We start from the raw sequence: 72,089 nt of genomic DNA, 5'->3' as shown, positions 1-72,089 counted from the left end.
TAGGAAAAGGGGCATCCGAACACAACCTAAGAGCAAGTTTAATAGTATAGCCAACTATTGGCTCTAATTCATCTATAGCTAATCTAATAGCCCATTCATACAATAGTTAACTATAAAAATATATTACACCATTAATACTAGACCTCTCATACACACGTAACGTGTTGGAGTCCGTGTTGTAGCCGGCTGCAAATCTGTAGCCCGCTTTCTTCTCTCTCTTCTCTTTTCTTCTCGATATGTGGTTATAGCTGGCTTATAGCTTGCTATTGTACCTGCTCTAAAAGGTGTCATAGGGTTAGCTCTTACTTCCTCTGTCCAAAAAAAGGCAAACAATGGGTTCCCGTGCCAACGTTTGACTATCTATCTTATATGAAATTTTTTTATAATTAATATTTTCATTGTTGTTAGATGATAAAACATGATTAATACTTTATGAGTGACTTATCTTTTTAATTTTTTTTCATATTTTTTTTAAATAAGACGGACGGACGGTAAAACGTTGGACACGGAAATCAGTGTTTGTTTTTTTTTTGGGACGGAGGGAATAGAGGCTTATCGTAGTTGGTCTGACATCCTTCATATATTGCTTTCTTCAGAGTTACGCGTACAACAGTTCTTTCCATTTCAATTCTTTTCTAAATAGAGTAAATATTCAAAAGATAGATTAAATATGTATTTGATCAAATAGGTTTGTACCACTAGCTATTACAGTGATTAAATTTGTGACGGATTCCCTATGAAGAATAGGGACTCCCGCAATGATCCAAAAAAAATCATTGTAAAGTTCATTTTCTGCCAATTCATCATTAGAAGTTGGGATAGCACATTGTGACAAAATATTCCATCATATAAGAGCAGGTACAATAGCGGTCTATAAGTCAGCTATAAGCACATACGGAGGAGATAACAGAGGTGAGAGAAGAGAAACAGGCTACAGATTTGTAGCCAGTTGCAGCACGGACTCCAAGATAATAGTTAAATTTGTTTGGTGCTCCATGGTGTCCGGGCACCATGATTCAATTAAATTGAGTATATACCCAATTCAAATGAGTATAAAACTTTTTTAAATGTTTAGGTATTAATATTAACTACTTTACTAACTAGTTCAAAGCAAGTTTGAACTGAATTTGAACTTATTTTTGTTAGATTTTGATTCTAGGTATATAACATTCAAACAGATAAATAGTTAGATATGTAATCATGGATTATGAAATAAATTTAAATTTGAGTTGTTTTGTTGATAGGTATAGGTATGAATCGAATTCTTATAACTAGGTATATACTCACAATTTGAAAATTTTAAAAAATTTGAGTGAATTTGTGTATTTGATACCATGGTGCCCCATATGGGTGTTATAGTAAATATATATTTATTTGTAGTTAACTATTATATGAATTGGCTATTATATTGACTATAGATGATTTGGAGCTAGTTGTTGGCTATACTATTAAACTTGCTCTAATATGGTACGCAAGGTCCCCATATATAGGTCCATAGCTAGCTGATCCCATTTATAGGTATCAGATTGTATGAAAAAAATCTATCAGAAACTATACCTACTTCATCATAACACCAATTTCCCAATTATAAGTTTTTATAATTTCTAAGAGAAAAGGTAAAGAGAAATTAAAAAACACCAATGTGCCCTGCTTGCTGGCCGTATCTAACCCGACCAGATCTCGTACCAGGTCTGCGGACTGAGAAAGTGCGACTACAGTCGGTTAGGGCGTTGGGGAAAAAGAAATTTTTGGGTGTCACATCAGACGTTTGACCAGATGTTGGAAGAGGTTTTTGGACACGAATGAAAAAACTAATTTCAGAACTCGCCGGGAAACCGCGAGATGAATCTTTTGAGACTAATTAAGCCGTCATTAGCACATGTGGGTTACTGTAGCACTTATGGATAATCACGGATTAATTAGGCTTAAAAGATTTGTCTCGCGATTTCCCACATAATTGTGCAATTAGTTTTTCTTTTTATCTATATTTAATACTGTGTCCAAAGATTCGATGTGATGTTTTTGGAAAAAACTTTGTGGGAACTAAACGGGCCCTAGATATGGCTTGCAAGCAGGGGCAATCTGGTCTTTTTAAATTTCTCCCTCCACTTGTTGCTTGAAAATTATAAAATTATAAAATAATGCCTCCAATAACTTACAACCAATTACATTATTTTTAGTGTCCCTCAACAGTGACACAATTTTATGATCTTTAAAATACAATTTTCATATTGTTTGATCAATAATATGTTTTCAACAAACAATTTTCATAAACATAGCACGTGAAAAAATTATTATGATTGGTGGCATTTGAGAATATGCCCTGCAGGTAGTATAAAAAACCATGTTAGTCATACGTACCAACGTCGCCAGCTTCCCAATCTAATACAATTGCCAAAATTCCAAGTTGCTTTGCTAATGTAGTTGCCAATCTTCCATCACATAATATTCCTCATATATTGTTGGAGTTAACTTTTAAAAATATATAACTAATTTGACTGGAACTCAGTCTCAGTTTAGCTAGACATCATAGAAAACCATATCAAACGCACAAACTCACTCATTTCTCAAATGTATACTCACTCCATCCTAAAATATACTCCCTCCGTCTCTAAATATTTGACGCCGTTGACTTTTTTAATCATGTTTGATCGTTCGTCTTATTCAAAAACTTTTGTAAATATTATTCAAAAACTTGAGTAGTTGTAGTATATTTAACAATGAATAGAAAAAGAATTAATAATTAATTAAATTTTTTTGAATAAGATGAATGGTCAAACATATTTAAAAAAGTTAACGGCGTCAAATATTTTAGGTATGGAGGGAGTATCTTTTTATTACGAACTTGGACTTGTCTATCACCGTCAGGCATACCTCTTGGTGTGGTGCAGCCAACCTTGGAAGAGGATTTGTTTGAAGCATTACCGTCATTCTTATTTAGAGCACAACATTTTGTGCACACGCTACAACCCACAGGCATGACCATCCTATAGATATTCTTGAATGTCATCGGAGCACGTGTGTATGCTCACTGAGCGCGGATGCATATGTGATATGTGTCTTACTCCCTCCCTATCCCAATTTGATCAGCATCTAAATAAAGAGCTTAGAGAACAAGATAATAAAACCTTAAATCATTTTGAAATTAACCATCATGGGTTAAGGTGTTGGGGCATTTGCAAATTTGCCACCGGTTTTTTCAATATTGCAAGGACGCCACTCAAATGATAGTTCTAGTGGTATTTTTACAATTTTCTAACGGCAGTTTTGCAATAACGATTTAAAGTAGTGGTAAATTTGCAATTGCCCCTAAGGTGTTCCATCTCTTCGTGTCCTATGGATTAGGTCGCGTTTTAAATATTGCATGACATTGCACTAATAGAAATTAATTTTGATTCATTGCATGCAACGCATTCAATGATATCTATTTACTCTTTAGATATTTGTTTGATGATACTCCTTCCGTCCCAAAATACAAATAGAAGTATTTTTAGACTTCGACACGGTCTTCGAGATGCTACTTTGACCAACGATATCTATAAAAATAAGATGTTTTAAATAAAAAAAAGTTGCATATTATGATAGTTTATTTAATGATAAATCTGATAACATAAATTTTACATCATTGATCTTTTTTATTTTTTTGCTACTAATAGTCAAAGTTATGAATATTTGACTTGCAACTATGCTAAAAATACTTATATTTTGGGACAGGAGGAGTAATCATTTTGAAAAGACCTCAAAATTCTTAGGGATGATAAAATGGGATAGAGATAGTACTTAGTAACAACATTCGACAGTAACAACACCACCTAGTAGCAACATTCAGTGTAAAGAAAATCTACACTTACATACAAAGATGGTAGATTTGTTTTCAAAAGTTTATGAACCCTACAGAATAATAGCATGTGCCCACATGATATTAATTGTTTCGTTCTAAGATCCATAAAGACATTGATATCACTAAATGAAGTAAACTAATGAAGAATAACATAATAAGCAGTCATTTAAGTTTGTCATAGTACTCATCAACGATTACTCTTGGTTTATTGGAATACTTCCTTGCTGCCTTTGCCAAATCTGCTATCACTGACTTGGTGAATTTACCTGCTTTTTCGTTCACTTCCAAATGCACCTCATGGAGTTTAACAAGCGTTTCCATGCCAAAGATGCCTTCCAGCACCTTAAATCTCATATGCAGCCTCTCAAGCTCTGGCATCGCCTCCTCCGAAAAGATCAGAAGAGGAAGAACCGGCGTGTAAAGTCGGAGCAGCTTCAGGTTCTTGAATCCACTATTTGGGATGACGATCTCGCCATTGGAGTCTGATTTGTTCTTGTAAAGGATTTCCTCCAGATAGGGAATCTGGTCTCTGGTATTGAATGAGAAGGTGAGAGAGAACAATGACCCTAGCTGGCCAAGGAGCTGGAGGGTGTCTGTCCGGAGAACTGACATTGAAAGAGTTAGCATCCTGAGATCACCCAGATATGATATCCAATGTGGAACCTTGATCAACATCCCGTGCAACTCAAGCTCACTGAGGTACTTGGGAGGTGAAGTCATGGAATCCAGTGAGTTGAGGAAGTCTGAGGCCTCATCATGAATCACGAGAGTTCCAAGTGAGCAGCCACCAAGGTATTCAATGGAAGAGAGGAAGGTCCTGAAGTTTGCATCCTTCTCCTTGATATTGAGCTTGTAAATCGCAAGCTTCTTTAGCCCAGTGTACTCATGAAGATCTGGGACAGCAGTAAGTTCTGGGATAATCTCAATTCCTGACAGTGTTTGCAAGGATTTCATTGGTTTCTTCTCAATCTCTTTCGGCAACTTGAGTGCTTCTTGTGTGTGTTTGTTTCCCCCTAGTATTTCAGTCAGCTTCTCAAGCTGGACTATAGCATCAGGCAGATCTCTAACATCTGTCTCTCTTATGTCTAAGGTCTCTAAGTACTTGAGCTTCCCAATCTTCGTAGGGATATATTTAACATCCGTCCTTCGAAGATTCAGGTACTTCAGAAAAAGCATTTTGAATATTGCCTTTACATGATGCTTCTTGAAGCCCTTGCAATCTTGAAGATCAAGCACTTGCAATATTCCATATTTAAAAGAAAGGGATGCCAGCTGGCTCAAGTTACCGAAAACTGTTAGCGAACGTAGATGAGACAAGTTGATTCTACTGGTTGTCTCCTTGACATGCTTCAGATCAGTGCTGTGAAGAGATAACCTGCGCACCTTGTTCCTTGGTGTTGGCATGAGCCAGTGTCCTCCTACCACGGTGATAAAATTCTCTTCACTTGACTTGGCTATGATGTACTCAAGAACCATGTCATGAACTTGGCATGTCTTCACTTTCCCATTGTTGTTGTGCTCTACCGGTCGAAGAATCTTCCTTCTAATGAGCTGATTGAAATATGACTCTGCGAGCTCCTCGATACTCTGCCCATGCTTCTCACTAACAAAACCTTCTGCTATCCATCGACGGGTCAGACGCTTCCTACTAATTTTGTGAGCCTTTGGAAATACACTTAAATACAGTGAACAGGTCCTCAGGTCACCTGGTAACTCATTGTAGCAGTAATTAAGTATCTTTTTAACACCTTCAGGGGTATGACAGTTAACTAATTGTTGTGGCAAGAACTTGGAAATGTCTTCCCACTGTTTGTCAAATTTGTCTCGTCTGCAGGCTACAAGACCAGCGAGGGTAACAATGACCAGAGGTAGACCATTACATAGTTTCAATATATTTTCTGTGGGGTTGATCAGCCCTTTATCTTTTGTGCTATGCTTGGATTCGGACACACTCTCTTCAAGCAATATTTTGGATTCTTTATCATGGAGATGCTCAACTTTATGAAGAAGGTCATTTTTGTCACGGATGCATATTGAGGCAACAGCTTGAAAACGAGTGGTGACAATAATTATGCTCCTTGCTTCATCTGAGGGCAAACAGTTTCGAATTTCCTCCCATGCAGATGCCGACCATACATCATCAATTACAAGAAAGTATCTGGCAAGGAAAATAATTGAAATCAAATGCTTATTTGATATCTATATACAGAGAAAAAGGCATTTTAATGGAGTCTAAGACCTATTACACGTTTCCAACAAGAAAGTCCCTATGTCCCTTCTAAGTAGTATTTGCCCTTGATGCAGTTTCCATGGACAGTAGTGAGGGCCAAAAGCATTTCCGGTAGAAGCAAAGAAGAAAAGTGAAGTACAGATTACTATTGTACATTTTTGAACCTTGTGATCTTGCGGAGGTATATGTCTCAACAAGTCCTTACGTTTGCTTACAGTTATGTTTCATGTTTTCTAGTGACATTCCTCACAAGAATTTATCACAATGACTATGAGTACATTTGCATAAATTCCATAACAATAGCTATGCTGTTAAAAGATACACTGAATGAACAGAAAAGTATGTCACTAACTAGCATAGAACTAAAAATTGCCTTATGACAAGTTGCATATCCAACTAAAGGAAGTAGTAATTCCCCCAAACTCACTGATACTAACAGAAATAACTTTCAGGCTCTGCATCAGCTAACCACGGATGCACCTAGCCAAAATTCCTTACAGGACTAAACAAAACGACAAAGTATAACCCTACTAAAATCAACTCAAAGAACATAATGAAGACTTAGTTGCAGTAAGTAGTAGTACCTTTTTCCTTTCAGATGCTGCCGCAGCTCTTCCCTGATCTTATTATTTTCACCAGAATCAGTCTTGGTTCGTCTTCTTGCTCGATCCCCTTTCTGGGCGGCGACCTGCGGCTTCACTTGATTCAAGATCTCCTTGAGGATCGATTCGAGCTCGAATTTCTGGGACACGTTGACCGACGCCCGGTGGTCGAATTGGCCCCCAAATTTGCGATACAGATCCATGGCGACGGTGGTCTTCCCCACCCCACCAAAACCCACGATGGACAGCACGCTCCTACCCTTCTTGGTTGAATCTTTGATCCATGGCTCGAGCTTCTTTTTGGCGTCGGCCATGCCCACGGGCTCCTTCACGCCGACGATCTGGCGGGCAGCCACCTGGTTCTCCGCAGCGAGAAATGCAGCTTCGTCTGCATCTACGCCGTTGTTCGTCCCAGGCTGCGGGTCGGGGACGCCGTACCTGGTTCGCCGCGCGCCGATCTGTTCAGCCCGGTTCTTGAGCTCAACAATCTTAGCGGCGATGTCGCGGCGAGGGTACCATGTGAGCACATCCTGTATGACCGTCCTGATGAAGGAGCAGCGGACTTCTCCGCCGGGATCCTTGGGGAGGCGGTGGGCGAAGTCGTCGACGCAGTCCTCGATGTCGTAGGCAATGTCACGGATCTGCTTCATCCAGTCCTTGATCTGGGCGTCGTGCTCCTTGTCGCCGGAGCCGAGGTTGATGAGGAACGCCTGCATGCTGGCCAGCTCGTCGTTGATGTACTGGATGTCGCCGCGGACGCCCCTGATCAGAGTGTACTCCTGCCCAAGAAGGCCACCCAGCTTGCTCAGAAGGGATTTCATGGTGGATGCCGAAGCACCCACAGCCAGCTCCATTGCCTCCCTGATTGTGTCCAAACCTCTCCGGCTATGGCTATTTCGAAAGATTTGGGATTTGGAGTTCAATCGGGGAGATTAGACAAGAGGAATTCACATCCTGATAGATGGGATTACTAGGAATCACGGAGAAGCTCTTGCTTCGAGAGACGGGGTACTCTTGGGAGTTGGGACAAAGAGCATTTCCGATACTACTTCCTCTCTCTTAAAATACCGAACATTTTGAAGAAATAAGATACATACTACTAATATGAATTTAGAGACTCAATAATACGAATGTGTTCTATCCATCGTAAATCACTTATATTTTTAGATAAAGAATTAGGAGTAAGTACAGGCTCTTATTATTCATAGTACAAATGTATCCCATCATCAAAATACTCTTATATTTTATGACCGGGAGAGTACATAGGGATGGCAACAGGCCGGGTCGGGCACAGGCAAAGCGAATCCATTCCTGGCTCGAGACCCACGTACCCGCATCCGATCCAAGCCCGCAAAGCCTATCGGTCAAAACCCCATCCCCGGGCACGAGCATGTCTAAGAGGTACCCACTGATATCACACTTGTCGCCTTGCTGCTACGAGGATGGAGTGCGCGAGCTTGTCTGCTTGTGCTGCGCTGCCGCATCGCCAACCATCGCCACGCCGCCAGCCACCACGAGCTCTCGTGCCCTGTCGCCGCCTGCTCCCATGCGTAGCCGTCGCTGCCGACGCTGCCTGCGCCCATGCGTCGCCGATACGATATGCCTTGGGCTCGGTATGGGCCTAGTTCGAGATAACCGTCATTGCTAATCAGTGATTGAGCTCAATAAGGAAATTGTATCTATTAATTAGGGTATTTATGTCGGTTTGAGTTAGAGATATGACAAGAGTCAACCATGTGGGCTTGTTTGTATTTTATCTTTAGCAAAGTTTGAGTCGTGTTCATAATGGACTAAGTTTCTACCTTTCTGTTCTTCTTTTCGACAAGTTCTCTTTACAAGAGGTACCTTGTCTCGATGGCTTGTGTTATTGGGGCAATTATGTCGCTTTAGATGTTCTAGTCCTTTTATCATAACCATCTGTTATCATATATCTTAGTTAATCTAATCTCAGTATTCCGATTTAGCCCTATCGGCTGGTCCTCGCTTTAGGGCTCCTGCCTTATCGGCTAAATTTCCTTACTAGATTAGATTACCTAAGATTTGAGCGCGAGAGCTAATGCGCGCGTGCGCGTTGGCAGCGAGCGTTTCTGATAGTTTAGTCTAATTAACTAAGTGATTAGTACATAATGACGGTAATTAAGATATGATTTCCTTTTTTCCGAAAGATTTTTTTCTACTAACCAATTGAAAACTTTCAAATTAGATTTGAATACTTTTGAAGTCAAATTTTAAAAACTTTCAAAACTCAATTTGAAAATTTTCAACTCGAAATTTAAATGTGTAAGACAAATTTTGAAAACTTTCAACTCATATTTAAAAATTTTCAACTTAGATTTGAAAACTCTCAACTTTCAAGTACAGATTTGAAAAAATATGAAAACTTTCGACTCAGATTTAAAAACTTTCAACTTGAGATTTGAAAACTTTCGACTCTGATTCAAAAACTTTCGACTTAGATTCGAAAACTTTCGACTCCAATTTGAAAACTTTCGACTCAGATTTGAAAACTTTCAACTCAGATTCGAAAACTTTCAACTCGAGATTTGAATATTTTCAAACCAGATTTAAAAATTTTCAAGTTAAGATTTAAAAACTTTCAACTCAAAACATTTTGAAAAAAAATAAGTGTGCTAAAGATTAAAAAAGGTAATCAGAAAAAACCGAAAAAAATCGCAAAAGAAAAAGAAAAAACAAATCGCGAAAGAAAAAGAAAAAATGGGCTGATGGGCCGAAGGCCCGGGAGCAGCTGGCGCACGCGCCAACTAGCAATCCCCAGATTTGAGAGGGTTGTCATGACTTTTGGATTGAAGAATGCCGGCGCAACATATCAAAGAGTGATAAATTTAATCTTTCATGATTTGGTAGGTATTATCTTAGAAATCTACATGGATGATATTGTTGTCAAATCGGATGGCATGGAAGGTCATATAGCCGATTTGAGATTAGCTCTTGATATAATGTGTTGATATGGTTTAAAGATGAATCCACTCAAGTATGCTTTTGATGTGTCAACGGGGAAGTTCTTGCGATTCATGGTGCATGATGTAGGATCGAATCACAAGAACTAAGCCAACCAGAGGGGGAGGTGAATGGTTGGTATACCCAAAAACCCAAAACTTTTAGCGGAAATAAAAATTACCCTCGAATCGATGAAATCGGTCTGACCGAAGTTGATCGGTCGGTCTGACCGGTGTAGATTGCTCGGCCTGAACGTCCCGAAGTCGCCTCTGCCTGTTGACGCTGCCGCCGGTCTGACCGCAGGTACGCCACTAGTCTGACAGCCCTGATGTGCCGGTCTGACCGCCGGTAAGTTGCCGGTTAGACCGCCAAAACCCGGTGAAACATAAATCGAAGAACTCTCAAAGTAGACGACAATTTTATTACTTCTCTCTGTGTTTACAAAGTGCAACAACAGCACTCCTTACAAAAATCTCGACTAAACTCGAAACCCTAACTAAACTAGCTCTCAAAAGCTATACAAAAGCGATACCGGGAAGCCTCACGCTCCCCTCTATTTATACATGAGGTAGGCAACCCAAAGCCACGAACCAAACTCATACTAAGTGTCCTAAACACCTTAGGAAACCCTCTAGTACAAGAAAAAAACTTTACATAACCAATCGTACCAAATTTGGACTCCTTCCAAATTCGACTCCGCATTCCATACGCACACAATACCTCCATCGTATGCCATATGGAATCTCTATCAACCACGTGCATCAACTCTAGCCTTAGTATCCCGCATGATATCTGACCACCACGGACATCGTCTTACCACCAAGCCGACTCCCGGTCCATCACCGCAAATACTCTCCCGAGGCATCGAGTCACCTACACATGAAACAAACAAAGAAACCATATTACGAGACCAAGCTATCACCAACTTGACTCATTGTTAGCAAACAACAGTATTATATACGTATAGTATCAATCTAGAAGCCATAACCATGAAACAATCACGGATATCCAAAGAAACAACCCGAAACCGAAACCGACACAGCGTCGGCCGGTCACACCGTGGGCCGGCCAGTCTGACCGCTCGATCACCGCCGGTCTGACCGGCAACTCCTGCCCGGTCTGACCGGTCACATGAAATAACAGCGATTTCCTGTAGATTCACCTGTGAACTCCAATCATCTCCAAAACCACTTCATGAATAAATTCTAAATAACAAAACCAATAATCACAGATGCCAATTGTTCATCACAGAATAAGAATCAAAACATACGTTGATCTTACAATCTCCCCCTTCATGAACACATTGGCAAACCCATTAAAAATATTTTGGAGTTTGAAAAATTAAAAACAAAAGCGGTAAAAAGCAAACAAAGTGTGCTAAAAAATAAAGCATACGAAGTGTGCTCAAAAATCCAAAGAACTTCTCCCCCTTTTTAAAAGAGTTTTAAAAGAAAGAAATTCGAAATTCCCAATTGAACAAAAACATAATCTTCTCAAAAACTTCAAAACTCATTTCTTCCAAAAATTTTCACATTATTTCTCCCCCTTTTGACAATGATTTCATCAAGCATAGGAATTATGTTCATTAACGTATAAGAGCTTAACATACATATAGCATATCAAGTCATGTGTTGCAATAAAAAGAAGATGAACCCATCTATAACATAACATGCATGCATTAAAGTATAACCATGAACCAAAGATTTTACAATTAAGCTTGAATCAACAATGAAAATTCATGATTTCATCCGATTTATAATGCAACATGTTAACAAGCACATAGGTTGAAGAATAAACACTAAACACATATACCTATTGCATTTATCACTCATTCTCAAATAACCTTTAGCACAAAATAACCAAGAGAATGTTTTAACTTTTTCTTTTCTTAAGCCTTTTTTTCTCGTATTTTTCTCTTTTATTCCGGGTATGTCCCTGTCGTCAAGACTGTTTCTAGGGATTCGGCACCCATTATTTTGCTCACATCGAATATGTCCTTGTCGTCAAGACTGTTTCCAAGGATTCGGTATTCATTTTTTTCATATTTTTATTCTCTTTTCACAATGAGCAATTAAAGCTATTTGAGAAATAACAAGTCAATAAAGCATATATATAAAGCATTTATAAATCAAACCATATGCTAGCATCAACATTGCATATTTACTTAATTCAAGTATAATTTAAGTGTCACGCATCATCTCCCTTAAAAGCAAAATCTAAATCTCATGAAAAGACTAGAATACATACAAGCTATGCTAGAGACAAATAAACCTTCAAAGTATTGCTAGCATGCACAAGAAAATACCATATGTATAAACAAAGCTCTCTTTTCTCAAATTTTTCATTGTCATATTTTTGCTTGATAAAACCATGAGGTACAAACTCCCCCTCAAATCATGCCAAAAGAAAGTCATAAAAAGCACTAACTCCCCCTCAAAATAACATCCAATTCTCCCCGAACAAAAATCAAGAAGAAATCAAAGATTTTGAAAAAGACATCCAATTGCCAACGATATCACCAAAATTCTCAAGAATTAACATACATCCAATAGTATTAACCAAAACTACAACCTCAAATACTAGCACAAGAAAAAGCTAATAAACAAGAGAGTAGACCAAAATTATGTGAATCCAAAAGTAAAGTGATGTTACCTTGCTATACAATCGTCATCTCAATGTTAAACGCACATGGGGCGTATGCCGCCAAAATACCTACGAATGAGAAGATGTCGAGGCCTCCGTGTTGGGGTTAGAAATAAGAAATTTTGGAATCCAACACTGAGTCACACGACCAGTAGAACCAGTAGGTACAAATGCACTAACAAAATCAGAACTAGACTTACCTGAAAACTTACCTTGTCGTTTCACAAAAGTTTGATTTGAATTGTGCAAAATCCTGCTCCGAGGCCGGTCTGACCGCCGCTGTACCTGCGGTCTGACCAGGCCTGGAAACCGGTCTGACAGCCCGTTCACCTGTTGTCTGACCGCTGGCCGGTCTGACCGACTGGACAATGTCGGTCTAACCGTGCTCCTCGAATTAAAACCCGATTTTTGCTAACGTCGTTTCGCAAAAGCAATTTCTCTTTCCTTTTTCTGTTTATGGGCAAGTCTAAAACAAAAACCAACCAAATGTCCATCTTTTCCACAATAAGAACAAGTATACTTCTCACGACAAGTTTGTGAAGTAGATGGTTTTGAAATTGATGGTTTTGCAACACAAGTAGCAACAGAAAGTTTTGCAAGCACAACATTTGATTTCGAAAAGATGCATTCAAAGAAGACATGATGCCAGCAAATTTAAACACAGTGTTCTTAGGCTCAGATTCAATCAAAATTTCACCTCTCCTAGCAACACCCAAAACAGTAAGAGGATGTCTAGCATGATAAGCATAAGAATCTAAACCTACACCACGATTGTGTGTGCTAACCTTAGATTGATCAAGAATCATGTTGAGGTTCTTTTTACCATCAGAAAATCTTTCCAAAGAACTTTTCAAATAAGAAACCTCTTGTGTAAGAACAGCACAATTTTTGCAAACATCCAAAAGACCTTTTTGTTTTCTACAAGTTGAGCAAGAAAACACCTCATCTTGTTTAACAATTTCTTCCATGTGTTTAACACGCCCTAAAGCATCTTTCAACTTCATCTCATTCAAAACACATTTTGAGCAATCTTGAGAAATCAAAACACCATTGTTTTATTTTGCCTTATTTGCACATGAAGCATTGACCAAAGAACTTGCACAAAAAGCAACTTTGTTTTTTTTCAATACATTCTTCGTCAAAATCAACTCATCAACAACACGAGCATGTAAAGCAAATCCAAGAGCAAAAGAAGATTCCAACTTTTTAGATTTTTCAATCTCAAATTCCAATTTTTTGCAATTATCAGAATTGACATCTCGCAAAGCATTAATTTCAGAAAACAAAACTTCACAAGATTTACATTCATCATCATTAGGAATCAAAGATTTTAATCTAGAAATTTCAGCATTTAAAATCTCAATAGTGTGATCCTTCTCATCAAGCACAATAGAACATGTTTGAAGTTTTTTAGCAAATTTGTAAGCAGCATATTCTAATTGATCATAACTTAGCTTTTCTTCACTATCACTATCAGATTCATCAACATCAGAACTTGCATTACGAACAATAAAAGCTAGATCAACAACTTGCTTACCTTTGCTCTCATCTTCACCTTCCGATTCATCAAAAGCTGCTATGATTTCTTGAATTAACCACTACATGCAATACTTCTTCTTCTCCTTCTCCTTCATGTTCTTCTTCTTGTTCACGTCATCATCTTTGACTCTCCCATCATCTTCCTTCTTGCCTCTCCCAAGCTTAGGACAATGCGAGCGAAGATGATCAAGTGCTCCACACTCAAAACAACGATTCGGTTCTCCTCTTTTCCTGTTCCTAACATTTTTCATAGCTTGAGAAAATTTGTTAGATAACAAAACCAAGTCCTCCTCGAACTTTTCGAGTTGATCATCGGACATGGCATTAATTAAAGCAAGAACAGAAGACTTCGATGAAGAAGCACCAACATCCAAAGGAGTTGAAGAAGAAACCAAAGCACTAGACTTAGAATCACCTTTACGAGAAAGAATATTCATCTCATGTGTTTTCAGTTTTGTGTAAAGCGAATCAAAAGTCAAAGTAAACATGTTCACAGACTCCTAAATAGATGTAACTTTCATCTCCCAAATAGACATGTCAAGACCATTCAAAAAGTGGCGACAAATCTCAGATTGTGGATAATTAGCATCATAAGAAGAATCAACAGATCTAAGATCACTCAAAATTTTATTAAACCTAGAAAGATAGTCATCCAAAGCTTCTCCAGGTTTCATCTCAAGTTTAATGTACTCCTTTTTGAAAAGATCACGACGCAGTTCTTTAATATTTGAAGTTCCTTGATGAAAGTTTTTCAAAGCGTTCCAAATCTCATGAGCAGTTTCAAGATGAGAAACACGATCATAATCCGAACGAGAAATCCCACTCAAAAGAATATTGCGAGCTTTGCAATTGTGTTCAAATTCAAGTTTTAAAGCATCAGTATTAATTTGATCAGGAATCACATAAGGATGAGAAACTTTTCTCCAAATATCATAATCCTCGGCCATAATGTAAGATTGCATCCTACTACACCAATGAGAAAAATCCGTTCCATCGAAAACATGGGGCTTAGTTGAAAATCTATTAGTAGCCATGGCAACAACTCTAGATCGGTTAAAATCCAAAGAGGAAAACAAGGCTCTGATACCACTTGTAGGATCGAATCACAAGAACTAAGCCAACCAGAGGGGGGTGAATGGTTGGTATACCCAAAAACCCAAAAGTTTTAGTGGAAATAAAAGTTACACTCGAATCGATGAAACCGGTCTGACCGAAGTTGTTCGGCCGGTCTGACCGCGCCTATGCTGCCGGTCTGACCGGTGTAGATTGCTCGGCCTGAACGTCCCGAAGTCGCCTCTGCCTATTGACGCTGCTGCCGGTCTGACCGCAGGTATGCCGCCGGTCTGACCGCCCTGATGCGCCGGTCTGACCGCCGGTAAGTCGCCGGTTAGACCGCCGAAACCCGGTGAAACACAAATCAAAGAACTCTCAAAGTAGATGACAACTTTATTACTTCTCTCTGTGTTTACAAAAGTGCAACAACAGCACTCCTTACAAAAATCTCGACTAAACTCGAAACCCTAACTAAACTAGCTCTCAAAAGCTATACAAAAGCGATACCGGGAAACCTCACGCTCCCCCTCTATTTATACATGAGGTAGGCAGCCTAAAGCCACGAACCAAACTCATACTAAGAGTCCTAAACACCTTAGGAAACCCTCTAGTACAAGAAAGAAACTTTACATAACCAATCGTACCAAATTTGGACTCCTTCCAAATTCGACTCCGCATCCCATACACACACAATACCTCCATCCTATGCCATATGGAATCTCTATCAACCACATTCATCAACTCTAGCCTTAGTATCCCGCATGATATCTGACCACCACGGACATCATCTTACCACCAAGCCGACTCCCGGTCCATCACCGCAAATACTCTCCCGAGGCATCGAGTCACCTACACATGAAACAAATAAAGAAACCATATTCCAAGACCAAGCTATCACCAACTTGACTCATTATTAGCAAACAACAGTATTATATACGTATAGTATCAATCTAGAAGCCATAACCATGAAACAATCACAGATATCCAAAGAAACAACCTGAAACCGAAACCGACACAGCGTCGGCCGGTCAGACCACGGGCCGGCCGATCTGACCGTTCGATCACCGCCGGTCTGACCGACAACTCCTGCCCGGTCTGACCGGTCACATGAAATAACAGCTATTTCCTGTAGATTCACCTGTGAACTCCAATCATCTCCAAAACCACTTCGTGAATAAATTCCAAATAACAAAACCAATAATCACAGATGCCAATTGTTCATCACAGAATAAGAATCAAAACACACGTTGATCTTACACATGAGAAAGGTGTTGAGATTGATCCTAAGAAAATAGAGAAGATTTGTGATTTCAAGGAGACAACATGCAAGAAGTAAGTTTAAAAGTTGCTAGGTAAAGTAAACCATTTGAGGAGGTTTATAGGCAACTTAGCTGGTAAAATTGATGCTTTTGTTCCTATTCTCCGCTTAAAGAAAGAAGCTGATTTTATTTGGGGGGCAAAACAACAAGAAGCATTTGAAGGACTTAAGAAATATTTATCTTCTTCACCTATGGTGTGAACGCCTAAAGCCAGGATATCGTTTCGACTCTACATTGCCGCCGAAGACAAAGTGATTGGTGTCATTTTGACACAAGAGGAGGATGGCAAGGCGTATATTGTCATAGAAAGACTTTGTTTATGTCTATACTATGCTTGTACCAAGTTGCAACATTACTTGTTATCTAGCACTTGCATAGTTGCTTGTCAAACCGATGTTACTAAACATATGTTGCAAAGGCCAATTCTAAGTGGGAGAATTGGCAAATGGGCGTATACTTTATTTGAATATGATTTCACTTATGAATCATTGAAATCTATCAAAGGCCAAATTGTAGTTGATTTTATAGTAGATCATCATGTGCATATTGCTAATGATAATGATGTTTGTTTGCTTAGTGTTACACCTTGGAGGCTTTAAGATGAGGACACAACTAGCTCGGATATAACCATGACTACTTTATGTATTAATCAACCAAAGGTGCATATGTTCTATATTGGATATACTTGTTATATATTTGAACAAACATTGCTACAGAATGAGTTTTGTGTGTTTTTGTTTGCAGAGGTACTTGCTTGGGTGAAGGAAAAGAGACCGAACGTAACGAATGCATGGATAGTCAAAGAAGTTGATTGGGGACCAAACCAAGACCTTCTCCAAGTCTACTTCTACCTCACCACATCACTTTTGGTCCATGTAGGACAAGAGATAAAGTTCTATATGTTTTGGATTCGGATTCGGGCCTCCAGACAGCACCAACTTCAAACGGACCTACCCACTGATCTAGAAAGGAATTTCGGGGCCCATGAGTACTTGTTGGAAAGCTTATAGAGTATGCTTTCAGATGGTTTTGGTCCCGCGTCAAAATTCCTACCGAGCTGCTAGGAATCTGCAAAACAAGCAACGTACCTCATCTAGTCTGAATCTGATTTGGGTTTTAGGACTTGTAATTGTGTCGTGGGCTTAGCCCAAGGGGATGTGCGCCCTAGGGCAACCCTAGGACATCCCTAATCATATTTATTCAGTAGCCGTCATCGTTTAGAGTCAGGTTTCCTTAGATTAATCTGTCAAGAATAGTTTCGCCGCTAGATCGGTTTGTGGAACCCCAATTTCAAGTGCTTAATCATTCATATGCAATTGTGTTGCAATCTATCTTGTTCTTGCTTGTGTTCTTCGATTCACATGTAGGGATTAGCCTTCTCGGCGAGGTCAACCGGGTTTCGGCACGATTGGTAACAAGAGGAGACGTGGTGCTGCGATTGCGGGACTCAGAAGCGTGTTCGTTGAAAAGCCGAATCGAGTTGTGTCGCGACTGCCCAAATCGACTGTTTATCAATACTTATCGGAAGATCGGGACCTAACAATCCATGCCGATTGAAATGAAGCAGCAAACGCCTAGAAAGAGAGAGGTAATCTCCTCTTGCTTGTGTGCGAGTAGGTGTTGTGGGAGCGAGAAGTAGTGCACAGCTAAGAGTGGATGAAGGCTAACCAAGGTGGCACATGGGTTTAAGAAAGGGGCTGGGTGCAGCCAAGTGGCATGATCGCTACTGGTGAGGTGTATAGCCAGAAAAGACTCGCACATGATGCAGTCTTTGATCTAGATGTAGCTCATCAGCCATCTTGTTATCATCCTCTTCTCCCATATTTTATTTTCCTTTTTTTTCTTTTTCTTCTGTCTCTCTTTTCTTTAGTATTTCTTTTTTTTTATTTTTTCAGCAAGGTAAGACTAACACCAACTGCAAACCAAGATGGTCTTGGTTGATGGAACTCATCATGCAAGCTCGTCGAACTCCACCCTCCCCCCCCCACACACACTTGGACTTTTGTGTCGGAAGACATCAAGAACCAAGTGTGTGATGTTGGAGTCTGTTGACGGTCGTTAGCGATCAGTTTTGACCATCAATATTACCAAAATAGAGGAGAATTAGTTATGCTTGCAATGCATATTTGTGTTAGAATAATACAATTTCACTAGTATTTGGTTCACTAACCTTTTCCAGAGAATAACTATAAAGTGGAGGAGAATCGACATCAAATCAGACGATGTCGAGAATCAGACTTATGCATGAATGGGCCAAGAACTCAGAATTGACACGACGAATAGGGCCAAAATTCACAAGTCTGCGAAGATAAGCAACAGAGGAAGCCGCTAGCCAAAACCTGGCTTGGTTGGGGCAGCCCCTGGTTCGGCCGAACCCCCCTAGCGCCATTGGATGCAGGGTTTCTTCTAGACGACGTGAATTACTCCCCAATGATGGTTGGAGGGCAATTCCGACCATTCCAACTGCCACAACCGTCATTTGTAGCCTATTTAAGGAACTCCTCTTCTCACTTCACTCACACACCTCAAGCAAAACTCTCTTCTATTCTCTCAAATTTAGTTTAGTGTTCTTAAGCTAGTGGAGTAGGAATAGAGTAGAAATCGGAGTCCGGAAGCCTTCGGAAGAGTTCGGGTATGGCTCTAGTAGCTCTCCTTTCCTCTTTTGTAAGCTTTATATTTTTATTAGAATACTCTTCTTTATACATTTATGGTATTGAAATACTTTCCGAATATATGAATGCCAACTTTACATTATGTTCGTGTTATACTAATTATATTGCTATCTTATCTAGGAGATGGATCGGTACGGTTATAATGTTTGCTTATGCAATTACTCTATGCCATGATGATGATATTAGAGTAGTATCTGGTAGTTTAGGCATGGTGTCTAGATTACGAGATATCATTATTTGGGGTTATATGCTACGGATGATCGATCAGTTTCGACCGTCAATATTACCAAAATAGAGGAGAACTAGTTATGCTTGCAATGCATATATATGTTAGAATAATAACATCCCACTAGTGTTAGTATCACTAACCTTTTGCAGAGAATAACCATAAAGTGGAGAAGAATCGACATCAACTTAGACAATAAATCAATCGGACGATGTCGAGAATCAGACTTATGCATGAATGGGCCAAGAACTCAGAATTGACACGATGAATTGGGCCAAAACTCACAAGTCTACGAGGTGAAGCAACGGAGGAGGCCGCCAGCCAAAACTTGGGCTGGTTGGGCCGAACCTCCCTCGCCGCCGTTGGATGCAGGGCTTCTTCTGGACGGCTGGGATTGATCCCTAATGACAGTTGGAGGGTATTACCGACTATTCCAACCGTCACAACCGTCATTACCTGCCTATAAAAGGAACTCCTCACTTCACTTCAATCACACACCTCAAGCAATAGCTCTCTCATATTCTCTCAAGTTAGTTTACTATTCTTAAGCAAGCGGAATAGGAATAGAGTAGAAATCAGGAGTCCGAAAGACTTCAGAAGAGTTCGTGTATGGCTCTAGTAGCTTTCCTTTCCTCTTTTGTAAGCTTTGTACTTTATTTAGAATACTCTACTTTATACATTTATGGTATTGAAATACTTTCCGAGTATATGACTGCCTACTTTACATTATGTTCATGTTATACTGAATATACTGCTAGCTTATCTGGGAGATGCTTTGGTGCGGGTATAATATTTGCTTATGCAATTACTCTATGTCATGACGATGATATTAGAGTAGTATTTGGTAGTTTAGACGTGGTGTCTAGATTACGGGATATCATTATTTGGGGTTATATCCTGCGGATGAGAGGTGGGCCACTGATGGTTACAGCTCATTACGGGTATTCCTCTGCGCGTGTATATAGTTCTAAGTTAATTCCCTGGGGAGGGTACTCCTCCGTATTTAGCCCCGGTTGTATGGTCATGATGGACTATCGTAAGGAACTCGGCAGTAAGGGGTGGCTTCTCGAAGTACCAGGAGGGCATCAGATAGAGGGTATTAGCTAGTATATCAGATAACTAAAATGTATGTATACTATGTATACTAGAAGTATAGGAATAGATTATCTTTCTCTTTTCTTTCCACTTAGCTTAGATAATTTAGTATGAGAATGAGTAGCTTAATTGTTTGTGTGTCACTCTATCCTTGGATTATCTTAACCCCTGCTTAGCCAATGATTATGATAAGTAATATATAAATTATTAGTCAAGTTCTCTCTACTATGATCTTCCCACGGGATAAAATAAATAAGATACCCTTGGAATACTCTTGGGTGAAATGCTACAATGGTATATCCGTGGGCTTGCGGACGAACTCTGTAGCCATAATATACCAGGAGTATTTCTATGCCATTGATGGGAATTATATTACTAGTAATGTCGTTAAGAAATATCAACAGGCCACTGATGGTGACAGCTCAATACAGGTATTCCTCAGCGTGTGTATATAGTCCTAAGTTAATTTCTTGGGGAGGGTACTCCTCCGTATTTAGCCCCGGTTGTATGGTCATGACGGGTGTCGTAAGGAACTCGGCAGTCAGGGGTGGCTTCTCGAAGCACCAGGAGGGCATTGGATAGAGGGTATTAGCTAGTTAATCATATAACTAGAATGTATGTATACTATGCATACTAGAAGTATAAGAATAGATTCTCTTTCTGTTTTCTTTCCACTTAGCTTAGATATTTTAGTATGAGAATGAGTAGCTCCCTGCTTGTGTGTCACTCTATCCTTTGATTTATCTTAACCCCTGTTTAGACTATGATTATTACAAGTAACATATAAATTATTATTCCGGTTCTCTCTACTATTATCTTCCCACGGGATTAAATAAATACGATACCCTTGGAATACTCTCGGATGAAATGCTACAATGGTATATCCATGCCCTTGCGGATGAACTCTATAACCATAATATACCAGGAGTATTTATGCGCCACTGCTGGGAATTATATTTCTAGTAGTGTCATTAAGAAATACCTACAAAGTCTTCATAAAGTGTGTTTCAACATCAAGGATCACCAAAATGTACAGTTGATGTAGCTCCTGAGATTTTAGGCATCATATGTCCCTCGTTCTTAATCTCAACCTGAAATGGTTACTGTCCAAGAATACCCGAAGGTGTATAATATCCTGAAAACTGGTTCTTGCTTTTATTGGAAAGAAAACTTACCAAGATAATCCGGGGTAACTCCTAGTAGTGCTTTGTTTATGGTCGCAAGCTCGGCCTTAGGAACATCATCCTGCAAGATTAGTGCCACAACATATACGAGATTCGCAGTATTTATGATAAATAAAAGCATCCAAGACCACTTTTCTAAACATGTTAGAGATGAGGACCGTAAAGTGGTTGTGGTTCTTGCACAAGGAAGTGACAATAATCGGACAGGCCTTCGGGATTCTTTTTGCGGGCATGATTCCTGAGGAATTTTGAAAGATAAACTTTCATGCTCATTTGTGGAGTGCTTTCTCTTGTCCTCCAGAGTTGATGTCTCAAGCTTGTCCATGGTCTGAAAGTTCTCCTTGCCAAAGAGTGCGTCGTGCAAGATCGTGGTTGTTTCTTGACAGCAGTTAAGAACAACATTTTGATGGCCAGAGGGACAAGGTTCAGGCTCGATAGGAGGTTGTGATGGTTGTTCTACGGAGAACACTTCATGGGTCTCACAAGAATCTTTTTTCTGAATGAAATGGTAAGCATCCGGTTCTAGAAGAGATTTAGTTGACTCATGAAGCAGAACCACCATTACATCCTCTATCGGCACCTTATTAGGAGATATGCCTGTCAAAGAATTCTCATGATCATTCTGAAGATCATCCCTGAAGTTTAGAGCGCATCCCGAAGTTCAAATTCTTTGTTCTTTGGTGTTTATGGCTCGGAGAGGATTCTTTAACCGAAACTGATGATGTGGAAGGATTTGATTCGGAATTGGCTATTGAAGGATCCTCTTGTTTTGACACCTATGCCTTCTGGAGGGTTTCAAAATATTGCTCTATAAAGAAGGTGTTTTCCAGAATTTGATCTAGAATTTCCTTCCCTTCGAATGGAGTTTTATGAATGAACGATCCTCCGGCAGTGATGCCGAGATAGAATGCAGACTTATTGTCTAAACCTGTATGGAAATGTTGCAACAACACATATTCGGGTATCGACAAGTTTGGACTAGATCGTACTAAATTAGTAAATCTGGACCATGCTGGACTTATTAATTCGTTATTTTCTTGCTGGACAGAACCTGTCCCGCAATTTTTCCCAATCACTGTTTACACACCCAACGGTAGATATGTACCATTGTTTCACTCCATCTTCAAGAGAGAATGGAAACAACTTCCACCGTGCAGTTCCTTGTGCTATGCCTCGAATCTTAAGGCATGAGCACAGCAACTCAAATTCCCACAGATGATGGTAGGGATTTTCCTGACCAGAGAAAGGTTTCTCCCTAACCATGCTTACGAATTCGGGACTAATTTCATAGCCAGATGTTAAAATAGGCTCCAATGAAGGAGGTAGCTCGTAAAATTCGCCCCAAGGAGCAGATAATTGAAAGATAGATTGTGGCTCCATAGGCGAGAAGAGTTTTACAGGAAAACTTCTCTAGGGTAGCAGGGGTGAAGGTAGAAGAAATAAAAAGTAAAAAAGATACGAGGATGAACAAGGTTCGGAGATAAACAGCAACCGTTCCCCGGCAACCGTGCCAGAAATGCTTGTTGGCATTTCTTACAATCACAGATAGAATCTGCGGGCACATGGATACACCGATGTAGCACTTCCCCTATGGAGTATTCCAAGGGTATCGAATCCAAGGGAACATGTGCGATTATCTCTTCCTCCGGTTCATCCAAGGACAGAAGATAAATATGGGCAAAGGGTAGAGAGGATTTTCTAGTGAGAAACAATGTCTAAGGAAAGCTTAAGTTTAATCCTAACGCGATACTTCAAGCACTGGCAACCCGCTGTTCCCATATGTCGCTCTACTACGTACCCGGACAGGGAGGACTTAAGTGCTATTAAGGGCTGTCACCACCTCTACACCCACCTCAAACGCATTGTGGGATACGCAGCAACCACTGGAAATTAATTACCCAGACACCGCGTCTACGCAATTAATAACTACTACAGTGCCGGCCAAACACTAAAGCAATCACTAGATATTAATGGACTATAGTGAACAATGATCCCATATGCTAATTATGAACTAACCAAGAATAATTCTCACTAAGCAAATCTTAATTACTCATAATGATATTTCTATTAAAGCGGAGTAACTACCAATATACAAGAATAAGGAGAGGATTACCGACAACTCTGGGATTCCTCCGACTTCTTCCACTTTACTCTCTCCCTATTCTAAGTATACTAAAGAACGTATAAAGAACCTAAAGTATACTTAGAGCATCTTGTAATTTAGCTCTACATCTTAGAGTGTGTTTACAAGTGAGGATGAGAGGGGTATTTATAGGTGGAGAAGTGCCTTGGAAGTGTGGAGATGCCCCAAGCATTCAAAGAGCATCTTCTCTCTTGTGTTGCCGAGTGTCCAAGCTTATGACAGTTTCTACCGGTGAAAACGGCCATAATCGTCATTGGGAAACAAATTGCTACCGAACTGCACTTGGGCCTGGGCCAACGGCCTACGTGAGGGTTCGGCCAAACTCAGGGTTCAGCCGAACCCGGGATGGCTCCGTTCGCTCTGGTTTTGGGCCGGACATTCATTTTGGGCCCCTCAATCAATTGGTATGAATGTTTGGCCCATTTGGAGGTGTTTAATTGGGTTTCTGGGTCCAAAACTCCTTAAGTTCGAATACGAGTTTGATTCTCATCCTCCTTCATATATATTTCCTCTCAACTTTGGAAGTTTGTCACCTGCATATGAATATACACCAACACTCATGAAAATTGTTAGAAATAAGCCCTACCACTATGTTGTTGAATGTTTTATATTTATGGTCTTATGCTGGAATTGACGGTTTTAATTTGGTACTTAACAGCCATCAACAATCGTCAAAACCCCGATCATCTTCGCCGCTTTGCTTTCGGCGTCTTCCAGCAAGTGAACTAAAAAAACAACCAGGATGGTAAAGATTGCCTGCGAAAAGCAAGACAAAACGCAAGCAAGGGCGAAAAGAGCAATAAAAACAAACTTATGGTTAGAATCGGGGGGGGGGGGGGGAGAGAACAAGACGAGCGAGGCCGAACAGCTCCTCGTCCTCCTTCACGGAAATCCTCACCCAAGTTGCCAGGGTCTTCGCCCGTCACTCCTGACTTCCCAGGCTTCCAAGGCGCCATGAAAGCAATGGCGAAGGAGGTGTAGAGAAAGTGGGCGAAAGGCAGGACTCGCAAAGTGAAAGGAAGTGAGAAAGCAGAGACGAAAGGTGTCAGGACGAAACGCAGAAGCACCGAAAGCGGCGAGGGCAAGAGAGAAATAACCACGGTGAAAATGGCTGAGGGGGGAATGAAAGCGACCCGGGGGGGGTTATGTAACCCAATTCATGCGACGGTTCGCCTGCCACCCAATGGCGGTGCGACACGTGGCGCCCCATAGAGGATGCAATGGTAACTTCCGATATGCAAGGGCAGAACAAGAAAAGACCAAATGAATAGTGAAGAAACGGCCCAGTACTAGGCCCGCTACGCCACCATTCGGCCCACAAAAGAAAAAGGGGGAGAAAGACCTCGTTAACCAAGGACGAAGGACGCCGGAAATTTTTTCTAACAAACCGTTTGAGCGTGGCAGGATACTTTAAGGTTTCAGCAGGACCATCGACCGAAAGGGGGCACCTTAGGACATATCACGTATCTTTACACGGTCTCGGCCGAAGCTCCCTGCTCACCCTTGCCCGTTAGAGGCTTGTTGGAGGCATGTCATGAGGGCCTTCGCCCGAACCTGTCGAAACAATTGGGGACCTGAAAAGACGATCGAAAGCCAAGTTGATGGAAGGCGAAGGGCCTGTTTGGTGGAGATTAAGATTCTGAGAAGCAGCTGGTTGGTAGCCAGCTTCTGAGAATCTGGAAAAGCTGGGTTTCCCAGCTTCTGGCTTCTAGTTCATTTTTTGAATTCTTTGACTACAGTTTCTCAGAATCTGGACCAAAATCTGGACTGTTTGGGGGAGCTTCTGATTCTGGGAGAAGCTGCAGCAGCTAGAAGCTCCCCCAAACAGGGCCGAAGCCCATGGCGAAGCTTGAAGGGGAGGCGCATGACGAAGCTTGGAGGCAAAGCCCGTGGTGTAGCATGAAGGCGAAGCCCACGGCGAAGCATAAAGGCGAAGCCTGCTGACAGAGGGGGATGCAGCCTCCCTTGGATTCGGCCCAAGAAGGTTGTTCATCACCTTCGTGGGCCGGCCGGAGGCTATTAGAAGGGCCACGACTCAATAGACATCGGTTACCCCTGTAGTTGTCACCATCATAAGGGCATTCATGTAAAATCCCCTCTAAACAATAAACCCTAGAGGGTAACAGCTTGTACTAGGGCTATAAATAGCCCCCTAGGGCCATGTAATGGGGGATCCCAAAAATTTTATTAAGTCAATACTACTTTACTATTCAGAAACACCCAACTCAATCCCACGTCCTTCGACGTGACGCAGTTGTCGTTCGACAACAAGCATGTGTGATTTTTTTTCAAAATTATGCATTAAGATTAAAATTTGAGACGAATTTACAAATTGAATTTTTTGAGTAAAACGAAATAAAATTTTGCAGCCAAATTCAACTTGGCCCCCACACATGTAGCCGTTGGAATCCAACGGTCGAATATGGGGCCAGTTGGGCCCACCAGGGGTTCAGCCGAACCGGTCAAGCAACGGTCGGCTGCCATTTTTTGTGTGCCAATGGCTAGTGGGGCCCACTCCACAGTTATAGCTGTTATGGGTGCATTATATAAGTGGTGTGGCCAGGAGAGGGAATTTGTGACAATTTCAACTCATTTTCACTCCCTCCCAAACTCTCTTTTGCTCTCAAATTCATTTAGAGCTAGTGCAAGCTTGTCTCAAGTTTCAATCCTAGCATTTTGAATTTTCCTTGCATACACTTTATCTTGGTAAAAATTAATCGGCGGGAAGAATATTTTGCTATTTTAACCCCCACTCGAGTTTGTTCTTGTGTTTTTGCTCATTTGTGCAAATATGAAGGGAGGGCTCTCTCACTAATTCAAGAAGGGATCCGGCTCTCAATCACGTCGTCACGAAGATGAGTCGAGTGCTCACTCGTCCGCCGACGTTTCGATGGAGGGTGCGGACGCCGCACCAAGGCTCTTGAGCGACTCTGACCTCGACCTCATCAGTGATCGGGAATTGCAAGCCTACCGGATGCTCAAGGATCGGATGTTTGCTCACACTCGAGCATACGATCCGGAGTTGCTGAAAAAGATAGGTATGTATGTCAATTTCATAATTGTATAGGAAACTGTTGGATGGCAGAAATTTGCTTTAGTAGAAGAGCTTGGTTCTCGTTTGCTCACTTTGCAATTTCTTTGCACCTTGCGTGAACTAGAAGATGGGATTTCTTTTTTATTCTTTCATAAAGAAATTGAGCTTTCATAGAAAGGATTAAGTACACTTCTCGGTTTCAGAATGTCTGTAGAGCTGATTTTCGGAAAGCAATTTCTGGATTCGGGAAAAACAGATTTTGGGGAGACATTTATAGTGCACCATTCTGCAGAAAACCTAGGAGTAATGTCATTCATAATCCTACTCTTAGGCTTATGCACAAATGGATATCTATGATTTTGTTTCCTAGAGGAGATCTTAGACCTGTGCGTGAGGATGAGTTAATCATTTTATATGCCATGGTTAGAAAGATTAAGGTTTCTCCTATATAATGCATGATTAGGCAATGGTTAGAGAATTTAAAGTTTGTTGCTCCCATTGAATGCACTTCTTTGATTACACGCATAGTGAATGGACTTGAGGTTATACCTAATAATCAGATTGCTCACATTTCCACCCCCCACCCCCATTCCTATGTTGATGAATCTTACTTAGTGCAAGGTCACATACTTAAGCATGGGACAGATAACTCTCTTGTATTATTTTTCCCTTGTTGTACAAATGAAATCCCATTATCTAACCGGGGTATCATTTGTACAACTGCAATGAACTAACCATTCCCCTGCAGACGATAGAAGAATTTCATGAAGGTACATTACACAGGGATACCCACAACATGGCAAGAGATGAATATGAAGATTCAACATCCTCACCACTAGTCCAAATGTATGAGGCTGACTAGGATCCGACCGGAGATGCTCCCGGATGGACGCAAGCACCACACTGCAGCGCCGGAGGTTCGGCCTAGCAGAGTGCTAGCGAGCACCGTTGGCAAGCACCTCATGCCACGCACTGGGGGAACTCCCGTTCCTCCAATTCAAGTGGCATGCCTCCACTCTCCAAGATGTTGCGCTCCAGTTCTGAGCTTGCTACGAGACTGGACATGCTGGAACTGCAAGCGGGAGAAATCCAGCACAACCTCAAGGGACACATAGCTCAGACGCAAGAATGGCAACAGAAAGCTGATGCTTAGTTCGCCAACATCAACAACTTGATATAACAACAACATGCTGATTTGCAAGCTTACTTCCGCTCCCAGGTAGGTGAGAAAATGATCGGAAACGGTCGGAACCGGTAGCATCTCTTCAGAAACGATGCTCGATTGGCCGGTAATTGACCATATTTAACTTTTAGTCTACTCAGTATCGACATTAATACGATGCAAAAAGAAATTAGAAAAACCAAAATTTAAAAATAGCCAAAAATGTTACGGTCGGAAACGGTACCACTTAAACAGAAATGATGCCCGGTCAAACGGGAATTTCCATGACCGTTTCACCCCTACTCCCAGGGGTTCAATCCCTATCAAGGGACCTGAAAAAGAAGAAGCAAGCTTGGGGGAGATGTCTCTCACTAAAGTAAAATGTATCACATTGCATATTTCCTTTCTACATTGCATTTATAACCTTGAAAACAACATAAAAATTTGCAAAATAGAAAATACCAAAAATATAGGTTAGATCTTATTATGCTAGGTAAGACAATCTAGTTCTCCATGTTGAAATGATGAATAGTTGATCTGTTTTGTATCTCTTATGTATTGGTTCATAGTTAAATACTCTCTCAAGTTTTAAGTAAGGAAAGCTAAACATTATCTAGGAACCTGAGAGATATGAGTTGCACATTGCATGATCTAAGTCTAGGTTGTTGTGAGATATGAGACATTAAACTAAAGTTACTATAAGCTTGTTGGCTAAGTTTGACTTAAATTCCGGATGATTTATTTTTTCAAAATAATAAACTTTGAAAGTTCCTCATTTGATATGAAATCCTATAAGAGCCAAAAATATGTCTACATTGTTCAAACCATTTACATTTACATTTTGGTTGCTTGTATTTCCATTGAACTTTTTCAAATTTTATGACTTGTGTAGATGCTTTTCATACTTTATGCCCAAGATCATACAACCACATATGCACCCATATGCTAAACTTCTACACTGGAAGCTAGCATCCATTTTATCCATCTCATATGTCATCCACCAAATAAATACTCCACATTATTTATGCCTCTTTTTCCAAAAGCAAAATAAAAAGAGGAGAGTGGCTAAAAAAGAAAAAGAGAGAAAAATAATTTATGCTCATTATGAGTATGAACACTCTCAAGAATATTCTTGAAAAAAAAAGTTAGCCAAAAAGTCTCTCTCTCAAAAGCTTTCAAAATTGGAAAAAGAGGTATACAAAAGGATTAGTCATATTCATTCCATTCGCACATTCCACACACTTTGCACGATCTTGATCTCAAGTATGATTTGTTATCTGCTTTAGTCTAGATTTTTGACTTAGTGATAAATGTGAATACAAGTATGCCTCATTTTGATCCCTACCAAACTCCACATAATCAACCTTACTATAGGAATAAAAAAGGCAATATCTTGGTGAGGAATATTCGTCGATTTGCACCGTAAATCGTCCGCCTTCGCCGTGAGAGTGCGAAATCTCTTCATAGGTTTGTCCCTTAAACCTTCTGTTCGCCTATGAGACGGGTGTTTATCGCTTGTTCTACCTAAATTGGCTCCTCTAACCGGTTTAATCTATCAAAACCCATCTTGATCTAGCTTTTACTTGATTGGGATGGTTAGCGACTCCATACCACCGCAAAATGTTTAGGTGTTCCGATCGTGATTGTCTTCTTCCAAAGAAAAAAGTTGCCAACAACAGCCTCCCAAGCAACTCGCTTGGTTGCTTTCTTGTGAGAACGAATGGACAGGAAAAATGGTGAACAACATTGGAAGGAGAGGATAAAATAAAAAAAATGCATATAAATCTGTATGTAGATGATGCAATAGCTAACTTTCGTATATACTAGTTTGGAGTCAACTGTTTAATTTGCTCTTACTTATGTAATAATTTAACTTTTTTATTGTCGTATTAAAGGGAAGACCGATAATGATAATCAATATCACAGCTAGCGGCACAACCGACAATAATTGTAAGAAAAATAAACTGTTGGTTTTTGAACTTACCGCGTCCGACGACCTAAAATAAACTTAACTATAATAGAATATAATAGAACACCAGATAGATAGTATGACGAATCTAAACTAAACTTATATCCAGATAACATCTTGTTTTAACTAGTTTATTTTAGGATAAGAGAGTACAGCTGAAATCACTTGTGTACTCCTACTCATCCGTCAACGCTGAAGCAGCTGGCTAGAGCTGCACATGTATGGAGTTATGGACACACGGGCAGATATATTTAAGTATACGTAGATCTCAAGAATCAGTCGGGTTAATGGCTCTATGATAGAACACCAGATAGATAGTATAACGAATCTAAACTAAACTTATATATCCAGATAACATCTTGTTTTAACTTAGTTTAGGGCATGTTTAGTTGGTAAAATATTTTGTTCCTACGTGTTACATCGGATATATGGACACACATTTGAAATATTAAACGTAATCTAATAACAAAATAAATTACAGATTCTGCCAGGAAACTACGAGATAAATTTATTAATCCTAATTAATTCGTCATTAGTAAATATTTATTGTAGCACCACATTATCAAATCATGGCGTAATTAGGCTTAAAAGATTTGTCTCGCAATTTCATGGCGAACTGGATAATTGGTTTTTTAATCTAAATTTAATACTCTATGTATGTATGTATCCAAATATTCAATATAACAACGTAAAAAATTTTGCTTGAGAACTAAACATGCCCTTATTTTAGAATAAGAGAGTACAGCTGAAACCTCTTGTGTACTCCTACACATCCGTCAACGCTGAAGCTGGCTATAGCTGCACATGTATGGAGTTATTGACACACTGGCGGATATATTTAAGTATACATAGATCTCAAGAACCTGTCGGGTTAATGGCGAACAAGCGAGTATTGATATTCAGGCCTTGTTTAGGTAGGCAAATTTTTAGGTTTGATTGTAACATCGGATACACAAACTATTAAAATATAGTCTAATAACAAAATAAATTATAAATTTCACCTGGAAACTGCAAGACAAATTTAAGACTAATTAATCCGTCATTAGCAAATGTTTACTGTAGCACCATATTGTCAAATCATGGCGCAATTAGACTTAAAGGATTCGTCTCATAATTTACACGCAAACTGTGTAATTGGTTTTTTCTCTATATTTAATTCTTAATATATGTGTCTAAACATTTGATATGATGGGTGAAAATTTTACTGTTCGGGGAACTAAACAGGGCCTCAATTATACGCAGATCTCAAGAACAAAAGGAGTTAATGGGAAGTGAATCTCAATTAAGCACACTGTGCGTAGATCTAATTTTATTTATATATGATAAAAAATGATATGTACAATACATCACATCTACACTACCTCTAGAATACTAACTCTAATGATTTTATTTTATTTGTTTGTTCAATTCACTCTTTCTTTCATCTTTTTTAGTTTTTTGTAGGTTGCCCCTTTGTGAGAGGTATCTCGTCTTCTCTTTTCTCACTTCTCTCTTTATCTCATCTTCTAATACTATGTAAAAATTTTAGGGGCAACATATCTAAAAGCATTATATAATTGCTCTAATATAGTAATCCACCGAAGAAACTGTTCAAATTACTCCCAGGTACTTAGTTAACATTAATTACACGTAAGGCATCATTTGAAAAAAAACACATATACATCCTATAATTCATCAATTGGGTTTTACATCCTTCATACTTCATTCAATAAATCCAACAGATAAAAATCATCCAATCCAACGCTTGAGATCGTCGCGGACCCTCTCCTCTGCCCCCGCACGCGCTCCACATCCACAGCTCATCCGCGCGTTTTTACGGGCGGGGAAGCAGTTTTCGTGATTTCCACATGTGGGCGCCTATCTGTGCAGATGCATTTTAACATGCTGTCTCATTAGGAAGCCCGTCAGTAGTATACATTTTTGTGAACAAAAATGTCCCTAAATTTGCATTCGTATCAAAAAATCCAAAAAAGTTTCACGCAAAAGTGTTAGATCCTTTTATGTAATCCACACAAAAAATATCCAAAATTTCACCCAAGAATTCCTAAATTTTTGCACCGTCAACCTCGTTGTTGATGTCGCACCGAGATCCTCAACATAGTTGACATTGCTAAAACCTTCGCTGTGGTCATTGTATCCATCACCTTGAAAAAGCCCTACCCATGGTGCAAGGTCTACCATGGATACATCCACCGTTCCCACCATCGAAGAGTAGTGGTGGATGTGGTGGTGGTCTTTGGTGTCAGGGTTGTTGGCGCCTAGGATGAGATACATGGATGAGAGGGAGAGGCGGCATGCACGGATGATAGGGGAGGCAGGTGCCGAGGACCTCCACCGCTAGATCCAATGGCTACAAGGTCGTTCGCCCCTGCCAGATTCGGGGTTCTCGCCGTCAGGAAGGAATGGCGGTCATCAAGTAGCCCTCTACCACCACCGACTTATCGCTAGGACCCGTCTAGCTCCATTTCATCCTCTTCAAGCTCTTCTGACCTCCATAGCTATGGTGCCTTTTCTTCATCTCTCGCTCGTGCTTACTTGGGAAAGAAGAGAATAAGAGGGGAGAGATGGAGATAGAATGGTGGGGTGCTTGAAGATTTTTAATATTGCCCAGGCAGTTCCGCATGCAGGGTGAAAAATCAATATTCAATACGACAGCGTGACTAGTTATAGCCCGTTGATGGAAATAAACCTAGATGTCTTGAAAAGTTGTATTTTTATAGCGACATTTTGTTATATTATCGACTCCGCGCAAATATAGAAATAACTTTTGGTTTATAATGGAATTTTTTATTTATCATATCTTTTGATTTATAATGAATTGGCAATAACGGAAAATGACTTCATAAAAGCAGAGGGTTGCATATCGTATTACTCCTAGTCAGAGAGCAGCTGTACATCCAATCGAAAAAGGAGAACAGTGGTGAGACTCGGGACTTCAGGAGTGGGTCTAGCTATATATATATATAATATTCGCGAAGTGGGTCTAGATATATTACTCTTCTCACATGTCACCCTCCTTTCGGCTTGCTCTCTGGCTTGTGCAAACCAAGAAGCATCTATCCAGGGCTGCAGGTAACCTCTAAAACTCAAGTTCATCATCTTCTTGTGTTTATAAAACGCATTTGTTGTTTGAGGTCGATGCTTTCTTTTCCCTGACTTGTGATGTTTTTTTCGCGTATGGACCAATAATCATTATTCTACAGATCTTTTGTAAATAGTTTGCTGTGGTGTTCTTTCTTTCCTTCCATTCAAGATTTAGAATGAACTAGTGCCATTCTGATGCAACCAAGCATCGTTGGGATAATATTTCGAATAAGAAGTATAGTTGAACTGATGCTGTCACCCTCGGCTGGTTTTAAAGGCAAATCATAGGTAGCTTTTTCAGATCTAGATTTTGAGGGTGGGGATTGGGGAACGTTTGTATTTGGATGGGTTAATGGTTCCTCGCTAGCGAATGATGCCGAAAGCAAAAAAAATGATTTATTGCTTTTTCAAGTGCATTATTCGTACTCCCTTTCATCCACATCCCATAATACTCCCTCCATCTGATAGTCATATTTCCAAATCTGAAAAATTTATTTTTGATAGACATATTTCAATCCGACAACTTATCATCTTAATGACTTTCTCGGATTTAATGCGTGACTCTTCATTCTTCCACAAAAGATTGGCTACATGGGCATCGAGAAATATAAATATTAATGAATCGCTTGTTTATGAGGAATGACTAGTAGCATGTTTAAATGGATGATAAGTACAAATTACTTATTTTTGTCTGTATGCCAAGATGAAATATTACTATCAAAAGTAAATGGAGAGAGTATAAAACATGATTAAACTCTTTAAAACTAATCTTTATTAACTTATAACTCATCAACAAAATAATAACCATTTAAGAGTAAATTAAAATAGAAATCCAATGATATTATTTTCAACTAATACAATTTAATTTATGGAGTACTATACTAATTGTTTGATATTATTTTCAACTAATACAATTTATTTTATACTATAATAATTGATAGTCAAATGTATTTAAAGTTAAATTTTAAAATACGTGTATGTTTTCGTGTGGGATGGAGATGGAGAGATCGATGTGACTTCCGGCTGATGCGTGTATACTACAGGCAGAAGAGGCCATGGCGATGGTCGTAGAAGCTTTCACATCCGACCTCTGCTACCTGATCACCCAGATCAAGGCCAAAAGACTGTCAATGCCGCCCAAGTACCATGATCTTGTCATCGAGCTGGAGAGCAAGATCGTCAAAATTCGGGACTACGTTGCTCGCACGAGTGGCAGCAAAGACACGGTTGTGGTGGCGTTGGTAAGGGAAATGAAGGGCGCCCTGTATGATGCCTCCGACGCCCTGTCCCTGTTGCTGCTCAAGATTGAGGACACAGAAGATCCGGTCACTGCCTGCTGGACTTGCTTCCCCAATCTAGACCACCTACGGAAGTTGAAGTTCAGACAGGAATTCTCACGGCTCAACAGTGAAATGAGTCTTCTTCTCCAACGGTATACTCCATCCAGCTCTTCCGGACTAGATTTCCAGCGGGGCGAAGATCGAGTTGATCATACAACGATCCTGTCCAGCATGGATACATCAGATATGGTGCCAGATCATCAGATGGAGAAAAGCGCAAAAACAATTATCGATATTATCTATGATAAAAACGATGACAAGATCAAGATCATTGCAATCGTGGGGCCCGCTGGGATTGGCAAGACCTTCCTTGCAACCATAATCAACTCAAGACTCCAATGTAGGGTCGATTGCACAATATGGCTAAATGTTACTGCAAAATTCACTCGCCCTGATCTCTTGCGAGCAGCCATCAGTTCCTGCAGGGGTATCGATGGACGATTTTCAGACATGTCTTATCTAGAGTATAAGCTTCAAGAAGCAGTTCGTGATAAAGATGTCCTATTGGTAATGGATGATGTATGGAGCGAAAAACCATGGACTGACGTGCTGCAAGGCCCACTCCGCGTCTGTAATCGCCAGTACAGTTGCGTGATTGTAACAACCAGAAACGAAAACGTTGCTGCAATGATGAAACCTACACACATCTACCGACCTCACAAACTGAAGCCTGATGTTTCATGGTCCTTAATGAAAAATCAGGTGAGTTTATAATATGTCCAAACTTTCCTAATTCCTATTTATTACTAGCAATTACACAGTGTATGCCACGAAAGTGCTCACCCAACAAATTTCTACTATACGTTGAAGCAAGAGCATCTATTCACAAGCAACTTACATTTCATTCTTTTTAGGGTATAACAAGAAGATAATTGTTACTATTGTTGTTATTGGTAATACAATTATTCTAGACCTTTTTATCTCTCCTCATCTAACGGTTCCTATCTTTTTACTAGCAAAATGTCCATGCTTTTGCTATGGGTAAAAGAAAATATATACTATAAGATGTAATACATAATATATATATATATATATATTTATCGAATATGTTAGTATCACTTGTTTGCTTATTTAAATATCGGTTATTCACTGGTTTGAAACAAATAATGAACTATTCAATAATACCAGAAAAGATCGAGAGCTAATTTATAAAAACTGGAAAAGTATAGGTGGGGTGGTAGTGGAAGTTGCAGATTCATTACCACCACCACTAGTGCCCTTTAAAGGAGTATAGATACTACCACTTGTGATAATGCTGCTAGTATAGTGCAAATGTTCCATATCACTAATAATAAAAGAGGGCTACACATAAGATTCAAAAGTTGATGACAGGTTTAGGCTCTCTCGATAAAATGTAATACCCTACTTCCTTTTTGGTGGATTATATCTATCGGGTGTATTGATCTATTGATCTAATTGTCATTATGCCATTGGTGAGCTCCCTACTCACCTTATATATATAGGTTATGGGTAAGGTTACAACTAGGGAACCTATCTAGACATGGCTCGAGTTTCTTTAGTTAGTACAAGGCATACCTAATCGGAGTGCTATACCATGCCTTTAATTACAAGGCAACATTGGCAACCGAGTGTTATATTATTACATATATCATGATTCTGGCCCACCTCCTATGTGTGGTCGGATGTGCATGCCATGTGGGTAACTGGTACCTATGTCCTCGCCGCGCCAACGGCCCCATGGCAAGCTCGCGCTGATCCATCCCATCTCGCCGCCGCCTTCCTATGCTCCACCGCCTCTGTCCCTTGTCTCCCTCCACTGCTAGTCACATAAAAATAGGATTGAGCCTCTTCTCTCTTTCTCTTCCACCACGACCACCATAGCCAAGCTCGACCTCGAGCTCTGCCTACGCCGCACCAACTCTTCCATTCCCATCCCTAATCCTCCAAACCACCACCGTTGTTGGGCCTCAAACCTCCCTGAGACCCTTTTTCACCCCTTGCCAAGCCTCAACCGCCGGCAAGGCCATTTTCCCCAAATTGGGACTGTCGCCATCCGCCATTGCCGCCACACCTAGAGTCCACCGCCTTCGAGGTAGAACCCACCTCCCTCACTCTTCCCTCTTCCATTCCCTTCCTCTCTCATCCCGCACCCAACTCACCCTCTTCCCCCCATCAAACCACAGCCCGAACGGTCGCCACTGGCAACCAAATGTCGCACGGCAACTGTCGTGCATGGTTCCCCATCGCCACCACTTCCGTGGCTAATCCGAGCTATTCGTCGGATGTAGTCGGCCTCGATCATCCTCGGGGTCAACTGACCCCATTCCACGCTAATGTGGCGTGCCACGTGGCCAGGCCACCTTGGACGTGTGTGTATCTCGCCATCCCAGTACCAGCCTCAGCCAAAATGCGTCGGCCTAAACGGCACGCGGTCCTTAGCCCGGCTTCCCTCCCTCTCTCACTCTCAGCCCAACTTTTCAAGAATAGAAAGTCTATATTGTATCCCTCAACTGAAAATCCGTCCTACCCAAATAGAGAAAACTCTATTCGGCCTCCTTTCCTGACCCCATTCATCTTTAGGCGATGGAGAAAAGTTCTTCCATACAAACTTTTGAACTGCCACCGATGTGATGGAGGCCAGAGGTTCGGCTTCGATTCATCTGCAAAAGTATTCAATTGCCACAATGACGAAGCAATAGCTGTTCTTTGCTATTGGAAACGGGTTGATGATATCAAACCATCAACGGGAGCAGGGCCACGCGGGTGCAATCGACTGCATGTTGGATTGCGGAGCCATCTGCATTCGCCCGTGCCACTGGACGTGTTCCATGCAAGTGCGCAATACCGTTGGCTAGTAAGCACCTTGCCGAAGCACCTTGGTTGCAATTGTTCTTACCGACCGATGATCCACGCACATCCCCTATTGTACCTCCTTCACAATTTCTTCGCCTTCGGCCATGGATACTATTTGAACCAATGGCTGAGTTAGTCATGACTTGTATAACTGTCAGAGATCAGCCTATATCTTGCCGCTCTCAACTATAGGCGCTTCGCTTCGGTGTCATTTTTCACTCGGGGTAGTGTTCGATAGTCACACCCATGAACATCTTGCGTCCAAATATTTTTTTCATTCCATCTTTTTTCGCCACAAAGGACTTATCTACTTGCTCCACCACCAACTTAGAGTTAGTTCAGATTAGCACTCTCCTGGCGCCTAAGGCCTTCACCTTGCGCACCACTATTAGCACTACCACATTCTCCATCGTGTTGGTGGTGGTGGAGAACTGGAATCGGGCGACGCACCGGATCGCCGTACCAACCAGTGATACAAGAATCGCAGCTGCGCCCGCCCCCTTGTGTGACCAAGATCCATCAGAAATACATGGTCCAGTGTTGTTCGATTAGGTCGGTTTCTGGTGTGGCAGAGTCCATTCAACCACGAAATCTGCCAAGAGCTAGGACTTGATCGTGGCTCTAGCAATGAAATGAAGGTCGGAGAAGGATAGTTCAGCCGCCCATTTGCTCGATCGCCCTATGATCTCCTTCCCCATGAGTACATCGCCAATGGGATATTGAGAAGGTACCATGATCTTGTGTGCTTGGAAACAATGTTGTAACTTGAACAATGCCATCCCCAGGGTGTATGCCAGTTTGTCCATCTCCATGTACCTGGCCTACGCCCCCTGCAATGCTTCGGACACAACATACACCAATTTCTACATGCTTTCGGTTTCTTGCACTAGCATTGCGCTAACAGCCACCAGCGAGGCTACTAGGTACAACAACAGTTCACTCCCGGCTTTTGGACTGACCAAGACCGATGCTTTCTAGAGATATTAATTTAGCTCGTCAAACACAGTCAGCATTCTGGCATCCAACTAAAGTTTTTCAGCCCCTCACAAAGTTTCGGCTGCCTTCGCCATGAACCGACTGAGCACAGCCATTCAGCCACGTCAGCTTCTGTACGTCTTGTGCGCTCTTCGGCGATTGCATTTGCTGGATCGCTTTGATTTTTTCTAGGTTAGGCCAATGGGCATCTTGACGTGATAGAAGGTACCGAAGGTCGTTATAAACGCGGTCTTCGCCTACTTTTCAGGTGTCATGAATATTTGGATATATCCGAAGTAGGTATCAAGGAAGCTCATGAGCTCGCAACCCACATACTATATTTGTATTTATTTATTGTATTATACCTTTATATCTTCTAAATATATAGAATAGAGGAATCCCGATTTGTCAAGTCTCATGACCATATCCAGATCTATTTAAACTCGGCTCAATCTTACTCAGCAATTGTCGAATTATACTCAGCCAAAAAAGGGGTACTTATTATGGCGGAACATGCCAATCTGATCTTTGATAATAAAGAGATAGATGGAACTACTATGAAACGACTTATTTGCAAATTAATAGATCATTTCGGAATGGGATATGCATCCCGTATACTGGATTAAATAAAAACGTTGGGCTTCCATCAAGCCTACATCGATTTCATTAGGAATCGAGGATCTTTTAATAATACCCTCTAAGGGATGGTTAGTCCAAGAAACGGAACAACAGAGTTTCTTTTGGATAGACGCGGTAAAAAAATTACAAGTTAAATTTTACAACAGCTTGCTAAACAAAGGCTAATAGAAAAAAGAGTACAGGTATGACAGTCATAAAATCCATGATTGGGTTGAAAATGGCATAAGCTTCAGGCAATTTGGTGAAGAAAAAACTAGTCGGATAAATAACAGAATTAAAACAAATACAGGTTAAACTAAGTATATTAGGCATAACAAGCGTTTCGCTCTTATAGAGTAGATAACTGGATTTTGATTGAGTTATTTTTCTAAGGAAAAAGGAAAAGGAGCATTCAAAATCCTTTTTTCTTCGGTCTTTCCCAAACACAAAATACCTCCTTGTATTCGCAGTCTCAAATGAGAGTGGAAGAAATTCGACTTTCACATAATATCTTAATAGAATTCCATGTAAAGATCAATGCATTTGTTGGATTCTGTATTATTCGCATGTCTAGAATCCTAGCAAGAGAATACCCCCCCATTTTTATGTAATTGAAGTAGGATACCAACTAGTCTATCCGTCACAATGGAAAGTTCGAGCAGGCTTTGTTCAGGTCGGTGAAGTCTACGCACATTCGCTACTTGCCATTCGACTTCTTGACCAGGATTAGGTTCGCTAGCCATTCCGGGTGGTCGATCTCGCGTATCACCTTGGCCTTGAGCAGCTTGAGGACCTCCACCTTGGCGGCCTCATGGCGATCCATGAATATCTTACGAAGCTTCTGCTCTCTTGGCTTCGCATTAGGCGGTGGTGGACGATGAGATCGGGGGAGACACCGCCTACCTCATCGGGGCCCCAAGCAAAGATGTTTCGGTTCCTCATGAGTACCTGCATGATGCTCCGTGTCTCTTCTTTGCCCACATCTCCGCCGATGGAGGTTGTTTTGTTTGGGTGATTTGCATCGAGTAAATACCTTGTTCACCATGTCGTCTGGTGATGGTTTCGGCATTAAATGATGTCCATCACCGCTTTGGGCTTGTACCATGTTAACCTCACCCCCCTGATGGCCATGATGCTTTCCATAATTATCTGAAGCCTGTAGCCCCTTGATTACGATGGTCTCCACGGGACCGGGTAACTTGAACTTGAGGAAGTTGTGATGAGTGACCGTTTCAAACCTGTCGAGTGTGACCTAGCCGAAAATCGTATTGTAGTGGTGTGTGATGTCCACTATGTCGAACATGATTAGCTCTTCATGCTTCTTGTTTTCAGGGCCGAAAGATAACCGAAGTTCTACTTGGCCCAAGGCTTGTACGGATCCTCACCAAAACCCTAGAGAGGGGCAGTGGCTTGCGAAAGGGCCAATGTGGGCAAGCCCATTTTCTTGTAGGCGTCGGTGAAGATTATATCCGCAAAGCTTCCCACGTTGACCAGTATGCAGCACACTTCGCATCTAGCTATTACGGCCCATATGACGAGGACATCTTGATGGAGGAAACTTACTCCTTCAACATCTGGCAGGCCGAAAGAGATTTCCGACGCCCAGTATTGTGGCCCCTCGTCTCCCATCGAAGCCACAGAGATGTGCTGAATCACTTAGAAGTTTTCCTTCTTTTAGCGCTTCGACACGTGGCCATCAGGATTCCCCAACGTAATTATTTGTATGACCCTTCGTTGCCCATTTGCCGCCACTTCAATCTGCAATGGCTTGTCAGCTTCTTCGCTTGCTGGGGCGTTCGCCTTAGGCGCCTGGGATTGGTCTTGATGCTGGATATTTCGGTATTGCTTTGTTATGCGGGACGATTTACCATTGTACAAGTAATGCTTTGTCTTTCGGATATTTTTTTTCCTTAGTGGTAGACCTTGTTCGCCCCCTTGTCTGCCACTGAATTTTTTCTGAAGGTTCTGGACTTCTCCGATTGCCATCACTGGCTTGCCCTTGTCAGTGCGAAGCTTCTTCCACATTAAGGGAGCTTGGCCTTGCCTTGGGGGTTGGTTTGCATTCACTTCTTGTGATGCCGCATCACCCTGTGCTGCGGCCTTGTCGTATTTAGCTTGTATTTCGATCTGGCATTCCGTATCCTCCACTCCCCCTTGGATAGTTGTGGTCCCGCTTTTATAATTTTTAAGAAGCCACCGTTGCCACCAAGCTTATTCCTTTGCCACCCATCGAATTAATTGTGCTCTCCCGTGGCAACCGTCGCCTTCCTACTGCTTTGTGGCCCATCTTCTCGTCTGCCCATCTCACCATCTCTCTTATTCGTTGTTGTTGGCTCTTTGCAAGATCGAAACTTATAATTGTCATAGTAATTCCATTACAATCCTGTTAGTGTTGCCACCACACCACCCTTGTCTTACTCGTTCGCTGCCCCTGGGTACTTCCATAAGCTTATGCAATTCATTACTTAGCAGCTGACCATCCCGTGCTCCCTGTAGGACTATATATTAGACAATGAAACAGGTACTGTTATGAAATACATATAGGGCCTTAATTAGACATATCTCTGATGTTTAAATTATTGCAGATAATATCAAATAAGGAAGATGAACGCGAGGAACAAGAGGTTGATAGACTGCAAGTAATTGGAAATAAGATTTTGGAGAAGTGTGATGGTTTACCCCTTGCCATCAAAGTATTGGCTGGTGAATTGCAGCAAAAAAAAACACAGGATAACTGGGAACATATGTTAAAAAATAAAAAATGGTTAAAAGAAGGATTACCTGAAGAACTTAATAGGTCAATCTACTTAAGCTTCAATGATTTACCTCTACATTTGAAGCAATGCTTTCTGTACTGCTCTATCTTTCCTGAAGGTCAAACCATTACATGTGATAAGCTTTTCCAGATGTGGATTGCTGAAGGATTTATTCCCAGTGATGGAAGTTCAAAGTTACCAGAAGCTTTGGGACAAGAGTACTACATGGAATTAGTTGCGAGGAATCTACTAGAACCAATTGATGGGAACTTTGATGAATGCTGCTGTGCAATGCACACTGTATTCCGGTCATTTGCTCAATACTTGGCAAAAGATGAAACTTTGCTGCGTGATGAAGGGGAAAATACAAGTGATTCAACACCAAAGTTTCATCGACTATATGTATCAAACAAAGAGGTGGAATACAGTGATATACAGAAACACAAGTCATTAAGAGCACTGGTATCAACTGGAGGCATCATTCCTAAGCCTAGCGATTCTTTCAGTTCTCTTGAATGCCTACGGATACTACATGTGAATAACGCAAAAATTTCAAACTTGCCTGGCTCGCTGCACCACCTCAAACTCTTGAAATACTTGGATCTAAGTAACACAGATGTACCTGCATTACCTCATTACATTGGCAAGATGAAATGCTTGCAGTACATCTGTGTTCATGGATGTAAAATGTTGAAGCAGCTTCCTGGGAGCATTGTGAATCTGCAGAAGCTACGTTTCCTTGACATTTCTGACACCGAGGTGAAGGAAGTACCCAAAGATTTCGGCAAGCTCAACAATTTGGTGACTCTGAAGGGGTTTCCTGCAAATACTGATGACACTGGAAAGTGCAATCTTGAAGAGATAGGGCTTCTATCCAAGCTTATGCATCTCGCGGTACAAGGTCTGCAGAAAATCTCTTCAAGTTGTTCCTTCACAGGTGCGAAGCTTTCTGATAAGACACATTTGACATCCCTGAGGCTGCGTTGCAATACCAGTGAAGGCGACGAGATACAGAGCCAGGAGGTGTTCGACAACCTGTGTCCTTCGCCATCAGTAGAACACCTAACAATCACAGGCTATTTTGGATTCCGGCTCCCAAATTGGTTGATGTCGCCAACCCTTGAGAACTTGAGGATGCTCAAGCTTGAGAACCTCCCGTCGTGCAAAGAACTTCCATACAGTCTTGGTCAGCTCCCCAATTTGGAATCTTTGTGTGTTCAACATGCACGGTGTATCAGGCGCATTGGCGAAGAGTTATTCGTCCCGTGCACCTTGGATGACGATACTGATGAGGATGACAGGAGTACCTGTACCCTCATTGATAAATACAATCGTTCCATGGCTGTCTCCACGCCGTTCCCCAAGTTGATCAAGCTAGTTTTCCACGGTTTGGTGGGATGGAAAGAGTGGGATTGGGAAGGGCAACTGGAAGCAATGCGAGACCTACAAAACCTGCGGATCAGTAGATGCAGACTAAGCCATCTTCCTCCTGGTCTTAACTGCCAAGCAAAGGGTTTGAGAGTAATGACAATACAGAACATTAAGGAGCTGCGCTTGGTGGACAAATTTTGCTCGATTGTTGAGCTTTATCTGCACTCCATCTCCAATTTAGAGAAGATTGCGTATCTTCCAAACATGCATATGCTCAGGATCTCAAAATGTCCCAAATTGAAGGTATTGGAAGGGGTGGAGGCACTTTCAAGCATGGAACTGAAAGATTACGAGATGAGCACACTCCCAGAGTATTTGAAAAGTTTAAAACTAAGGCACCTGAAGATCGACTGTACGTTAAAGCTTCTCAAAATGATATCTAAACGATATGCTGCACTGGAGTGGGAGAAGATCAGCCATATCGGATACATAGAAGCCTATGCAGATGGGTTTGATGATAACAAGAGATTGCATGTATTTTATACAAAAGAAACAGATAGCTTTAAGATGCATCTAGGCGACTATGCCGCCTCTTCAAACTCTACAGGTACAGTGTTTTGCTTGTTATTTTGCTGATATATACATGTTCCCTCTTTATATTTTGAGGTGAAAGTGTTCCCTCTCAATAGTACTTACAGAGTTACAAAGACATGAAAAATAATTTGGTTACCCAGCAGTGTAATGGCATTTTAATTATAACTTACTCTGTTTTATTTTGAAGACACGGAAGACATCGATGAAGCAGCAGGCTCGTCAGAGCAAGAAGATAATCACAACCCACAGGCTACTGGTTCTGAACTTCCAACTTCCGAGCAATCTACGCACGAAACCTAATCACCTCCACTATTGTGCACCAGGTTACCAGGTAACCGTTGTCAGAATTACAACTTCTTTTAGAACAGAAAGAGTAAAATTTTGAAAACATTAGACCACAAGAAAATTTACAGTTGAGAATTTTGATCCTTTGGTTCCACAGTATGCAATATTTAGACATTGACAAGCCGAAATAGCATTCCTGATCTTTACTCTATTGGAGATCATATACAGCCTTTTCAACACTCATATGTAATTTCTGACAGAAGCAGACAACTGTGTTCCATATTTCTTAACTAACATTGGCTGCTTTATGTCAGGTGAGATGAAGGACGGGACGGGACTCATCACTCACCAATACCTCAGTATGATTTGAACTAAATCTAGAAAAGAGGATTCATGTGTTCCTTGTGGCTCCTAGCCTTTTGATTTTTGCTTCAAATGGAGGCATGGGAACCAGTGGCTATTCCGGCAAGATACTCGTTGAAGCAGTCAACAATGGAGATGTTCAATTGACATGTGTGGAGCAATGACAATTTCTTTCTTTTGTTTCAGTGTGTGACGTTTGGGTTTCTCTAATTGTTTTCATTATGGCATGGAGATTGTATTTGATCCTTGTGTGAATGCTCCTAAGATTGTATTGGATGGTGTTTGAGTTGAACTTGATGAATGATGTGGGGGAATGTCATTTCCCCTAGTATCTGAAGTTTAGGTTTGTTTTCAGTTACCTCTTTTTATAATAATGGAGACGTTTTACATTCAACTTGTACATCATCATGCATGCATGCAACCAATTGTCAAAGCATAAATTTAGATTTTGCGTAGAATACGAAAGGGCATGTAGCCTAGTGGTTGTAGTGATCTGGTTGAAATCTCGATTGGAGCGAATTTTAGATTGTGGGGTCGTATATATCCAGTTGGATGTAGAGACGGGTAAAAAATACTCTTCTCTAAAAAGTAGATTTTGCGTAAGATGAATTTTAGCAGGTTTTTCACTGATTTTATTTTGCTTCAAATTTTTTATCCAACTACCGGATGAGTATACTGCTCCCAGCGATCAACCCGCCCCTCCCCACTATACTCCTCTCCCTTCTCTCCTTTCATCATACTCCCATTAGGGTGTAAATTTAAAAAAAAACAAAGTTAGTAAAAAAAATAGAAAAAAAATCTAATACTCTCATTCATGTGCATAGACTTTATACCGTAAACTTTGCACGCATAAATTTTATGTATAGAAATATTCTACATATAAATATTTGAATCCAAAATTGAATTTGAATCGGATATATAAACTTTTGACTTATAAACATTCGCTCTACAAAATTTAGGTGGATAAACTTTAGATGTGTAAACTTTAGGTGTATAAACTTACTAAAGGAAAATAATACATGCATAAACTTTATGTATAGAAATATTGTATATATATATATATATATAATATTTGAATCCAAATTTGAATTTGAATTTGGTATATAAACTTTGATTTATAAACATTTGCTCTACAAACTTTAGATGGATAAACTTTATATGTGTAAACTTTATGTGTATAAACATACTAAAAGAAGAAAATAATACGGTGACAAAAAAAAGAAACTAGGTGGGAAGGGAAATTGATCGCCACCGATCGCGTGGGGCGATCGTTCGCCCGTTAGGATTCTCGTGGGCTGGTGGTCTCATCCATATTCGCATGTTACCAGAAATTCAGGCCTCCTGTGAAAAGGAGAGCCCATGAAAATCATTTTTATAGTAGGGCTTGGAAAAATAAAGATGATTTGATTTATGAAAGAAGGACGATAATTTAGAGCATAGATTGATTATTCAAAGGTTAACATATGATAATAGCTCCATGACTGAGGAAGATAAAAGAGATAATTTTGAATATAGATTAATCATTCATGAGTTACGTACAAACAATTGAGATGATTTTTTTAAAAAAAATGAGTTGATAAGGCTTAATAAGTTAAGAGAGAAAAATATCAACTACACAACACTATATATACAAGTATATAAAATTTCCTCAGAATTATTTCACAGTTGATGAGATTGCGAAATATTGTCACAATTAAAAACTCCTACTTAATGTACATTCCATCACATTTTCCACCAAAACGTTATAAAATCATTATTCTACATCACTCTTACAGAGGAGAGGACATAAAACATGCACGCCTAGGAGTAATATAGACCTTTGCGATTTGGATGAAAAAGATGATGGTATCTAGCATTTTCTTGAGTTTTGTCTTGCCAATGGCATTTTCTGTATGATGTGAAAAGGTATTTTGCTAGCTATATAAGTGGCATGTTCGCTATAGACCGACGGACAAGTGTCATACCTACCTTCACTACACGTTTATGTTTGATAGCCTCCTGAAGAATCCGAAATGGAATAAACTAGTGACAAGTCAAGCAAAAATGCACCTGAGGTGTGCGATTTTGCAACGTGGATAGCATCGACGGCCCAATTTTGCACGTAATTGGGAAAACCATATCAAAAGGAGACACATGTACGGTGTTGTTACATGGTTAAGAAGGAATATTTTGACTAATTGGGACATTAGTAGTGCTCTTCTGAGCACAGTATACTCCCTCCGGCCAAAAAAAACAAGCAAACCCTGTGTTTTCATGTCCAACGTTTGACTGTCCTTTATGCGTGACTTATCTTTTTAATTTTTTTATATTTTTTCAAATAAGACGGACAGTTAAACGTTGGACACGGAAACCCAGGGTTTGTCTTTTTTAAAGACAGAGGGAGTATATTGGAAGAGAAAGCAGGCAACTGATATGTACCATATCAACCATAAAGATTCCCTCGATGTGCATGCAGCACCTAGCTGCAATTTAAACCTGATAGAAAGAAGCTGAATAAACTATTTTCAGGTATGAATCTTTTACATAATTACTACTAAATAAGTGGGTAACTTCTTTCTATCAAGTCTAAATTTCAGTTTGTGTGGTCTTGTTTCTTAACTCTTCATCCCGTTCGATCCATTTCGTAGTAATGCTTTCTTAGATAATGGTATTGCTTTAGATCATGTCTTGCCTTAGCGTACACTCAAAAGAGACAGAGTATAACGATAAATAAATTCAAAACCTCACTACATTTCTACTAAAAAGCACACTTGCGTGAATGTAATTAGGCAGGCCGGCGTGCACCAGGATTTAAACCCTTTCCCTTTCTTAACCAAAAATATATCACAATTTGTTGTTCTCGGTCATCGGACGTTGTTAATACTCCCTCTATTCACTTGATATTATTTATCTTCACATTTTGATCATCTAGCTTATACCAATTTTTTTTAGATAATGGAATATAATATTTCGGCCTTTACTCAAAAGAGCTACAGCCAATTATTAAATAGAAGCATTCAAGAATATAGTGTAAATCTAAATGAATAGAACACACTGTAAAGAAAAAATAAATAATCCAGCCTAACATAAGGAGGTCACAATTATTGAGGTCTATTTGTAAATCTTCAACCGTAATTGGCCAAAAATTGCATAACCATAGTCTCCAACATCCAACATGCAATTTTTAAAAACTCTTCATCTTCATCACACCTTTGTAGTTGTGCCCAAAACCGGAGGCAATGAGTTAACTTTAGAATATACCATATTATCAAAATATATTGCAACTTAAATATAACTAGATAACTTAACTTTCAGTGATTATTTTTCGGTATCTCAGAAATTGCCGTCGTGTTTAGATGTGAAATTAACCGACCTTAATTAATTTGATATTTCAGGAAAAATCCACATAAGGTGAGATGGAAATATCCCGTTAACTCCATACTTTTTCGGTACTTACCAAAAAGATGAATTAAACTATCGAGCTGGTGTTTTGTACCTTCGAGTACTTATTATATTTTTATCGTTTTGAAAGTACGTTGGCATGTTTGCTGTCTTCCGTTGATTCATGCAAGATGCCAAGAAAACAAAATATTTTCTTATATTTAATTTTAGTCGTCGTCAAGCTCAGGTGTAGAATATCGTGATATGTTGGACCTGTTAGATGTGTCCAAATCCACGCAGATGGAAATTTGGAAACACAGTTTTTTATGGGTCATTCCAGAAGTTCAAACAACCAGCCAGCTAGTCCCTCCATCCTCAAATATAATATACTACCAAGAATTTGAGAACTCAGTTTTTTTAGAACTCATACCTTTTAGAATTTACCCACAAACTTAAACATTCTTAAGGTACTTTTATTATTTTGTCCTTTCCCCCTCATTCACTGGTCAGAAACAATGGCCAGTTGATGGTTCCTTCAATTAGGGGCATTATTGTCCAAAAACATATAATTGTTTTGATTTTCCTTCACTTTAATCTATAAGAAAATAGATTTTTTTTTATTTTTTTGGAAGGATCCATACAGTATTATATATAGGTGATTTATACATAAGTTTCTTGTACACACAGTAACTTAAAAAATATTATCGAAATTTTCTAAAAAAAATTATACATGTGCCTCCTATATGAAAAGTCTCATCTTCAAATTCATAATTTAGAGAGGAAAAAAACAAAAGTCTAATTGTTGATACTCATAAAGCTCAGCTTTTTCTCTCTTTTTTTGCGGGTATAATGTAATGAACTTACAATTGAGACATATATATGAATAATACTATTGAAAATTTATGTTTTTATAAACTTTTCTAAAATTTTCACTGGAAGCTTGTGCAGCATATGTTAATTTATATAACTACATGCCTGGTATGAATAAGCAACTACATTACAATAGAACAACCAAGGCAAGATTAATATACCCAATGAAATATTCCCTCTGTTTTATTTTATTTAACATTGGAAAGTATAAAATAGAACTAACCAACGTCAGAAAAGTAAAAATAGTGGGAACATATAAACCTAAAGATCAGCATTTAAAATATTTTTCGTGTATTTTCCTCCAATTTACAAGATAATTCACATAACAGTACAACCTACTATTTAGTGGAGAAATTAGTTAATAATGGCCTATATGATCCAGAGGTTCAAACTGTATATGTTCTAGACCCATTCAGAAGCTGTGCCAAAATACCAATGAGATTATGACATGCATGCATATGCATTGCCCTATAGTATGATGGTAACCATGCATACCAGCCATAACAAATTAATTTTGTCCATGCATGAACAAACCAGAATGTTCCAGGATTTATTCTCTAGCTAATACCTGTCACTTACACCAAATTCCTTGCACTATATATATAGCTACAATAATTCATGCATGCATGCCATTGCCATTGACCATATGCAAGCCTAGTGCCATAACAATTTCACAATAACTTAGAGTATTATATCAAAGATAGTCGCCGGCGCCGCCATGGCTCAGGATCGCAAGGTGCTCGACGCGCTGGACACGGCGAAGACGCAGTGGTACCACTTCACGGCGGTGGTGATCGCCGGCATGGGGTTCTTCACCGACGCCTACGACCTCTTCTCCATCTCCCTCGTCACCAAGCTGCTCGGCCGCATCTACTACTTCAACCCGGCGTCCAAGAGCCCCGGCTCCCTCCCGCCCAACGTCTCCGCCGCCGTCAATGGCGTCGCCTTCTGCGGCACGCTCGCCGGCCAGCTCTTCTTCGGCTGGCTCGGCGACAAGATGGGGCGCAAGAAGGTGTACGGGATGACGCTCATGCTCATGGTCATCTGCTGCCTCGCCTCCGGCCTCTCGTTCGGGTCGTCGGCGAAAGGCGTCATGGCCACGCTCTGCTTCTTCCGCTTCTGGCTTGGGTTCGGCATCGGTGGCGACTACCCGCTCTCGGCGACCATCATGTCGGAGTATGCTAACAAGCGTACCCGTGGCGCGTTCATCGCCGCCGTGTTCGCCATGCAGGGCTTCGGCAACCTCACCGGCGGCATCGTGGCCATCATCGTGTCCGCCGCGTTCAAGTCGCGGTTCGACGCGCCGGCGTACAGGGACGACCGGGCCGGCTCCACCGTGCCGCAGGCTGACTACGCGTGGCGCATCGTGCTCATGTTCGGCGCCATCCCGGCGCTGCTCACCTACTACTGGCGGATGAAGATGCCGGAGACGGCGCGCTACACCGCGCTGGTCGCCAAGAACGACAAGAAGGCAGCCGCCGACATGGCGCGCGTTCTCAACGTCGAGCTCGTCGACGAGCAGGAGAAGGCAGCGGCGGCGACGGCGGCGGCTGCGGAGGAGGAGGCAGCACGGCGCGAGCAGTACGGGCTCTTCTCCCGGGAATTCGCACGGCGCCATGGCCACCACCTGCTGGGCACGACGGTGTGCTGGTTCGTGCTGGACATCGCCTACTACTCGCAGAACCTGTTCCAGAAGGACATCTACACGGCGGTGCAGTGGCTGCCCAAGGCGGACACCATGAGCGCCCTGGAGGAGATGTTCAAGATCTCCCGGGCACAGACGCTCGTGGCTCTGTGCGGCACCATCCCGGGCTACTGGTTCACCGTCCTCTTCATCGACATCGTCGGCCGCTTCGCCATCCAGCTCGGCGGCTTCTTCCTCATGACGGCGTTCATGCTCGGCCTCGCCGTGCCGTACCACCACTGGACGACGCCGGGGAACCACGTCGGCTTCGTGGTCATGTACGCCTTCACCTTCTTCTTCGCCAACTTCGGGCCAAACTCCACGACCTTCATCGTGCCGGCGGAGATCTTCCCGGCGAGGCTGCGTTCCACCTGCCACGGCATCTCGTCGGCGGCCGGGAAGATGGGCGCCATCGTCGGGTCGTTCGGGTTCTTGTACGCCGCGCAGAGCACCGACCCGAGCAAGACGGACGCCGGCTACCCGCCGGGCATCGGCGTGCGCAACTCGCTGTTCCTGCTCGCCGGATGCAACGTCGTCGGCTTCTTGTTCACGTTCTTGGTGCCAGAGTCGAAGGGGAAGTCGCTGGAGGAGCTCTCCGGCGAGAACGAAATGGAGGCTGAGCCGGCGGCAGCAACTAACTCCTACAGGCAGACCGTCCCTGACAGCGGACAGTCCGAGTAAATAAACATAAATTACCGCAATTACTGTATCTGATCTTGTATACTCTCACTAGTTGCATTCTGCCATTCTTGCATCAGGCCGTATAATAATAATCTCGAAATCTTGCTACTGCCCATGACTAGGATTCTGGGAACCAGCAGATTTTCACCATGTTGGTACAGCTTCTCTGGATCTCTTCTATGGTCTGCAAGACCACCTGGAATTCTCACATGGCACCTTGGTGCCCTCTGAGTCTCATCTCACAGATTGGCAAATGAGATAAACTTTAAACGCTCCAGAGCAATTGATACTGGCAAATGAGATAATGTTCCTTGAGCGGCATTGCATCCACGTCTTTTTCACCCTGATGCTTATAACTCTGAGGAGCATGGATGTTTCTTCGAAGAAATTGGTTACAACTTCCAACTCCCAACTCAGAGCAAGAACACAGGCAACCTCCAAAGGGGACAAAAAAATGACAGGCAAAACTTAGGAAATGCCCAATTGCAATTGAATGTTATTGAATAAATTTTAAACTTCAAATCTAGGTTTAAACAAAAGGGAAAAAGAAACTCCAGGTCTACAACCATCGCCTTTCTGGTAAAGTACCATGTACCACCCTATAGTATAAATTCCACCTGTATGTTGGATCTTGGAAGGTGTAGCATGCCTTATAACCAACCACTCGGTCTAAAGAGGCTTATCCGCTTTCCTCGCAGGCGGAAGCGCGCAAAATTAAGTGCCCAGTCCTGTCTTTTTACAGATAGGGCACAGATTTTTTATAACCAGCCATTGTTTGATGCATGCGGTGTGGAAGTCATGCCCACAGTCTAGTCTGCCCATGTCCTCACCTTCGGCATATTCTTCCTGCAAGACCCAACAATGCACATTCAGCAAGGCAATAAGATACAATTAAGGTGCTAAACTAAAATCAGACACGTGCTCCAATGGATGTTTGGTGATGTCACTGCATTCTCTCAATAAGCCCCAACTGCAAGCATCTTGCATTGTACATGCCTTTAAAAAGGTAATTCTGGCATATGGATCTATGTAAAACAAACAAAGTCGGCTGCATCTAGAATTAACCGCTACTGTGAGAGCAATTAGCAAACTATAGAAGAGGCCCATTCAAAATAAGCACTTCCTATTTGGACTCTATACTAATTTGGCACAAATAAGCACTTTCTATTTGGACTTTATACAAAAATTAACCACTGCAGAATACAGATTGTAAAGAGATGCAGCCTAATCTACAAACTAGTGCTAAAATCAATTGGACTAATTGCTTTTCACCACTCATTAACATTCCTTACCTATACCTCTCAAGTCTTAAAGCAGAAGCAGTAAACAGAACAAGAATAATCAAGAAATTACCTAACAAGTTTAGAAAATATAGGGTCTTCGAATTACCTGGCAAATACAGCATGGTTCAACACCAGTTAGAGGTTCTTCAATCGGTATGCTCACATATTTCCATTGCTTCAAACCAGTCCTAATTTTATCCTCACTAAGTCCAGTGTTTACATATCCAATGCGTTCACCAAGTGCCAACAATTCCTGGGGAAAACAGCAAATTACAGCAATAAACACAAATTCTACCATTTTCTTTTTAAGTTTATACCTATCAGTGATCGTCTTTAGCTAATTCTCAAATCCTAAACCATGGACCAAACTACTGCTATGACTTATTACCTCATATGACATATTATCCACATCAAGCCGCATGTCACGATGTCTGTCAATTAAACTGGCACGCCTTGCAAAAAGTGCACGTTCAAAATTAGGATCCTGTCCCAAAAAAGATACAACATAAGAGTCGGATCAAAGTGACAAAGATATTCCAGAAGCAGATGAATGGCAGAAATTATACATGATAATCCCTGATTACTTCAGAAGTACAAGCATTATTACAATAAAATTCAAATCACATGTCATAGTTGATTTGTCTTCCACTTTTACCAATATATTTCCTTGGAAGATTACTGGACATGCTATTTAAATCGTGGAAACAATACAAATAGAATTTCAACATAGTTTTCAATCGAAGATTATATACACTTCCTCCATTCTTTTGTACTTCTTCGTAACTAGGATGGATCAACATGGCACTTCAATTTGCACCTTTGAAAATTACTTTTTCCAATTGTATCTTCATGAGAAGTATTAAAATATAATCATTTCAAAATGTTGTTCATGATTAATCTACTAAGTGCATTTTCACATAATGAAGATCCCAATAATATGCTGTGCATATTTGTGTTAAAATGTTTTAAAGTTTGATCACGTATTCCAAAACCTCTATTTGATCTCTATTTGAGGATGAGGGAGTAGCATAAAGTGATATTGCAATGTACATAACAAGGTTCAATTCATTAATTTGAAACCAGAGTTATGATTAGAGAGCTTTTGGAGTGTACTTGAAGAAATGAAGGTTGCATACATCATAATAAAAGCCAGAAAGATGCTATTTACCATTTCAAATGAAACATGGGCACTATTGAGTTACCTAATTGAAGCAAATTCAATAGCAGGTTGTACACTAAGACTTATCTCATGGCAAATAGTTCCTAGATGAGGCAGTTTGCAAGGTCCTATCTAGAGCAAAGAAAACGATTGCATTATCTTCACTAAATCGAAGGCTCAAGTTACACAATTAACAGACCCGCAGAGAAAATACATGCACCATTGGAAAATATAATTTACAACAAAAGATTCAATTCTGACCTCAAACCTTCCACCTCTTCCCTGACGAATTTGTTCAACAACATTGCGAAGATGCACAAGCTGATTGGCAGACTGACGACCACAAAAGAAATGATGAAGTTATTGAAATTATTAGTGACTTTAATAGCAGATCTCTTCAAAATGTTGACATATGCTAATTTTGAGATAGATATGGAAGGAAGCCAAGTTACAGTTAAATCAACCTGTTATTAGTTAAACATGGACAACATAGGCAACTAAGATCCACCTCTTACAATAAGCAAATACACCTTGTATAGGACTAATTAATAACTGAATCGATAGCGTCAAATTTAGTTTAGGGAAATTAACCAAATAAATGATTAACAGTTTTAATCTCAATACAAGGGCTACAGGATGACTAGCCAAATTCAATATAGCTTGTGATACCGATCTCATTAGCAAAACACAAAAACAGGACAGTCTATCTCGAAACAAAATAATATCTCATCGTAATGGATCTTAAGGATCACCATTGTAGGAATCGTTCCATTTCACAACAAATTTGGTTCAATGAAGGAAATCGCATACCTCTCTATCTACTGTCCTTTTCTGACTAGTTCAATCGCACATTTCTATTTTCCTTGTCATCATGCCCAGCATACCTTTCAAAATATTTGTGCAATGCATTGTTGTGTAAACCATAAATCTACTAACTTCAAATAGCTCATATTCTAAAAATCTAACAAAACAATGAATAATGAACAGAACCAAGAGGAGAAAATTCCTTATTTGCAACTCAAAATTAACCAGTTTCCTTATTTGCCACCGAAAATTTGTTGTCACCTTATTTGCCACAAACTAAATTTTGCTACCCTCACATGCCACTGTCGTTAGCCTTATTAGTTTGTTCTACCATTAGTGACCTGGCTCTCATCAATTTTTTTTCTTCAAATGCCCCAATTACCCTCATCTTCCTTAGTTTTATCTTTCACATGGTTCTTTCTCAGTAACAACAAGTGAACAGCACATGCGCAGATCCAGGACCAGTGCTCATGGCATCTGAAGGCATGGCGACGGCATCTGCAGCGCCTCATGAGGCAGCGCTTACCATCTACCCCAATGCCTCGCAAACCAGACTCCCAGATACTCCCTCCATCCAAAAGTCTAAGTCCTATTTCTTTTTGCATCAAGACAAAGGAGTAATTGATTCATTCATCATGTGACAAAACCAATGAACATGCAACCAATAAGTACTAAAATGGTTTCTTGGGTTCCAATAAAAAATTTAATATAGCACATAGTGACTACAAATAGGACTTAGATTTTTGGAAAAACCAAAACATGTAATAGGTCTTAGACTTTTGGAAGGAGGGAATAATCAAGAAGCAGCTCAAGCAGTGGCGTGGTGGCCTGACCAATGCTTATAAGGGTGTGGCAGCAGGAATACCTACAGCGCGAGAGTGCAGTGTGCCAGAAAATCCTACTACACATGGTACATACCAAATTTGGTAGCCTCTCTCGATGGAAACTGTCTGCTGTGGGCCTGTGTCAGCCAGGTCAAATGGGCTACATGGATATCATGCATTCCTATTTTTTTCTATTTTCCTTGATACTTCCTATTTTCATTAAATCTCTACATTTTCACAATTAATGTGAAAGTTTTACTGTACAATCTTTTTATTTTGTAAGTGAAAGTTTCCTAATCACAAGAGTTTAGTCAATTATTTCATAACAAGTATTCTAATTCCTAGATGAAAGTTTCTTCTCGGTTTAAAAATTCTCTACATAGTATTTCTGTGAAGTATTTAATTTATAGTTGAAAGTTTCTAGGTAGAAAGTTTCTCAATTTATAGATAAAAGTTCATATTTAGAAACTATATGTAGCATTATCAGATCAGTACTTATCAAAGAAACACAATATTACAGCTAATTAAAACAGGAGATTTAGGTGGAGCTCTAGAGCGACATACCTCTGAGACTGTCCTAATTCCGTCTCTTGAAGCAGCAATGCTTTGCATAAAAGACTGCAGGTCCAAGTAATTCGAGTTTTGCCTATCTACAGAGTGAGGAACAGCCCTGACGTAATGCTGCTGATTGGCACGAGAGCTGGATCCAGGTTGATGGCTTCGAATCTCATGTGATGTGGATGAATGCCCACGTTGCTGCTGTGATGTAATGCTTGAACCTCTGGACTGAGGAACGCTAGCAGCCTGCAAGGATCTCCTAACAATATCAACCGAACCCCTTGAGCTTGAAGTAGGCTGGGATGCATTTAACCCAGCAATCTGTTGAGCTCCTATATTTACAGCAGTTCGAATTGTGGAGCTGGAATTTTGTTGGTTGCTTCTGCCTCCCGGCATAGATAGCAATTCTGCCGAGTCAGAAGGAAACAGAGAAGAACCTAACAGAAGGGGCTCAGGAAAATTGCCTCTCACCGAGCTCCTGTTGGGATCTTGTGAAGATAACTGGTTTGTTGTATCAGCAGAACTAGGAAAAATCCCTATTCTCGAACCAAAATTGCCACTTGATGGAGCACGGTGCAAATTTTGTGAGAATTGAGTGACAGCAGGCACATAAGGCCGACTAAGAGAACTTGTTGAAGAGCTCGATGCTCTAGGTTGTACTGGAATAAACAAAGACTGTTGCTGAGTAGGCTGATAAACAGAACACCTGAGACTTCCTTCAGGCAAGAGATTGGACGATGATTGATCATACTCATTAGGGCTTGTTCTCATCCGGGTATTCCTCAGAAATCTCTCACGCTCATGATCACCATATAGTGAATAATGATCAGACAACATAGCATTTGCAGACATATTGGTATTCTGGTTTAGCTGTTCCACAGGAGAGTATGAAAAAACATGGTTTGTAGGGGCAGGTGCAGTTAAACCAGAAGTGCTTTCATGACTGGATGGAGAAGGTTCCAGTATAATATTATTTCGCTGATTATTACGTGAACTACCATTGGCAGAAGACTCTGCAAGACTCCCATCAATATTCTTTCTCTTGCAAGATGAACGATGCCCACCAAACAGGTTAACTTCTTGGCCTGTCATTCCATCAGAAAAGCTTGCAACCTGTGAAGGATTTCCTGTAGCACTGGAAGAATTTGTATGGCGCAGAACATGCTCAGGAATGGAAAGGCCCCTGTTGAGAGGAAAAGCGTTTATCCCTGGTTGTCCATTACTCTGAATCATATCAACATCCTCAGAATCAAACTGATCAGCCTGATTAAGATTAAGGTCTAAGTTTAAGCTCTGTGAAGGCAATGAACTACTGCCTTCATGTCTTCTCCCTCCAATAATTAAGGGAGCTCGGATAGACAAAGCAGGAGCAAAATGTTCCCTTTTGGCCTCAAAAAGACTATCATGATCAGCTACACAGCCCATCGAGCTAGATCCAGCTGAATCCCATAAGTTCAAGCTTGTATTATGCTGACCAATCACGCTTCCATTTGGCATTTCCACCTCATGACTACCAAGTAAATAATGTGGGTAATCATCATCCTCTAGAGTATTTGGAAGTAAATTCTGTTCATCTGCGGTGGGGTTGCTGGGCAGTAAATTCTGCTGATCCATGGCTTGGTTGTTCGAACTAGAACCAAGGTGACATGTTTCTGAGGAAGATAGCATAGTGATCCTATGTTGATGCATCGAAACTTTACTGTCTTCCTTGGATAACTTATGAGGTACTTAAATGAGTTCAATGTAATAAAACATCAACCCATTAAAAATCAATGTTTTACAACTTGAGGTTGACGATCCTGGCAAATATAAGCAAAATGCAGGAACCAATCAGTACTTTACACAATCGTATATCAAAGTTACAAATTACAGACAAACTAAAAAAAAAGTATAAAACAATCTAAATACTCAAATCCTGAAATGGACTGAGTCATGCGCAATCACTGTGTTGCCAGAAATTCCTTGAATACTACATATGGGTATATGGCCAGATAAACATGCATGCAGAGCCTGCATCGGCACAGTTCCTTTTGCAGTCTGTTAAACAGAGGTGCAATGACACATGCTCCCTACCATGGTCATTGACATAGTTTTGCTTATAATGATGAAAAACATGCCATTCAAAATCTAAACAGCACATTAAATACAACTGAACTCACAATTTCTTATTATATTTCAAACACAAACAAAAACATCAATCTTGGATGTGTGAAATACTAACATCGCAAGTGCATATTATATTTCACATGGGAAATTTTAAAGGAAGATTCTTTTCAGAATAAAAAGGTTATATTAGATTTATAATTATTAGTTTCCTAAATACATGGTGAATCTACAGATACTGTAGGTAATACTGTAAATCAACATCCATCATTATGATCAACTGTAGTAATGTGGGGGTGTCAGTGATATACACACCTCAACTACAAGGTCAATAATTTATTGACAAATGGTGGAATCCGTCGCAGATAGCGGACGCCAATCGGCTAATGTTACAGAACCGCTTCCCTAGCATCAGCAAAAAAAAAAACCGGCAGGGTACATAAGTGAGTTTCTATATGTGATGCAACCTAACAAAGACAAAAAGGCATAAGTAAACATTTCAAAGCATTTCTAATATGACCCTGTATCAGGAGTCAGGACAGACAGATATTATCTAGACTGATAAGTCGTATGATCATATTAGGTCAGCACCCGAGAAAATAAGATTGAATACAATCAGAGACAGAACAATTGAAGAGTTATGAAAATTTACTATACTGCAGGAAAAAACCAACTGACAAATTCCAGCCTTGGCCGAGTTATCACAGGCAATGCTATCACTTTTCTAGTGTCTACAGCTTTAACAAAAAGATGTATGCAAAGAGAACCATTTCTACACTACGTATGCAATATTCAACAAAATCAGCATCCCAATCTCCTAAATTTCTCACAGATACACCAGCAAAACATGGATAGATAGCCTCCTACCAACATACCCATGGATCTATACTCTTCTTAAAAGAGGGCAATGGTGGTGGCAGTGAATCTGCCACCACCTCACCAAGTAGTATTTTTTTTTTAGTTACCATCTACTCCATCATGTTTTCTACCAACTAGCCCATGTACTTTTATGTTATAAAATAATCCCTCTACATATATGATTCTATCATAATTCACCTGTACAATATAACATCTACAGGTACAAAGTTGTCCCAAAAACCTCACTATTAATTTGTTTTAATCCGTAGCACAGCACGGATATTTGGCTGGTAGACTAAACTCAAGCACCTTATCCTACCATGAACATTGCCTTAGTTTTGCTTATAAATTGTAATGCTGAAAACCATGTCATTTAATACCACATTAAATACAACTGGATGCAAAATTTCTTGTTATATTTCAAACACAATAAAGAAACGTCAATCTAGGGTGCGAGAAATACTAAAATCATGAGTGCATATTAAACTTTCTATGATAAATTTTAAAAAGGAGGATTCTTGTCAGAATAGGAAAAAATAAATTAGATTACAAGTTGTAATATGATTGCAAATCAATATATACTGTAGGGTACACTGTAAATCAACATCAATCATTATGATCAACTGTAGCAATGTGGGGGTGTCTGCAATAAACATACCTCAACTACAAGGTCAGTAATTTATTGACAAATGGTGGAAACTGTTGCAGATAGTGGAAGCCAATTGGATAACGCTACAAAACTGCTTCCCTGGCATCAGCAAATAGAAGAGAGGGGACATAAGTTAGTTTTCTATATGTGATGCAATCTTACAAATACAAATGAAAAAAACAAAAGTAAACATTTCAAAGCATTTCTAATATGAGCTGGTATCAGGACAGACAGCTTATTATCTAATAAATTGATAGGTTGTATGAACATATTAGGTCTGCAAACAAGCAAATAAGATTGAATACACAATGAACAGTTCAGAATTCTGAAGAATATATTATAATGCAGGACAACAAAAAGAACAGCTCACGATTTTCCACCTTGGCCAAGTTATCACAGGCAATATTACAGGTTTTCTAGTGTCTTCCATGAAACAACTCCCGTTCTATGCATCCAACATTTAACAAAATCAGAATCTCATATCTCCTAAATTTCGCGCGGATTGCAACCACTAGGAAGAGGATTTCCACCAAAGATACATGGACAGATAGCCTCCTACCAACATAATATCCATGGTATAAACACATCCCAAACCACCATATCCCGCCTAATCCACCCATATCCCAACTTTTCTACCACGGAAAGGCCCCCCGAAACCTAACCCTACCCCCTTCAAATCAACGAAATTCCACAGAATTCCGCCGAAAACCTCGCCCCCAGATCCCCTCCCCCGAAATCCCCCACAGATCTCATCCTCCCCCACCGAAACGAACCCATCCGTCCCCAATCCAAGCGCCTCCCCCAACCCCTACCTACCGCCCGCCCACCCATACCAAGCATCAAGCCCATCAACTCGAAACCACAACCACGAGACAAGGTAAAAAAGAAAAAAAATATATAGAAATAAAACCGTACGGACTCCGCGCCGGCTGCTCCCTCCGGGGATCGTCCCGCCGCCCCGATCGCCGATCGGCGGCAAGCGAGGGGGGGGGGAGAGGCGAGCCGCGGCCGCGTCCTTCCCCTCTCTCCCGTCCGCGCGTGGCTTCGGCTGGAAGGAGGAGGAGGAGAGGAGGTGGGGAGAAATGGGAAGAAAAAATAGGGGGGATGGATGGGTTGGGGTGGATGGGAGAAGGGAGGGGGGCGTTGCGGCGTGTTTTTGGGGGAGTGGGTGGTGTGGGGGGAAAGTGCGATGGACGCGACACCGCGGGGATGTGGACCGTCGGATCGGGGGATCCGACGGCCCAGGGGTGTGGACGGGGTTGCCCGGACGGCAGTGCAGTGGGAGACAGTGAGAGGAGGGGTGGTGTGTGTACGTGGTGGTGTATGGACGCAAGCCCAAACCCAAACCCAAACCCAAACCCAAACCCAAACCTGTAATTTCCAGACAATAGGATAGCAGTGATTAACTGATGATAGTTGGTGCTTAGAGAGAGATGCTGGGTAGAATCTTTATTTGCATCTAAACATCCATATAATCCTTTGTTTTGTCTCTTGATCTCTCACTTATAGATTGTACTGGTTATATATTGTAGAGATCAAGTATAAATACTATTGATATCGGTTAATAACCTGATGTTACAAATGGAAAGCCACAGGCCCCTCCATGAATAAAATTGCAGCACAAATAGATATGGCCATTGAAAAAATAATAAGCGATGAATGCTCACAAATTCTTAATATGAAGTTCATTATTGCTATGGTGAATACTTTTGAGTAGTTTTGTTTATAACGGCACTAGATAAAATCCTGGTCTACCTCTAAAGTTGATCATCATTCTTAATGAGACAATGTGGACAAATAAGGCTACGTATAACTAATAGATGCCTTAGGTGTTATGGAAGGAATTAAGAAACCCCTCGAAGATTAGAGGCATAACACAGATAAACATCATCTATATCTATAATCATTTAAAAAGCCCTAATGGTGGAGATGAATGGCAAATCTGCCTTTAGTCGTTTAAGAAATAATGAGAGAGATTATGTGTACTTGGTGTATGAACATAACTCACTTGTATATTCGAGAGAAATAGATACTATTAGGTGTGGTGATGATGAACACTTTCAGAAAGTTGTTGGTATTTACTAAGATGCTTGATAGGGGGTTTTGGTAGTAGATTGTATCTACCTCTACAAAATATCCTCTTTACCATGGATTTGGATCTATCTAGGAAGAGCATTGGGCTAAATCTTAGGTCCAAAACACTTACAAAGGCAAAGTGGAGCAAAGCTGCATAGCTGGGTGAAGGCTTCTCCACCTCTATAGTTGTTTTCAGTTGCGCTCAATGTCCTGCTCCACTCTATTTTTTTATCACTTATTAATGTTTGGTTCAACTTCACCTTTCCGAATGGGGATTTGAGATTTTGAGCCTTGCCAAACACCCCTTGTATATACTTATGTGCTTCTAAAAGTTGATCTACTCTTCTCTCATTTACAAGTGGTCTCAATTATATGCATTGACAATCAAGTCTTAATACTACTAACAAGTGGATACCCTAGGCATTACAAACAAGAATCTAGAAACCCCTCAATGAATAAATATGTAACACAATATGGCAATTGGAAATAGTAATAGATAAACACTCACAAATTTTAAATATAAAGTTAGTGTTGCTATACATCAGTACTGATGTTGGACATTTTTGGATAGTTTTGTTTATAATGGTACTGGATGAAATCCCTATTTTTACCTCTAAAGTTGATCCAATATTTATTCGTTCCTCGTTCTTAATGAGACGTTGTGTACAAATAAATCTACATATAACTAATGGTTACGACAAGAATTTAGAAAACCCCTCAAAGAATAAAGTATAGAAGTGCAACAGACATTGTTATTGAAAAAATAATAAGAGAGAACTATTAAAAGTAATACAAATAAACTAAGCCTTGTGATGCAATAGATGACTCACATTTTCTCCAATATCCATCGGCCATAGAGTAGTCTTCAACAAGTGGAGGCAACAAAGCAGTTGAGGAAGAACTCACCGATGACAACATCTTCTCCTATGGTAACATGTTAGTGAGACATCATGGTCAAATAAGTCTAGATAATAATTAGTGGATACCCAGAATTTATGACAGGAATTTTGAAATATCTAAAAGAATAAAAATTAATAAGAGATAAATATTCAGAAAGACTAAATATAAAGTCATTTGCATCAACTGACTCATAAACTCAAAAGCCGCACAGTCGTCTTCAACCTTCTATCCTAAGAACAAGTGGAGGCAATGGAGAAATTGGGGAAGAACTCAATTCCAGCGACATCTTCTCCGATGGTTGTGTGACACCTACAACAATCCCAACTCCAACAAGCATGTTGAATTAGGTCACCAATGTTATGGTGGAAGTGGGCAGAGGTTGGTGTGGAGAGGGCGCCTTTAGAGGGAAGCTCTAGGAGGCAGAAGCCCGATGATGATGCCACCTTGGCCATACGGGTGAAGGAAGGTGGTGGGCTGAGATCGGCGATAGACGATTTTCTTTAGGAGGAGGCAACAGATCTAGTGGCATTAACCACCAAAGACGGAGAAGGAAGGCAGGTCAAGGCAATTATGCAGGACTTGGAGGAAGAGTAGAGACGATGGCGATGGTGATGAGGAATGAGGAGGGAGGCGGTGGCTGGCTGGCCTCGCCGGATCTGAGAGCGATGGCATGTGAGGGTGGCGGCGCGTGAGGAGCTTGCAAGGGGAATGAGTGAATGATTGCGGCGTGAGGAGAAGAAAAGGTTAGGGTTTATTTATGCTTCAAAAATCTGTGGCACCATCCTGACCGTTCAAAAGTGATAAGATTTTTTTTCGAAAACACAAGAGAACTGTGTTTCATTGCATTAAGAAGAAATAAATGTTTATAAAGAAAAGATCATAAAGGACTCCTCTGCGAAAAAAGGCACACACACATCAGCAAGGTGACACACAACCAAAAAGTGATAGATATTTGCAAAAGAATTAGCTGATTGATGATTAGACAACCCATATAAAGTAAAAAACAACAAAAAAATTGATGTAACAAAAGTGAACACTAACATTAGTAAAAGAGAATCCGATAACTCCTATTTTAGGTAACATGGCCTAATACATCTTGAGTTTTATACTACAAATCTAATTATAGTAATATAGGGTTGTTTCATACTTTAAAAAGAACATATTATATTAAATAAAGAAAGTGGGTGGCTACCTCGTGACATGACTATCGTTCCACATGAAGGATATGGACTGTCGATTGGGGCATCCACGACTAACTGGGTAGATAGATCGAGGACATGGGTTGTGTAGTGCGCGACATTGGAGAGAGTGCAAACATAGATACACACCCACCCGGGTTAATTGGATCCATGCCACTGCAAATATGCCTTTTTAGATAAATGTCATTACTATTCATGATATCGGTTACGTGCCACTGGAATTTGGGAAAATTGGAACAGTGCCACTCCATCGCGTTTTCCCTCAGACCCCTAGATATGGGACCCACATGTCAGTTCCATCCTCTCTCTTCTTTCTTCCCCACGTGTAGTTGAGGCTAACAGAGATTTTTGACAGAAAACGCGACGGAGTGGCACGGTTTCAATTTCCCTAAATTGAAGTGGCACGTAGCCGATATCGTGAATAGTACTGGCATTTATCTAAAATGGCATATTTGTAGTGGCATGGATCCAATTAACCCAACTCAGAAAGAAATACGGCCAGTCTAGTGGCAATGAACCCTTTCAGATATATATGGTGCTCACCTAGATACTACACCACACGTGTCAGAGTAGAAATATAGAAACCTAGGGATGCAACTTTAGCACAAATTGAGAGACAACAATTCAGAACTACTGATTGTAAAGTAAAAAAAATGTTAGGAAAAAATATATAACAAAATAAACACTTATTCTTATACAAACCAATCAAACATCGGAAAAAATGTGAGTACAACAGGATCCAACAATGCTTTTCTAGTGATATTGCATCGTGTTTTATAGGAAATGATGAAGAATGGTATCTACACACAATGTATTGATGATGGTCACCAACTAGATCAACTAAACACACAAATAGATCAACCAAAAATGAGCTTAAGCACAATATAAGTAAAGGTATGAACGGACAAATCAAGAGAGTAGACATGTGATTTGTTTTCCGAAGTTTAGATCCACCGATCCTACGTCTCTATTGAGGGGCCACAATAGTCGGGTCTCTTTCAGCTCTTTTCCTCACGAGGTTGCACAACTACACTCCTCAATTTCACTCTTGATTTCTTCCCTTGTGGAGATAAAATCGAAGTCTTCACAAACTTTCCGTCCTTACATAAGGAGCAAACATCTATGGTTAAGGGCTTCAAATATTATTCTACTACATAGTTGACAATGCAAACTAAGTTTGTCACATGTTCACGAGCAGAAGTATGACTTGAGAATATTTTTCTCGAAACTAAGAGTGGTAGACAACTTTCCTAAGCCATTCATTGTAGTGTGACATTGAAATTGCGCAAAATTATGAACCCTAGTTTTCTATTTGAGTAACAATGCCATGTGTTTATGTCAAATACACTGACATTATGTTGTGAAAGATAAGTACCAGGATCAAACTACTGAATGAGCACATTAGTTCATGCTCTTGGATCCAAATTACAAAGGCTATAAGTTAGAAATATTTGTGTTGCTAGCCAGCACATATGAAAAGTAATGCTTTTGACAAGATCCTGAATATAGAGGGGCATAAGAATCAATCAACACCCAATAAAAGTAAGTTGATTCCTATCGAGGTGTTATAGTGGAGTATAGATATTGGCGTCACTATGGCATATTAATTTCTATTGCGACCCATTGCTTTAGTTTGTTGTTACTAGACTCATTAGGTTGAAATATAAAGTGGGAGAATGTTTTAGATTGATCCCAGGCAACCGAGCCAGAGGGATGCACACATGGGCTTGGCCCACCCTGCACCCATGTGTTCCTAACGGTGAGGACTGATTCTCTTAGCCTTGCACACATGCTCTCATCCTATGCCCAATGATTGAACCTGTTTCGCCCATGCCTCGGAGTTGCCCCCCATCCCCTAGAGCATTCATATATAAGGGAACTAAATCCTCATACATTAGTGATGACCTAAGCAAGAGATTAGATATCCTAAACCCTAAGTTCTACTGATCCTAAGGAGCGCTAAGGGGAATCGAAGGGCAAACTCAATCTTGGCGATTCCCATCGCCGCCGCCGTACTGTGATCTTCATCACCAGCACCCTACGACCGCAACACACGTTACCTTGGTGCCAACAACGACTAAAGCCAGCACTAATGTCCTCATCAAGCACCGATCAGTGCCACCACCAAATTCAGCATAAGCTTAATGAGGTGATCATACATAGCCTATGTTCATGTTTTAAGAATTAGTTCCAACAGTATAAACATGCTTTCTTCATATTGCAACTTAGAAATGAAGTATTACTGGAAATTAAGGTTCTGCTTTCTACAAACATGCCCACCCCTATTCCGTGTGCTGCACAATTTAGAAATTTTAAGTGTAAAGCTAGCTATGTCTTAGAGTTAAAATGCTTTGCATACTGCAACTTCAGACTTAACAGAAGTAGTACTGGACAACGATTGACTTTCAGAAGTCCTAAATCCAAACACAAGTGCAATATTCTTATTTTGAGTGTTCTAGTTAATTCAAGAAATTTCTTGTGTTCTGTTTTTTAATCGGTTTGTATTTTTTTTTATTTTTGATTGTGGCAAGGTGGTTAGTACTCAAGTAAAATTTAAACCGGGAAAAGTGGCATTATGGGCAGAATATCATATTGTGATGATATTTTTTGTAATGATAAAGAAATTGGATTAAAATAACGGCCGTATTTGTTCCAATATAGTAATTATCAGTCAATAAAACAGCTATTTCTAATCAGTGAACTGTGTTTTGTGCTTTCTGTTGCCAGATTTTTTTTCTCAGGATTCCTTTGAAGAAAAGGACGGGATGCTCTTTGTTTTACTGATGTGAGGATTACAGAAATCCTTTTGTAAAAAAAAAACTGTAATAATATGTTGTTTGATGCCAAATCCTATGTCCCTAAGTAGCTGCTTGTATTCATATTATAAGTCTAAGTTTATGGAAAAATATAATAGCATTTTGAACACAAAATAAACATATTATCAAACCATATTCAATGTTATATTTAATGAAACCAATTTAATGTTTTTGATATTGCTAAATTTTACTATAAATTTGGACAAAATTAATAAATTTGACTAAGAAAAAAAATCAAATGACTTATAATATAAAACGAAGCAAAGTAAGTCTTCATCTCTCCCTTCATTATAATATGAAACAAAGTACAAAGTAAGTCTTCGTCTCTCCCAAAGCATAGATCCAATTAACAAAAAAAAAAAATTCCCCTAAAATGCGTCTGCTCACCCGCTCGCGTATCGATCTACCCAGTCGTTAGGGCTCCTGCTTGGCTGCTTGCCTCAACCTTCTCGATGACCAGCGTCCACGTGCGGTGACCGGAGCCGACGGTCAAGTGGCGACGGCAAGCCAGCAAGAGGTGGCCACGCGCGTGCGTGTCTGGCGGCAAGCAGCGGCGGCCGGCGGCAGCAAGCCGGCACCAGCATGGGCGCACAGTGGCAGGCAGGAACGGCAAGGTTTGATTACTGATTAGCCGATTAAATTTTCTCTTCTATTCACTGCTACACAAAATATTTTCCTAAATTGGGAGTAATTAAGATTACAGATGGACCATAACTGATCGCGTCTGAGAAAATAGGGCTCATTTCGCGTGTGATCTTTTTCCGTGCGGTCAAATTAAATGGACCGCATCTTATTTTCGCGTGCGGACCTATTAAAAGAGCGGCACGCAAAAATCTTTGAACTTTCCCCTCTTTCTCTCCTCTTATCTCTCCTCTCTATCCCTCTTTTTCTTCCCTCCTCTCCTCTTTTACTCCTCTCCTCTTTTTCGCCGTCGTCCTCTCCTCTCCACGAGTCCCGACGGCGCACGGTGGCCCGGCGATAGCGAGCGGGATCCGCTGGACGGCCGCCCTTCCCCCCATGGGATCCCACTCCCCTCCCCTCCCCTCCCTTCCCTCCCCTCCCTAGATCCGGCGGAGGGGAGGGGCATCGGCGGTGGTGTGGCCGGAGGGGACTGCGGATGCCGGCGGCGACGACGACGAGGGCGAGGGCGAGGGCGGCGTCCTCGGCCGCCGCCACCGACGAGGCTGTAGGTGGTACGGAGGCCAACGATGACAATGACGAGGGTGCAAGCGGCGTCCTCGGACGACGACGACGACGACGAGGCGGCGGCCAGGAGCGGCAGCACCGCTGACAAATTGGTTTTTTTGAAATTTTATTTTTTTTTCAGATTTTTATTTTCCCGTGCGGGCGACACACTACTACACAAAGCGTTTCCCCAGGCGGTCAATCGAATTTTGGCGTGTGGAGCTTCGGCCCGTCTGGAACAAATCGCCTGGGAAAATCGCGATTTTCGCGTGCGGGTGCTTATGCCGCCCGCGCGAAAAAACAAAAAACCAAAAAAAAATAAAATTTCAAAAAAAGAGAAAACCCTAGATCAGGTCGTCGCCGCTGCTCCCGCCTCGTCGTCGTCGTCGGTGGCGGCGGCGCTGCCTCCCACCGGCCTCCCGCGCCAGATCCGTGGCGGGGGATTGCAGACGGCCACCAGATCCGGGCGGGGACGGCCGCTGCCGCCGGATCCATGCACGGACGGCCGCGGGTCGCCCGCCTGCCCGCCGGATCCGCCGTCCGCACGCTCCCGTCGCTGCCGGGGAGGGGAGGGGAGGAGCCGCGGCCGCTCGTCGTCGCCCGCCCACCCGCTAGATCCGCCGCCCGCGCGCTCCCGTCCGCCGGGGAGGGGAGGGCAACCGGATCCATGGCGAGGGGGAGGGCGCCCGGCCACCGGATCCGTGCGGGGACGGCCACCGCCGCCGGATCCGTGCGGGGACGGCCGACGCCTGCCGGATCCCGCGCCGTCGTCGCTACCACCGCGCTGTCACCGCCTCGCCGCGCCGCGCCGTGCCGCCACCGCCGTCGCCATCGATTGCGCCGCCTTCGCCTCCCTTACTGATGGCGCCGGCGTCGCCAAGGAGGGAGAGGGAGATGGGAGGATGGGGAGGAGGAGAGGGAGAGGGAGAGGGAGAGGGAGGATGGATGGAGAGGTGGTGGGGAGGGTGCGCCCGTGACGAGATAAGGGTGCGGCTGGGGGTGGGCTATTTTCGTGTGCGGGCCACTTAACAGGCCCGCACGCGAAAATAAGCCTATTTTCGCGTGCGGGCCTGTTAAGTGGCCCGCACACGAAAATAGATTTTCCTGTGCGGGCGATGTCCTGATGCCTCTTTTTCATTTTTCTGTGCGGTTGCACTTATGGGCCGCCTGGAAACAAACTAGTATGGTGTTCAGGAAAATCTTTAGTGTAGTAGTGACATAAGCACCCGCACGCGAAAATCACGATTTTTGTAGACCCTTAGGTGCGTGCGGGCCACCCACCCGAATGCAAAAATCAGTTTCAACCGCAGAAAAAACCCTTCTCCTAGTAGTGATTCTTCTATTCAGTTTTCAATTTTAACCCAACTCAAATCTCATCTTAGTTTGTACTGCTGTATTCTAGATCGTTAAAACATAAATAAAGATGAAATACTGTATGTAAAGAATGCTCTCAATTACTCTCTCCGTTTCATATTATAAGACTTTCTAGCATTGCCATTATTCATATACATAGAAATTAATGAATCTAGAAACATATATATGCCTAGATTCTTTAACATCTATATAAATATGGGCAATACTATATAGTCTTACATTGTGAAACGGATGAAGTACCTCTTTCGCCGGTTATGTAGAAGAGCACACTTAAGAACAAGATATTGAGGATGAAATAGTATAGCAATCTTCTTCATAGCAGTGTAAGCTTTTTCAAGTCAAATTGTTTACTTAATTTAAAATAACATTATTAAAATATTATGATGTACTTTTCGCCAATTCTATCGTATATATAGGCATTTGTTACAATTTTTTTTAAAAAAGTCGGACCACCCATACCTAGATACGCCCTTGCGTACATCGCCTATCACTAATAAAAGAATAATTAGCTTTAAATACAAATTCCCGCTCCCGTGTCAAATCTAGTATTGGAACCTGGGTGGGCTGGTTCCACCACATGAAAACAAACCAGTTGAGCTACGCTCACTTCACACAATATTTCTTGTTTATGAGATCATGACCATCCTTGTCCAGTATAAAGCCTGTTATCAAGTTGATTATGACACAACTAAAGATGGATTGATTTATTTCCAAGTCCTGTTGAATTTGTTTGTTCCTACTTTTCCATTTACATATAGGTTTAAAGCTTATGCTCGACACTTTATCTTAATGGAATGACTTACACTTGTATAAATCTAATGGAATTGTATTCAGGGTTGAGTTGAATAATCACCTGGAATCGACTTAGGTGTGGATGTGAAGGCAGTTTGACACTCTAAAGGAAGTCGTGCACGCGGCTTGGAAAACTGAGCACCCAATCTGATGTATGTTTTTATGTCTTGTCTTCTGATTTGTGCTTAGAAAACTGAGTGGCGCCTAATCTGTTGTATGTCTGTATATTCACTACTATAAAAATTCTTTTTCATACCATCAAACCTGGTTTTCGCATGCGGCTGGTTGGCCCGTCTGCACGAGAAGGTATGCGAAAATAGAGAACTTCGAATACGGGTAGCACACCCGCATGCGAAAATATATGCATACAAAGAAATAATCCCTCTATCCCATAATATAAGGCGCGGCTAAAGTTGGCACGGTCTCCAAAACTAATATTTAGCTTAATTATAATTTCTCATATACTATAAGATTTGTAGCAACAAAATTATAACCATATGAAAGTAAATTTAAATCTCAATCTAATGATATAACTTTTAACAAATAAAATTCATTTTGTATTATACTAAGTGTTGGTCAAATGTTTTAATCTTGAAATACGTGCACGTCTTATATTATGGGATAGAGGGAGTATAGGAGAGACAAGTATATGCATAAATAAAAAAGAACCAATGGGGTTTATCCTATACACATGGAGAAGGCATGTAGCAATGATAAAGATAAACAAAAACACATCCCTTCATGATCTCTATGTTCTCAAAGTAAAGGAGACTATCAACAAGTAGGAGATAAGAAGTGATACATATCGCCTTATCTCCATGTATTTCATCCTTATCATGATTAAGGTCCATCACAAAAGTATGCATATCTACCACATCTCATTATCGGGAAATAACCTAATTGAAAACTTACGTAAAAGAGATGTTAATCCCATAAACATCGGTTTATCATCTATCACCAAAGCAACAATTACACAAATTGTTTAATCCAAGATCTTTCAATCTTTTTTCTCTTTTGTGATATATAAACAATATAGAGAGATAAGATGAAAGATGATTTCAAATCAAGATAGAAATCTTATAATAAACAAAATATATAATAAGCTCCCCTCAATATGTGCATGCATATGGATATAAAGGAACACATATGCACATAATCAATCAAGATCAATGAGGGAGCTCACACTATATTTTAGATCCACAAGAGAGACCAAGTTAAAATATGTGAAGTTTAATGCATACCTTTCATCATTTTTATTCTAATATCCAAATGAGACTAGTCAAAGAAAAGCTCATAAAAATGTTAGTCTCATACAATTAGATTTGTCACAAATAACCAAAACCAAATTAAGGGACTTGAACTTACACCTCTGCATGCCACATCCTTCTCCCTGCCATCTCCACCCACACCTGCAACGGTCTTCCAGCTCTACGCCGCTTTTCGATCTTGCTTGCTAGCGGCACATGCGAGATCTACTGCGAGGCATGGGTGTAGTCATGTCCACTGCTGCTGACTGCGGAAGGTGGTAGCGCGGTGGCTGGGTGATGAGGGAGCATGATGAGGGAGGATGAAAGGTTGGGAGGGATTGGGGAGAAGGGGAATAATGGAGGAATAATGCGTAGTTGGCTGAAGGAGATAAAGAGGAGAGAGGGTGAGGTGGATGAAATGGGACCCACTGACATGTGGGTTCCACTAATTTTTTTCAACTGCTATGTGGGCCCATATTTTTTTTTAAATTTTTAATTTTGCTTTCTTGTGTCACGTCAATGCCACGTGGGATGAGGGCCAAGTAAAACCAGCCACGTAGGCGCCACGTCAATCAAAACCACTATCCAAACAGACTTAGGATCTTGTTTGCACTAGTTTTATTAGTTGAGGGATATATCCAGTATTGTGGTTGGATATGATTTAATCGTCCTAATGAGAAACCTAAAGTGAACTTATTTCTTATTTTGCCCATAGGAGGATGGCATTGGCATCAGCACATTTGGAGGAGATCATATGGGTTCATGATTGGGCCTCCGGCCTCAGGTGATCGTTTCTTTTTTCCGGCCTTTCTGTTTATCTGGCAATTTTCCTCTTTTTTTTTTCTGTTCAGGAGATGAGAAGGTTTGCTCCTGCACTGCGTGTGATGGGTGGGATGAACGAAACTCTCCTTTTAAATTAGTGAATAAAAATTTAAATAGAAACTTGTGTAGAGAACTTTCTATAGAAATTTTCAACTAGAAAGTAAGAAACTTTCTGGTGGAAAAATTAAAACAAAACTAGGGGGACTGTGTACATGTTTGCCATCCATTTGAAAATTTTGGCAATCTTGCTTAAGTTTGTGGCCGCATATGCAACAACCTCCATCATAGATGGGCCAAACGTGATATGAGCTTCGTGATTTCAGGCCCACTTCTAATACTTAATGGGCCGATAAAAAGTTCAGTAGCCTAGACAACTCAACAAGTTCTACATATGCTCTGTTCGTTTTTACTGCTTTATTAGTTGACTATGGCGTATGTTTGATAGAGCTCCAACTCCTAAATTTAGCTTTATGAGTTAGGTTTAGATTGAAGTTGTGAAGCAATCTAAACCCAGCTCCACCTCTCTAGTTTATTTTGTGATAGCGCTCCACCCAACTTCGCTCCTATTTTCGGTGGAGCTGAAAGTGTTTGGCTGAGCTCGAGCTCTAGAGAGCTATGCCAAACATGCCCTATATCCCACACAAAAAGAACACAATGTGCTAGTAACAATTTTGGGACTTGAGAACAAGGTTGTCAGTATCCCGATTCGTATCCTAGTATCTTACGATACTACGATCCTACCAAACCGAAACGATACCGATCCCACCTAGTATCCTAATTTTCATAGAATTTCGATCCTACTATTCATTACTACATGATCCTACGAAATCTTAGATGGTATTCCGATTCTACGATCCATATGATACTACAAAATATTATTTAAAATAATATTGGTTTGAAAATAATGTAAACAAATATGCTCAAATTTATATAAAAATCAGTTAAATATATCAAAATCAACGTGGTTTCTCTTAA

At 40.8% G+C, this 72,089-nt stretch overlaps 4 protein-coding genes across 5 annotated transcripts; 2 read left to right on the top strand and 2 right to left on the bottom strand.

The window, feature by feature from the left end:
* Positions 1-3,581: 3,581 nt before the first annotated feature.
* Positions 3,582-7,723, bottom strand: LOC127771612 (disease resistance protein Pik-2-like). The gene is made up of 2 exons (XM_052297543.1): positions 6,656-7,723; positions 3,582-5,999 (listed from the first exon to the last, which is right to left on the bottom strand). The coding sequence occupies exons 1-2, from the start codon at positions 7,525-7,527 to the stop codon at positions 4,004-4,006; spliced, it is 2,868 nt and encodes a 955-aa protein (XP_052153503.1). The 5' UTR covers positions 7,528-7,723; the 3' UTR covers positions 3,582-4,003.
* A 24,951-nt stretch (positions 7,724-32,674) lies between these two features.
* Positions 32,675-44,243, top strand: LOC127770066 (putative disease resistance protein RGA3). Its single transcript, XM_052295735.1, has 5 exons — positions 32,675-32,742; positions 33,798-34,796; positions 41,087-43,235; positions 43,410-43,553; positions 43,822-44,243. Exons 2-4 carry the CDS (start codon positions 33,810-33,812, stop codon positions 43,520-43,522), a joined length of 3,249 nt encoding a protein of 1,082 aa, XP_052151695.1. The 5' UTR covers positions 32,675-32,742; positions 33,798-33,809; the 3' UTR covers positions 43,523-43,553; positions 43,822-44,243.
* A 4,510-nt stretch (positions 44,244-48,753) lies between these two features.
* On the top strand, positions 48,754-50,598 carry LOC127769688 (probable inorganic phosphate transporter 1-5). Its single transcript, XM_052295304.1, has one exon. It carries the CDS (start codon positions 48,819-48,821, stop codon positions 50,463-50,465), a length of 1,647 nt encoding a protein of 548 aa, XP_052151264.1. The 5' UTR covers positions 48,754-48,818; the 3' UTR covers positions 50,466-50,598.
* A 343-nt stretch (positions 50,599-50,941) lies between these two features.
* On the bottom strand, positions 50,942-59,817 carry LOC127769687 (probable E3 ubiquitin-protein ligase HIP1). Of its 2 annotated transcripts, XM_052295302.1 has the most exons (8): positions 59,619-59,817; positions 58,713-58,802; positions 57,512-57,601; positions 55,100-56,892; positions 53,169-53,240; positions 52,137-52,232; positions 51,855-52,001; positions 50,942-51,311 (listed from the first exon to the last, which is right to left on the bottom strand). In XM_052295302.1, the coding sequence occupies exons 4-8, from the start codon at positions 56,780-56,782 to the stop codon at positions 51,180-51,182; spliced, it is 2,130 nt and encodes a 709-aa protein (XP_052151262.1). In that variant the 5' UTR covers positions 56,783-56,892; positions 57,512-57,601; positions 58,713-58,802; positions 59,619-59,817; the 3' UTR covers positions 50,942-51,179. The 2 variants fall into 2 exon arrangements, with proteins under 2 accessions (XP_052151262.1, XP_052151263.1); XM_052295303.1 differs by lacking the exon at positions 57,512-57,601.
* Between the last annotated feature and the right edge of the window lie 12,272 nt (positions 59,818-72,089).

Source organism: Oryza glaberrima, chromosome 4 (assembly GCF_000147395.1).
Source record: "Oryza glaberrima chromosome 4, OglaRS2, whole genome shotgun sequence".
Taxonomy (NCBI): domain Eukaryota; kingdom Viridiplantae; phylum Streptophyta; class Magnoliopsida; order Poales; family Poaceae; genus Oryza; species Oryza glaberrima.
Note: the sequence above shows the minus strand (reverse complement) of the source record. Positions and strands in the feature narration are given on the sequence as shown.

Coding starts and splice junctions, on each gene's coding strand:
- LOC127770066 (XM_052295735.1), top strand. CDS start 33,810: ATGGCGATGGTCGTAGAAGCTTTCACATCCGACCTCTGCTACCTGATC. Junction 34,797..41,086: donor GGTCCTTAATGAAAAATCAG/GTGAGTTTATAA, acceptor AAATTATTGCAG/ATAATATCAAATAAGGAAGA. Junction 43,236..43,409: donor CGCCTCTTCAAACTCTACAG/GTACAGTGTTTT, acceptor TTTATTTTGAAG/ACACGGAAGACATCGATGAA.
- LOC127769688 (XM_052295304.1), top strand. CDS start 48,819: ATGGCTCAGGATCGCAAGGTGCTCGACGCGCTGGACACGGCGAAGACG.
- LOC127771612 (XM_052297543.1), bottom strand. CDS start 7,527: ATGGAGCTGGCTGTGGGTGCTTCGGCATCCACCATGAAATCCCTTCTG. Junction 6,000..6,655: donor CAGCATCTGAAAGGAAAAAG/GTACTACTACTT, acceptor TTTCCTTGCCAG/ATACTTTCTTGTAATTGATG.
- LOC127769687 (XM_052295302.1), bottom strand. CDS start 56,782: ATGCATCAACATAGGATCACTATGCTATCTTCCTCAGAAACATGTCAC. Junction 53,241..55,099: donor GAATTAGGACAGTCTCAGAG/GTATGTCGCTCT, acceptor TGTGGTCGTCAG/TCTGCCAATCAGCTTGTGCA. Junction 52,002..52,136: donor TGGATAATATGTCATATGAG/GTAATAAGTCAT, acceptor TGTTTTCCCCAG/GAATTGTTGGCACTTGGTGA.